General features: G+C 46.8%; 1 protein-coding gene across 2 annotated transcripts; it reads right to left on the bottom strand.

The window, feature by feature from the left end:
- Window positions 1-6,863: 6,863 nt before the first annotated feature.
- MAP1A (microtubule associated protein 1A) lies at window positions 6,864-55,968 on the bottom strand. Of its 2 annotated transcripts, XM_061446432.1 has the most exons (7): window positions 55,777-55,968; window positions 50,925-51,026; window positions 21,228-21,310; window positions 20,425-20,565; window positions 9,844-18,694; window positions 7,946-8,178; window positions 6,864-7,028 (listed from the first exon to the last, which is right to left on the bottom strand). In XM_061446432.1, exons 1-7 carry the CDS (start codon window positions 55,931-55,933, stop codon window positions 6,873-6,875), a joined length of 9,723 nt encoding a protein of 3,240 aa, XP_061302416.1. In that variant the 5' UTR covers window positions 55,934-55,968; the 3' UTR covers window positions 6,864-6,872. The 2 variants fall into 2 exon arrangements, with proteins under 2 accessions (XP_061302416.1, XP_061302417.1); XM_061446433.1 differs by lacking the exons at window positions 50,925-51,026; window positions 55,777-55,968 and adding an exon at window positions 36,248-36,369.
- Window positions 55,969-56,631: the final 663 nt, after the last annotated feature.

Below are 56,631 nucleotides of genomic sequence, written 5' to 3'. Positions count from 1 at the left end.
TCCAGAGGGTCCATAGCAGGAAGACTAGGAGAAGCAGAAAGCATTCTGAGCGTGGGAAGGAGAGTAGTGAGGGGATGAGGTGCAAAACTGCCACTTGCAAGGAAACATCTCTTTGGTGTAGACTTTGATGTTTTCCTGCTGGGCTGGGGCAGACAGGCGGGAGCCTGGGCATCCGGCCTGAGAGAGGTGGGCAGGGAGGACACACACGGGTTTTTTCTCGTCCCCAAGGGTCGGGCAGGGCACAGCTCTGAAGTCTTGGTGACAGAAATTTTAAAAAAAACTGCTATTTGAACAAATCAGGATTATTAGAAACCAAGAAGGAGATATCTCTGGTATATATGAGAAGTATTTAATACATATTTATGTAATTGACTTGTGAGCACAAGCCTGAAGGCAAGGTTGATACGGGTGTCCCTGCCGCCTCCTGCGTGCAGGCCAGGGCTGTGCCTCCTGCGCCTCCTGTACTTGTGGACAAGTCTGCGTTTGTCTGTAGCTAGGACCTGTGTTTCTGTGAAGCTGTGCCCAAAGATATCCACGCTGTATTGTGATGATGACGTGTGTTCACAGTAAATTGATGCTGTGGGTCCAACGTCTCTATCTCTGATGCGGACTTGGGCAGTGGTGCATGTGAAGGAGCACGCCCTGCTTGTTCTCTGTTGTCCCGGAGGAGGAGCTGTGGCTGAAGCCACCACTGAAGTGAGTGCATAGGCATGGGGCTGTGCTCAAGAAGGCCACACGCCCCTTTTCCTCCACGAAAGACCCGGTCATCCTGGGGGGAGCAGTACTGGCTCCCCAGGTCCCAGGGTGGTTGGTGGTGGAATGCGAACACCGGGGCAGCCTGCTCAGCTCCTTTCTCTCGGTCCACAGCTCGCTGCCATCAGCAAGCACATCCTGCAGCCAGTGTCCTCTTCCTCACACCTCATAACCCCTGCCTGCCAGGCCGGGCACTTCAGAAAGGTCGCGTTCACTGTCACTTGCAGTGCAGTAGCTGAACAGTGCCTGGATTCAGGACCGGCTGCCCTCTCCTGCGGGGCTATGGGAGAAGGGGACCTGCTGCAGGGAAGCCCCCAGGCTTTCATTGGCAACCCTGCCTTAAAGACCTGGAGGAACAGAGGCCTTGGGTGGTGCCACAGACCCCTGCCCGGGAGCTGGCAGCGGGAGCACGGGAGGCAGAGCAGCACCGGGTCCTGTACCCCCCAGGGTCAGTAATGGAGGGAATGACGAAGGGAAGCAGCTCACAGCCACAGCTCCTGTGTGGCTCTGCAGCTTGGTGAGGGACTGGGGTCAAGAGAGGGGCCAGAGGGGTTTTGTGATGAAAAATACAAACCTCCGTATCCCTAAATTTAAAGGATTTCTGTAAATTCTGCTTGGTGTCTAATTTCAGCTTCTAACTCTTATCTTTTGGTTGCTGGAGTCCTCTAGCCAGAAATTAGCTGCATTGGTACCTTGCACAGTGACAATACTGTGGTGTTTGTAGGATCAGAGGGTAACAGGGAGACAGGCTGGTGACTTGTGGCTGGTGGTGCTTGCGCTGTGGAAGCAGAAGTCCTGAACTCAAGGGCAGATACTGTCCTACAGGCAGCTGAGAAGAAAAAAGCTGGGCTGCCCACAGTGATGCAGGAGCAGGGCTCTGGGCTGTAGCTGCTCTCTTGCATAGAGAGGCCAAGAAGGGATGGTACCCTTTATTTTAAAAGGGCTGCTTATTGCCTGCCTGTGTCGAGAATTGTCTTTCACGATGCTCTAATGCTTCAAATGCACATCTGCAGTGTGTTGTGAAATCTGAGCACTGACCATCTTTTCTTAGCAGTGTCTTTACCATGTTTTCTTGGCTTAGGAGCAGGAGTGATTAATCCACAAAGCCCTTTCCAAACAGAAGGGTGGTGTAAGGAAGGGCTGTGACTCACGCGGGGCGGGGGGGAAGAAAAAGATGGTTGCAGTTTGTGAGCGCAGCAGCAGAAGCTGGTATTTTTGGCTTAATCTTGCCAAAGCTAGTTCCTGCTCCTCAAATCTATGCTAATGCAGCTTAAGGTGCACTTTCAAATGCCCTTGTGCTGCGTAAGTAGTGATGTGCACAAGTGACTGCTGCATGGTCCTGCGTCTCTTTGCCTGCAGTGGTTGGGGAAGTTCGGATCAGGCTTGTCAAACCCCTGGCAGATGTAATGAAGTAAAACTCTGAGTTGTTGACAGCAGGAAAACAGCGCAGAGACATGGCCCAGGCCGTGCGGCAGGACAGGCAGCAAGTAGCAACTGTCTGTACCAAGTAGCCAGAGCGCAGCGATGGCCTGTGCGCTGTGCAAAGTGGCAGGCTTTCTCTCAACCAGTCCTTAGAGCTGCAGGAAGGGTCGGGCTGTGCAGCGTGTGCAGGGTTTGGGCTTTGGCGGTTCAAGGTCCGGGCAGCCCTGCATGTTGAAAAAAGACCAAACTCAGTATTGCTGCTTTTGCCTCGGGCACTCCTCTGGCGCACCAGTTGGCAAATACCGAAGGAGCTGATTAAGGGAGGGCCGTGTCATTGTCTTACTGGGACCTGTCTTTTGATTATCTGTTCTGCTTTCTCAGAGCCATGCCCCTTACCCCACAAGTTACTAATCCTGGTCTCCCTCCCCAGGTCCTGCACAGCAAGCGACAGACACAGGTGACCAACAGAGGATACCGGTGTCTGCCCTTGGTGTGAGGGTCCTATGCGCCTGCTCCTCCTGTGGCCCAGGACTGTTGGGTCCGGTGCCGCTCAGTGGATGGCTGCTCTGTCACAGGCCACAGGGGGACAATAGGCCCAGGAGCTTGAAGGATTGCTGCTTGCCTCTTCAAGTTGCTCTGCAGGAGGATCCTTAGGCTCCCACCTCTGGAAAGGCATGTACAGTCACAGCCTCTCAGTGAGCAGGAGCATGGCCACGTCCATATGCTTGCTTAGCAGGGAAGCAGCTGTGGAAATAGTTCCTGGGTAAGGGTAATGGTTTGCGGTTCCTCCCCTGTCAGCAGCAGTTTGGCAGCTGCCCTGAGCTCTGTGTCACATGCTGCACAAGCTGTGCCGTGCTCCGTGGCCACAATGTCCTCTCTTCTGAAGGGCCGTGGCCCGGTACCTGCTTTCCTTTTCCCTTGCGTTCAGCTGTGCCATTGTGTCTCCCCCTGAGGACACCCCGGCAGGAGCAGAGCTGAGCGGGCAGCACCGCTGCAGCACCGGCAGAGCACAGGGCTGCTGCCCTGTTCAGTAGCTGAAGGGCTGCAGTCAAGTGCCTCCCTCTCCAGCGGTCACCCTGGAGTGCTGCAGAGGTACAGAGGCCGCTGATGCGATGGGCACTGGCAGCATGGGATGCCCCGCCAGCGCCCGCAGGCCCTGAGCCAAGTCCCTCCTGCTTTGCCCAGGACCAGAGATGTGTCCGGTCCAAGGAATGCCAGCAGTGCAGGGCCCGGCAGCGGCGCACCGTGGAGCGCGTGAGCAGGAGCTGCAGCGGCAGGACGGGTTGTGCCAGGCTCCGCACCGGAGCACTGGGGGCTGCGTCCCTGGTTGGGCCCTCGGCTGTGGTGCAGGGGGCAGGGAAGGAGGTGGGGGTCCCAGGTAGGCTCCATGCCCCTGTGTCGGTGCAGGGGGGGGGTGTTAGTGGCAAAGCCGGGGCTCTCAGCATCCCTGTGTCCATGCAGGGACTCACTCAAAGACCAACCTGAAACCGCTGGAAGTGTTCTTGTTCGCAGTTAATGTGGCTTTATTATGAACGTGTTGGGCTCCTCTCTCGACAGCAGTTAGTTACAGAGTGTTTCACATGAAAATGAGCAAAAGGACAGAACTTGAGGAACTAAATTCAAAAAGAAACGTGATGCTGAAGAAAAGAATCAGGGCTCTGTTCTTAAGACGTTTAGCATAGAAGAAGCTAGGAGCACAGGTTGCCATTTCAATACAGTTAAGACGTTCACTTCTTTAATTATAGGTTTAAAATAGTATTTTGTACCTATTACATACAGGAAGATTACGCGTTGTTGCCCACATGCAGAAACAAGCAAAAGCAGAGTTTAACTCTTTCTCTCTATAGTTTTGTATCACCTCTGGCTCTGGATGGGTTCTGCTGGCTCCCGCAGGCTCAGCAGGGGCAGAATCTTTACAAATTGGCATTTTTACAAGGTTTTTTTTTTTCCCCGTAGTCTTTTAAGATGGAGGGAGGGAGGGAGGGAGGGGAAGGAGAGATGTTGAAGGGAGAAGACGGACACAAAAGACTAAACTAAAAGTGTGGCGCCTCGAGGCAGAAGCAAACTGCCACAGGATAAAGGGGTCCGAGCAGCACGGCTGCAGCGAGCAGCAGCACCGAGCACATGGTTTTCGCTGGAGCATGTGCCAGTGACCACACTCCTGCCTGGAGGACGCAGGCACCTTGCAAAGCCTCACTACTACTGCTGCTTAGTCACAATTGCTTCAAGTTTGAAACTGAGAAACATTCATGTGTGGGTCTATCTAAAGTTAGTGCATTAGCTTTACACCTAGCCACGCTTTGGGATCCAGGGAGCCAGTCAAGGAGGGTCACATTCGTTCCTGCACTGCTGGCAGCAGCCCACTGCAGGTGAGCCAGGAGCTCCCCCCCCCACCCCAGCAGTGTCCAGGGGCAGCAGGAGCAGCTGTGGTACCACCTGCAGTCTCTTGCCATAACCAGCACTCACGGGCACTGACCCCATTGGGTTACAGAGAATGACATTTATTCTTCTGGCAGACACACTGTGATTCCATGGTTAGAATGAGTACAGCACAGGACAGAGATCTGCTGAGTCCCGAGTGAGCTGACATGCTCCTACCAAGGGCTTTGCTGAAGGGCTGGCTGTGGCCAGCCTCAGCCTTGTGCTGCAGCCGCTGCAGTTCAGACACGGCCGAGCCCTGCTGCTGCCAGCAGGTTCTCTGGGGCCTTTGTATGTTGCTGTTCAAATTGCAGCATCTAAGTATTTGCGCTGAGAAACCTCTGAACTAAGAGCACATGGTGTCATGTCAACATATATAAATTAAAATATTAAATTCACACAAAACTCAGCTTAACATCAAAAAATAAATATATAAATTAAATGCAAAATAAACAGTTTTCCTAGAAACTCCATTTGAATCCCAGGAGCAAGTTTCTAAGCAGCATTTTCTTTGTGTCAGCTGCCAGAAAAGAAGCACTGAGACTGATGTGTCCCAGGCAAGCACAACACAGGGTCCTGGATGCTTATTATGCAGTCAGACCTCGGCGCCGGGCCAAGCACCGTGGGTGACACAGCAGATGGAAATACCTTGGAGCTGTATGTCAAGCTTTGCAGTATTGCTTTCTAGCTCATCCCTCCTTCCCCAGAGCACACCCTACTGCCACTCTTTGTCATACAGAAAGATAATCTCCGTCTTTGTGCTAAGTGCCTCTTGCAAGGCTCTCAGATTCTAACATTCCTGCTGCTCTCCCTGCAGGAGCTCCACAGCTGGGATGGGTCTGGACACTAAGGAGGCTCTGGGTGACTGTTAGCAGCAATGATGCACTCGGGGCTACTCTCGTGCCAGGATGGCCAGCGAGCAGCACCCACAGGAGGTGTGCCAGCAGCGGGCTGCGCGGTGCGCACAGTGCTGCGACAGCACCTCCACTGTGCTGGCGACAGGACTCTTCTTGTCCCTGCCTCTGCTGTGGAGGGCCTGAGAGCAGCTACGCTTGCTAAACTACTCTCCCCAGGTGGTTTTGGAAGGGGTTCTCTTTCCTTACACCGCAGATTCTGTTCCCTGCATCCTGGACACCTGGGGGACAACACAAAGCTTGAACACAGCTAAGAGCTCGGGCCAGTGGCAAACAGGCAGCAAGGGACCTGCTGCTGCTGCAGAGCTGTCACATGCCAGCTACACCGGCCAGACAGGAGCCTCTATCAGGTGGGTTCCTCAGCTGCCTCACCACAATCCTCAAGAAAGCCTTTGGTTTACAAGGACAGGGAGGTTGCTCGTACATCTTAGGCAAACAGTGGCCGGGGTTGTTTCAGCCCTTCAACTTTAGAGGGGGCTGTAGTTGTGCGTTTGGATACTCTCCTTGTGTGACTCCTCAGGCAGCAGCCCCTCTGTGCCTCCTACTGCCACGCTGCTGATGTGCAGGAGTAAGTCGGCCACTCTGAGTGCAAAGCTCAAGTTAGCAGGTTAGGAATGTGCTCTTTATAGCAAAGAACAGGTAGAACCCTCCCCTCCCACCTACATCCCCAAAACTGTCCTTCATCCCAGTTCCTTGATCATAGCCAGCAGGTGAAGCAGGATGCTACAACCAAACACTTGGGACAGAAACCTGCAGAGAGAGCTGGCAAGCAGGGGTCCTGCCCAGCTGGAGTACAGGACCCTTGGTCAGAACACCATCTGTATGTTCAAGATGGGAGATGGAAGAATGACCTTCACTGTCACCTTACAGTTGGAGGGTTTTGCCTTCCCTCATTTCCTAGGTGCATTTTCTTTGCAGATTAGTTTTCTTCTCTGTCCCCCTACCCCCCATGCACTGTCTACATGCAGCAGCAGCACTTCAGCCCTCACCAGAAAGATGAGGTTTGTGGTGCTACAAGTTAAATGGCAAGGCAGCCAGGAAGAGAGTAGAACAAGCTCTCACAGCAGCAAGGCAGCCAAAATAGTCTACAGAAACGGTACAGGCAGCCGAATAAAGCAGGGAAAATGAAAGTGCCCCTGGCCTGCAACTGCTCTTGCACGAATTCTCAGCTCAGTCCAGAATATTAGAGCCCTACACTTCTTTCTCATGGCATCCAGTGCTGAGCTAGATGGATACCCGATTGCCTGACAAATGGGAACCATGTAGAGGACTAAACCAGAGAAGAACTGGACCGTGATTAGATGGTGTCTCTGATGTTGCATCGGTGATTGGAGAGTCAATGGATGAATGCAAAGCGTGGAAGATTTAGAATTCGATCTTACAGGCTGGAAAAGATTCATCCTGCATCACAACAGTGCTGCTGCTTGCCAGTACCATGATGTTTAGCTCCTGCTGTTTCTCATGGGTCTGCTGGTACCATTCTCGTGTGACTTCAGTATCATGTGTTGGGATCAATGTCACCTGGGAAAAGAAAGCAGCAGAAATGATTGTCTGAGAACACCTGCAGTGACAAACAATGCCCACAGGAGCTGAGGCTAAAATTTCCCGTTCATTTTGGAGCACTGTACCCTTGGTACTTCTTGTTCTATTTAATGTCTTTCAGAGGTCAGGCTCTCTAAGGCAGAGCTGGTGCTTTATTTTATGCACTACCAGCACAATGGCTGCAAAGTTGTAGGACTAAGATCTTAATGATGAAAACAGCTGCAGTGCAGGGGAAAGCATCACCCTGTGGAGCTCCTGAAACAGCCTTAGAAAGACCCATCAGTGTGAAAATGAACAATTCTGAAAGTGCCACTGTTAACGGCCTGACAGTAGGCTTTATGTGCCTACTGACCCAACGTACAGCTTTGGGACCTTGAAATCTGAGGCTGCTTGATCTGAAAGAACATACACACTTTCTTGTACCTGGCTTCAGAAGGAGTGCCTACCCAGAATATCCTGCAAACTGAACTGAGCAGGAACTATGGGTAAGAACACTCTGGTTTGAAAGCACTAATAAAAAAGTTGCTATCAGAAAGATCACCAGTGAGCAACAAATGCCATTGTGTGTGGGATGCTGTGATGAACATACAGACTTGTTGGTGCTTGTTCTGCCTTGAGGAAGACAAGGAGGAGTGTATGATCTCTAAATGCTTCCTCCCCTCAGAAGGAAAGGAGGACCTACCTGCTTCCACTCACACCACTTTGGGGCTGTCCTCATCATGGGTACAAACAGTTACTCTTCTAAGATTGCAGAGCAATACTTCCCCAATACAATTTGCTTCCTCTCAGTATGTCCTCATGTTCTCCCTCTAAGTATCTCTGTGACACACAACTCCTCCCCAGCACTTGTGACACAAGTAGCATCACACACACTCCTTGGCATTCCCGTGACCTACCTGCAGGTTCTCACCCCACTGAGACTTCCCCTCCAGGAGGGCATCCAACACTGCACGGCTCGGTTCTCCATTGGCTGCATCATTCCCACTCACAACATAATATGATGCTCGAACCCGCTTGAAGAACTCTGGATCTGTGTTCTTTCCACTGCAATGGTTGGGGATGTATGCCAAGTCCACATAGACAGGTGGACCCATGGGCACAGGCAAACTGCTCTTCGGACTATTGGAAGCTTTGGGAAAAAAAAAAAAAAAGAAAAAAAAGAAAAGAGAGGCTATCAAAACCCTTCTGGAAAGGAGAAGCTCTCAAATTAACACTGAAGGACTTGAATTCCAGAAAGCTGCATTTCACCAGCAGCTGCAGCAACAAAGGTAAGATTTATCCATTCATCTGCTGCTCGGAGGTGACCTGGATGTATTTCTGGACCACTGCTGTCACAGCTCCTGGAAGGGAAAGGGAGTTCTGCTGTTCTGTGGGGAGGGACTGGAAGTCTTTAGGCTCAGAAACTTTTCCTGAAGAAGGGAAACAAAAATCTCCATTATTAGCTTTTGCAGAGTTGTTGTTCCAATCAATATTTGGTACTGAATTTTGTTGGGTTTTTTTGCTAAAGAAATCCATTCTGATGGCCTTTATATGCTATCCTAAGGTATTACAGTAGCCTTCTGGACGCTCCACAACGGCTTTCTGCCATCCCTGTGAATTGCTGCCATTCCAAGGACTCTATTGCTCTTTCCTATCAACCTTTTGTACCTCTTTTCTTCATTTGCTGCTGCTTACATTTATGAGATGAGGGATGGTCAAACAAGAGCTGTTATACTCAGCAATATATGCGTATACATACACACACACAACCCATAGAAGGACTGTCCCTCCCCTCCCTCCTGCTCTCTGTGGAATCACAGAGGCCTCTGTCCTCTTTTTCCTTCCCTATACTATGATTTCTGGGTAGTCTCTTCTGTGAGCAAAAAGCCACTAACTGCTAGGATGGACACCTCATTGTGCTGCCTGGCTGCTACACAAAGAATCCCTTCCTTTCCCAGCCAGTCTTACGGTTGCTGACTCCTCACCCCAAGTTTGTTTTGGGCAACTCACAGCACTGCTCCATGCACAACCTCTACATCCTATAACTTTGTCTCAACCCTCCCTTCAGACTCACATATCCAGGCACCGCATCTTGCCAGTTCTGCGCAGCATCTCCAAGATATGACTGCTCTGCATAGGCGCTCTGTTAATACCCTGCTGCAGGCTCTCTCTTGACTGCACCCTATGTGCTTGTCAGTTGATCATGAGCATCACCCCTCTCAGCTGTCAGTTCAGTCCACATTCCTTTGCAGAGCCCTCCTGGGCCTAGCACTGTGACCACCCCACTGCTCTGGCCGCTACTTTCACTCCCCACTACAATGAGCAGCCCCTTCATCAACCATGTGGCTTGTCCACCGCCGCTGCTGCCAGTGACACCATCTGTCAGTGACACCAGTTTGCCCCTCCTGGGCTGTATTTGCAACACACACACACAAGGGCTCTCTTTGTGTCTTTCCCTTCAGCTGTTCTCATGCGAGAGGAGTTTCCTGTAGTGCCTCTGCAAACTTCCCCCACTTCTATTACACCCTCTCTTTGCTGCAGTGTCTACAATGGGCAGCTACTAAGACCACAGACATCAGCTGGTTTACAGTTTTCTCCATTCTTTAGGGTGCCCAGAGAAGCTGTGGCTGCCCCATCCCTGGCAGTGCTCAAGGCCAGGTTGGACACAGGGGCTTGGAGCAAGCTGCTCTAATGGAAGGTGTCCCTGCCCGTGGCAGGGGTTGGAGCTGGATGGGCTTTGAGGTCCCTTCACACCCAAACCAGGCTGGGATTCTCCGATTCTATGGACATGCATGCTTAAGGAAGAATTTCTTACCAGGGTTTGTTTTGATGCCATTAACAAGGCTCTTGCCGGGGTTGCTGTGGCTGCTCCGGGATAACTCATCCTCTGGCTGCACCATTCCACCGCGTGGTTTGGGCTTCTCTCCACCATCTCTTTCTTTCTTGGCAGTGACAGACTTTGGAGATTTGTCCGATGGCTGTTTCACAGGAGTGGGGGATCGTTTCCCTTTCACGTCTATTTTACGGGCAGGTGAGGAAGACTTGGGCTTGCTCAAAGGCTTCCTCACACCTTTGTTCTTCTCTTTCATGTCTTTCTTGGAGATTTTATCAGTTCTGCTCATGCTTTGCTCATTTACCAACATATCAGGGTCTACCATGCAGACGTCAGGGTGAGGAGGGTGGGGATGGGGATCTACCATTGGAAGGGGCTGAGGATCATGACTGGACCTAGAGCTGGTGTGATGAGCATTCCCAACAGCTTTGTCCACTGGGAGGAAATCGGCATCTTCGTCCGAGTCCATGTTGGCATCTGCTGTGATGGATGGACATTCTTCTGTCTCAGGTGGGACATCCGAGTCTGACTGAGAGGTTCCAGAATCACTCACTGATGTTGGAGGAGTTTCCTCCACTGTGGCACTTTGCATGGGGCTACTACCAGTGTGGGGTGGTCTTCCTTGCACTGAAGGATGACCATCCTCTTGTGAGAGGTCACTATCCTCAGAGAGCTCATGAGGGCTCGGGTTGATGAATGAGGGAGAGAGTTCTCCTTTCCTGTGCTTGTATTCACATGAGGAGAATTTCTGTCCACAACCTGAACTGCCTCTTAAACATGGCTCCATCTCATGGGAAGCATCTCCATGGTCCTCTGTTTTTCCACCCCTCTGTGCATCCGGGAAAAAGGGCTGGAAACTGTGTGCAGGGGACATCAGAGAGGAAGGACGGCTCTGCCTCTCTGTGTCCGCTTTGCCCGCACATGGAGAAAAACTGCTGTCAGAATCGGCACATGGCTTTTCATCTTTTGCTTGTGCTGCATGGTATGTACTTTGGAAAGCCTGCAGACTGGTGCTCACCTCTGTTGGACCATTGGCTGTGGTTTCATCTTTGGCTGTGGTTTCATCTTTGTGCTGATGATGAGGAAATGATGTCAGGACATCAGGGAGAGATGTCAGTGTCATCGAGTGTTCTGCAAATGGTGTCTTCTGCTCTGGGCTGCTTACACAGGGTTGCCGTTGTTTCTCTGCAGAGAATGGTGTGGGGTCTGAGCTCTGCCATTCCTTTCTGCTTGATGAAATGCTGTCACCCATGCCACTGGTGAATGGAGAACCATGTTCTTTAGCAAACACAAAGTCTTTGGTTTCAGCTGTGTGTGTTTTCACAGCACTATCTGGAATCTGTGGAGACACATCCCAACGACTCCTGGTACCTGGTTCCTCTCCTGCACCTGTGTATGTGGAAAGCATATGGGAGTAGAAGCTTTCTGCTTTAGTCGGTATCACAGGAGTGGTAGCTTCAGATGAAGGTTCCTCTGACAGGCTGGAAGATTCATCTTTCAGCTGATGCTGGGGCACAGCCTCCCTTTCCACAGCTTTGGAGAACAACTTATCTTCTTCATAGGGACTCAGTGGTGAGAATTTAGCAAAAGATGAGTCAAGGCTGCCGATTTTCTCAGGAACCTCCAAGTACTCATCTTTCTTCTCCTGGTCTGACAGCAAAGCACGAGCAGCCTTTAAAGGAAGAGAGATATCCCCAGAATGACTTGCCGAGGTTTGCTCATGTCTGAGCATACTGGATGTTTCCCTCTTTCCTAGCAGGGAGCATTGGAATCCCGACCGGCTGTGCATCACTGTGCCCTCTGCTGTTGGGCTCTTTCTGAATGCCTCCTCCTGTTTTCCAGAAGCACATTTCAAGTCTATGGCTTGGTCCTGGCTCTCTGAGGCTGCTGCTGCGCTTGGATAATCTGTTACACAGAAACGTGATTCTTCTGGGGAATGTTCGGCATCTTCTCCCTTTTGTGAAGAATCTTGTCTTAGCTGGCACACTTCTAAGGTCTGCTGATCTCTGCCCACGTCTGGCAGGTCCCTGTAACCAGCAATGCGTGTCCCCACAACAGTGGCTGATGCAGTTTTCCTACCTCCATATTCCTCTTTCCACGCTGGATCAGAGGGTGACGAGGCAGTAGAACTGGGTGAAATGGACTCCTGACGCGTGCTTTGCAGAAGGGGTTCTGGTACATGAAACTTGTCCATGGCTGAGATGTGTGCATAGACTGTGCCTGTACCTTCAGCAGGGCTGTGCAGTTTAGACTCCTTCTCAGATTTTTCCTTAGCACCTTTTTCTAACTCTGAGTCACTCGTGCTTTCTTCCCCTCGACCTGCTTTCTCACAGTACGTGCCTTTGGGGTTTGAGCTTTCAGATTTCAGGAACAGAGATACCTGCTCCTGGCTGGACAAAAGGATGTTCTCATCCGGAGAGGCAGCGTCAATGTAAGCAACTGATTTCTGTTGATAAAATGTATCAGTCATGTCTGTGAGAGAGGCAAATGCTGTGCTTGCAGATGATGGGTGCAGTTCAGAGTCCAATTCTTCTGGAGAAGCAGAAGACACCTTCAATTTTTCCTGTCCTGCAGGTATCCTAGGCTTATCTCTTTCAGACAAGGGCAAGTATCTTTCATGCATGTCTGCATAGTCAAAGGCTGACTCTGCTTTATCTTTAGGGGATGCTGGAGATGACAACTCCTTCTCAGCAGAGGTATAAAGGCAGGACTCTTCTTCCTTTGCAGAGACATAAAAGCTTTGACCTTTTTGAGAAACCAGTGCTGTTGCTGGCATCTTGTCAGCATGAGCTGGGCTGTCTGCACCCTTGGGTCTGAAGGGAGAGGATCCAACTCCAGACACAATCATCTTCTCATAGATGTCAGCATACTTGAAACTTCTTTCATCAGGGTAGGGAGTTGGTTCTCTTTCTTCTTGCTCTTGTCCTGTAAAACTGTCATCACCTCTGGGTCTGCAGACCCCTTCCTCATAGGAATAAGGCTCAGGAGAGCTCATGGAAAGGGTCTCTGGAGGATATGCCACTCTGCTGGCAGAACCTGCAGCCTCAGCATGGCCCATGGCAGCACTGCTTTTCTGACAAGGGCCTTGCCCTAAGGGGGAGTGTGCAAGCTGCCCTGAACCTGAAGCACTTCCTTCTGGGGATGCTGCTGTATGTTCATATTCTGCTGGTCTTGTAGATTGCAGCAGAGTAGATGCTGCCGCCATCTGCTCTTTTCTTCCTGTAGAGTCATAGAGACCTTTAGTGGATTTACAGTCATCCTCTTGCTTTCTATCTGACTTGTATTTACTGTCTATTTCCTGATACAAACCACTGATGTCTGATTTCATTGATTTCTTCTTCAGTGGCACTTCCTCCTGTAGAAGTGGCTTGTACTGATCTAACTGGTAAGGCCTCTCTGTTTCTGGTGGTGTGTCAATCTCCTTTTCCTGAGCGGTAGCTATTGCAGACAGAGGAGATGCTGTCAGTGCTTGGTCTAGTGACTTTGCGTAGATATCTAGGGCAGCTTTCTCATCATCATCTAAGTAGGAGTAATCTTGTTTAGATGTCAAGAACAATTCTTGTCTTTGTTTGCTTCCAGCTAATGCTTTGGCCTGATTTTCCTCACCAAAGACGTATCGAGAAGACAGAGGAGAGCTTTCCATTTGTGTTCTTTCTGGGAGTGTGATGTCAGGAGGAACTGTTTCCTCTTTCTTTGTCTCTGATGCAGGTTTGGCACTCTTCTGTGTGTCTTCTTTGTAATCACATGATTCTACCTTTAAACATGCTGTTTCTGCTTGCTGTAGCACAGGTTTGTCTTCAGCATGGCAGAGATTCTCATCCTCTTCCTTGGGTAACTGCCCTCCTCCTCCAGCATCTCTTCCTTCCTGAAGATACCCATATGCAGAGTCCCATATTTCCCTTTCTGCTCCCCCCCAGGTGTGACTGGCAGGCACTTTGGGAGACAGGATCTCCTCCTCTCGCATTTTAGGAGACGATTTTGCTTCATATGCTGGTACCTCGTCCAAAAATGTGCTCTCTCTCTCTTTATCGTATCTCTGCCTCCTTCCCTGAACCGGTTTCTCCTTTACCTCTTCTGGGAACCACACTTTCTTCTCACAGCTTAAATCTTTCATGTAAAAGTCTTCCATTTCCAGAGATCTTTCTTCTTGAGCTTCGTTGAACCTGCAAGGTTTTACACCTTCAGCAGAAATGTGTGAAGATGTTTTATCCTCAGTTGGGCTACATTCTGTGAAGTGTAAGCCCTTTTCATCTGGAGATACTTCCTGAGAGTCCAAGCCGGCAGTTCTTCCCCTAAATGGACCCTTTTCTGATGCAGAAAATAAACTGCTGTCATCTGGAGACATATCTTCAGTTGAACTATCTCTGAGGGATGTGCCTTTAACTGAGCTACTTTCTGGACAAGGAGAAGATTTTGACACTTCTTCTGTGAGTTCTTTGGCAAAAATTTTCATCGATTTTTCATACGTAGCTGGGCTCTGCTCTGTGAAATCCAGGGATTTCATAGCTTCTGAATGCAATTTAGCAGTAAAGTCAGACATGGCTTTTTCTTCTGTGAAACGGAGAGATTTGAGGTCTTCTGAAGAAATTCCTTGAACAAAAATGTCTGAAGAGATTTCCTTGCTGGGGCTCTCAGTGAGAGAAACAGATTTAGTCTCTTCTGGAGAAATGTCTTTAATGGAAACATGAGAAGATTTGTCTTCTGAGGTGTCTCCTGTGGAATACAGCACTTTTCCTTCTGCACTCACTCCCTTAACAGAAATATCTGAGGACTTTTCTTTACCAATACTTTCTTCTGCAAAAGAAAGTGATCTGGTGTCATCTGGTGAAACCTGTGAAGATTTGTCACTCTCAGATTTGCTTTGGCTTGTGAACTGTGGAGGATCCACACCTCCTGGAGATGCTTCTGTGGTAGAGAATGGCTCAAAGGACAAGGGCTTTGAAAATCCCATTAAACTTTCTGTCATGGATTTAGTTCCTTGCTCTTTTTCTGGCTCCAGAAATGTATCTGTGCTGGGGTGGAGCCACACGGGACGCTCCTCCTTCTCCCCTATCACCACTGTGTCCTGCTTATGGTAGGAGAGCCAGGGCAGTTCTTCCTTCCCCAGGGGGTCTTCCTGCACCTCCTCTCCAGGAGACACTGGAACGTCACTGCCCAGGTCCAGCTTGTGCTGTACAGGTCCAGGCACTTCTTTTTCATGCCTGTATTTTGCTGCAGATACCTCGTCTTCTCTGAGAGTTTCACCCTTGGTTCCCTTCACCACAACAGAAGTTTGACCTTCCAATTTCTTGGCAGCGGCATCATCTCTTTGTTTTTCAAATAGATCTGAATCTACTGTTTCTAGTTTTTCCTCCACTGGTGACTGGTAGAAAGGTGTGTGTCCTGCACTGGTGGGGCCAGAAGTGGTGGGAGAGGCCATTTTGACTGTACTGTCATCAGGACTCATGCATCGCTCTTCAGCCTCTGCAGCATCAACCTGGGAAAATGGTGTTTCTTCAGAGGATAGTGGCAGACCAGAAGTCTGCATCACTTGCATGGGAGCATCGATTAACACATTATCAGGACATCCTTGGTGAGCAAACATGGGGGCACTGTAATGCCCCCTGAGTTTCTCAGGCATTTCAATATTTGGGGTCCCATCTTCTTCTTCCTCTTCATCTTCTGCCTCTTCGTGAAGATCCTTTTTTTGAGCTTCCAGTTTTCTCTCTCCTTCTGCTAATGCTTGGAAATCTTCCGGGGGTGGAGATTTAAAATATTTGTCTTCCTCCAAGGATGATGTAGGAGAGATTGTGCCAGCAGAGGGAACATAGTCGAGACCTTGGGTTGCTTCAGTCCGAGAGGAGGGCATGCTGTTTACCGTGTCTAAAAGTAAGGAGCTTTTCCCAGTCTCTTCTGTCTGTGGTGCTGTTATAGATGCAACAGATTGGTCTTCTGCTACTGAGGTTGCAAAAGATGAAAGCTTATCACATTCTGTAATGGAGGTAGCAGAGGATATATGTTCCTCCTCAGCTAGAGGTGCTGCCACAATGTTTGTAGGATATGCCAGGATTTCAGACTCCTGGCCAACATAGCCCTTGGCTGGAAGGTCAGCAGTAGGCATGGCCTGTATTCCATGTATTACTTCAAAAGAGCCTGGGTGGTCAGGAACAGAAATGTCATAGGCATTGACATCATACTTCAAGTGTGGGATCCTCTCTTCCTGTTCATCGTGTATTTCTTCATCAGAAATGGTCTGCTCTGTTTCTGAGTATCCTGGGATTGTTTCATCTTGGATATATGACACATGTTCTGCTGTTGCCCCTGGTGTGACTGGCAGACTGCTCAGATATGACTCTTCCTTTCTTATGTCCTTTCCAAGTAACTTGGTTTTCTCACCCATGTCACTAAACTCTTTTTCCTTTTCTGTAGTGGTAAATATTTTATCCTCCCTCTCATCCTGATTCAGCTCATAGAAGTTTCTGTTCTTTTCCTTCTCCTCTACCTTCACAGGGTGTTCTTCCTTTTCTTCCAGTTCTGCCTTTTCTATCACATCTTCTCTCTTTTCCTTCTCACCTTCTTCCCGTGCCTCTGTCCCCTCACAAGTCTTTGTTTCTGTTTCCCTCTGTTTTCTGTCCAAAGGGATTTTCTCCTCTTCCTCCATTTCTTCCTCTCTGAGCACCGATGATCGAACACCCTTTGCTAAGAGGTCTACCTGTGATGGTACCTGTTCTTTGTCTGTCAACAGCTGAACTTCCTTGTCCTGCTCAGCCTGCGTCTCGTGGTGTTTCACGTCACGATTTTCATCTATTGTTCTTCTTTCATCCTCTATTTTTTCGGCAAGTCCTGCTCTCGGTTCTAGCTGAGGGACTGTCTTTTCCTCTGCTGGCGATGCTTTTTCCATATCAGCAGTAGTCATTACCCGATCAGAAATGTTTGTTTTCAAAAGCAGATCCACTTCAAGGCAGCTCTGAGCAATCACGTCAGCAGAGTCTTTCATCTCAGTTTCAGGTATTCTCATGATCTGATCACTAACCTCAATATCAGACACTTCTTGTGTCACCTGCAAGGCCTCTTTCTCCTCATGCTTCATTTCCTCAAAGTCCTTTGTAAGATCTTCTGGTGAAGATAGGACTAACCTCTGTTCAGCTATGGAAGCCTCTTCTGGCTCCACCTGCACGGGTGCCTTCTCCATTGGTGACATCTTCAGGTCAGCAGGTATTTCCTTTTCAGGTTTGACCTTGATCTTCTCAGTTTTGAGTCTGCCTGGAACTTTTGCCTTGTATAATGTTTTTCTCACTTCTGGGGTAAATGGTTTTAAGTCTGGTTTAGAATTTTTTTTGGGCTCTGGTTTTGTTTCTTTCTTTTTATCCTCTTTCTTGGACTCTTTTTTTTCCTCTTTCTTTCCATCATCTTTTTTTAAGTCCTTTTTCTCTTTCTTAATCTCCTTCTTTTCTTTGTCTTTCTTCTCCTCCAGTTTGGATACTTTCTCCTTGAGATGCTTTTTTCCAACCTTGTCTTTTGCCAGTTTTCTTTTCTCAGCCTTCAGAGCATCACTTGTCTCTGTCTTTATCTTTTCATGTTTAACAGGTTTCTCCAGAATTTTCTCTGAGTGTTCTTTAACCTTTTTCTCAATTTTAGCATCCTTTATGACTTCCGGTTTTACCTCCTTAATCCCCTCCTCCACTGCCTCTTCTTTCTTAGCTTGCTTTGTCACAGATGGCTTGGGGGAAGACTTAAGACTCTCTTTACTGTCAGTTCTTTGTTTAATTTTGGACTGCTTCAGCACAGGTGGAGGTATTCCAGAAGTGATATCCTTCTGAGTAGCCACTGGGTACCTCAGAAAATCCAGGTGCTTGAGTTTCTCAAGACCTTCCAGTATCTTATTTTGAGGAGCATTTCCAGGAAACAAAACCCTTACAATTTTCTCTGTTGGGCTGGCTGGAAGCCACACTACCAGGGCTGTGATGGATGTGAGATAGGGAACAGAAATTTCACCTTCTTTCCCACTTGCTAGAATTACGCCAGTCTTTGCTTTACTATTACCAGCCCATTTCTGCATTAGAAACTGCATTTCTTTACTGTCCTTGACAGGATTCAGTATATACATGTCCAGCTTACCCACTCCCATTTTATGGAAAAGTGTGATAGGTTCAATGGTACTGCTCACCACCCTGTACAGAGGCTCTGCTTTAATGCCTAGTCTGCTGAGATACTGCAGTGTCAGACAAGCTTCTTCGATGCTCCTCTTTACTTTCATGGATGATTCAGGCATCTTCAGTTTTTCAGGAACGTTAAAAAAAACCACCCCTAGCTCAGGAGAAATGAGGTTCTTCATCCAGTCACTGTAATTGGTAGAGCCCTGGGATTGCTCCTCCTCTTGCTCAGCAACTTTCCTCTGCAGCAGCCCATTGATGCCAGGTAGGTTGTCAGCACCGATGTGGGTGAGCAGGATAGAGTCGATCCTATCCAGGTGCCTTACCAGCTTCCAGAAGCAGGATTTTCTGTCAGAGCCACCATCCACAAGGATGTTAAACCCATTGACAGCAAAGAGAGCAGAATCACCTCTTCCCCCAGGGAAGATGTAGCAGCAGGGTTTAGAAAGCTTCAGAAAGCCCCCTGAGGTGGGTGGCTCCAGGAGATCAAACGGAGACGGCACGTCAACTGTCTCAGAGACATATTCTGCAAACTCAGACACCCCATCCATTTCTGGCAGAACTGGATCAGGATTCAGTTTCAGATTAATGATTTCCTGAAATCGAGGATGTCCAAGGTTGCTCCAGTCTCCTTCTCCCAAGCACGACACAGTAAGGGAGGCCTTGATACCTGAATCAGTGTCACTGAGAATCTGGGTGACCTAATGAGACAAACACAAGCAATCAAAGGTCAAACACAGCTCTGAGACCAATTCGGCACTTCATAAAAAAAACCCTGGCAGTATTTCTGCCAGTTAATGCTGAAATAGTGAAACACCACAAGCCCTTTGCTGACAGGAAACACTGGGGATAGATTAAACAGTCCAAAAGCAAAAGCCCTTTGCAAATCATTGCATGGGACCATGTTCTGCCATCCTTTGAAATTCTTAATGTTCACAGGCTGCTTCGCTTCCTGACTGTTGGGAGGGCACAGTGACAAGACCTCAGGAAAGAAAAGGAAAGCAGGAACCAACTTGTCCACTTTCCTTACTTCTTCCTATGTAACCTGGGATATCAGTCCCTGGCTTGGGCTCAAAAGTAGAAGTTTCTGTTTGATTTGTGAATTCAAACCCTGAGATACCCTTTTCAGTCCTTGTATGAACTTACCCTTGGTCATTGGCTAGTGAATGATCATACAGCACTTGGTGCAGTTTCAGTGCCATAGGACTTCCTTTTTTATTCAGACTCATTTTCTTCCCTGGGACCTATTTTGAAAGTTGTGATTCCGTCTCCAGTAAGACACAGGGCTGGGGACATGCTACATGATCAGTGAGTAGAACTAAGGTCAATAAAATTTCCAAGGCTCCTTAGAGCTATGCTGAACATATCCCCACCAAAGCAGCATTAAACTTCAGACTTCCTAAGTATCTGCAATGAGATTACTACATTGTGTTCTCCTTCTTAGACTGCCCTTAATTAACTAGTTAGCATCCAAATAGGTACCAGAAATGAGAACAATCAGCCTAAAATAAATGAAGTTGGGCAGATTTTCTGATTTTATTACAGCAACAGTGATTACCACTTGCCAAAATGTCACCCAGCCATTCCTGCAGCAACTGTACATTCAATCAGAGGCATTCTAAACATCTGGCACACAGTGAACAGTGAAGTCAGGCTTATCAAAAACTGAAGCAGCATACCTGTATTGGCAGCGAGTGCCAACAAAAAGAGAGTTTAAAGTCTCTGAGGAAACCTATAGCACACCTAGCTAAGGTCATCAGCATCAGAGCAGAGGTTCAGAAATGTCTTTTAAGGTTTTCAAGACCCCACTGACAAAGCCCTGAGCAATCTTGTCTAAATTCAGTGCTGACCCTGCTCTATGCAGGAGGCTGGGCTACAGGCTTCCAACCTGAATGATTCTGCAATTCTGTGATTAAATAACAGCATTTGCAGTCATCTAATCATCATGTAGTTACTTAATCAGCATTTAGTAATCCCCTCATCATCTTCAGACACCCGTAATGAACACTCTGGACTTTGTGAACAGCTTATGCTTGCTGAACTGACTGTGAAATGAAGAGAAATAGCCACATTTACTAGGGCAGTGATGGCCTCTGATTAATGTTTTTTGGAAGCTTCCCACAGATATTTTAAGACCTGCTGTAAGAAATGTTGAGTGTCTGCCCTTTGCAGAGGCACTCTGGAAGGTTATCTCAAACTAGGCACTTAAAGGTGGAACCACCCATGCTGCCACCTTAGCAAACTTAAGCCAGGGAGTTCAAGCAAGATGCCCAAAGCCACAGCATCAATCATTTATGGAGGGCAAATTTTCACTGGGTTTCAAGTCCATTCCTCAGCAGATCTGCCACCAGAAGGAGCAGCGCAGGCTGCATTGCTCTGTCCTGCGCTCTGTGAACAGGAGGGGGTGTGCTGGCTTACTGCTGACACTCACCTCTGGGTCTGACAGTATCTCAGCAAACTTCTGGTAAGTGAAGGTCCCCGTCTGCAGGATCAAGTCTCCTTCCTGATCTGAGCTCTGACCACAGAAGATCAGTAGTTTGTGGGCTGATGAATCACACACCAATGAGCGGACCTGTTACCATGAGACAAAGTGTTGCAGCCAAAAAGTTATCTGTATTCCTCATCAGCACCCAGAAACCCAATCACATGGACAAACAATACTTACATGTGATTCACAAATAGCCAAAAAATAAGTTTTCCACATACAAGAGAGCAGGTTTTTGAAGAGGGAAGACACTGCTACTGTCTGCCCAGCACAGCTCCGCATCATATGTCACACCACAATTCACGCTGAGAAAGCAGGACAACGCGAGAAGATGTTTGGTGTTACACTGCCATGCAAAAGGGCATCACATTTAGACTCTCATCAAACTAAAATGCTCAAGGCTCAGAAGCCACTCCACCTTGTTTGCTTGGAAACTCTACAAGCTCCAAGAAATCCTTAAAATAGGGAACGCTAAAGCACTAACTCTTCCAGGAAGCAGCTCATTCTTAAACGACTGCCATGTAAGAAACCGTGCGCTCTCATGTCTGTCTGTAAATTCTGCCACAGGATTCATTACTGCATGTACCTCATTAACGAGACCAGAACACCTCTCTGCTTCTGCACACCTTGCAGCAGGCTAGCAGCATGTTCAAATGCTCCAGAAGGTGCAAAGTGATGATTGTGACCTCTGTGTCTAGCAAGCATGAGAGAGCTAACATGGAGAAAACCCACTGGCATCTGGTCCTTACCTCAGACACAATGCTGTCCACATTGGGATTTACCAGGATCACTGTCTCCAGGGTATCACTCCGGTGATGGAGGGTTCTTTGGCCTGGGGAGAGGCAAAGGATTAAACAGGATGGACGAAGCTGATGAGACAGTATCTGCATGGGTTTGATTGCAAGGCTTCAGCTTGCATTCTAGACCCAATACCCGGGTCTCGTGGAACAAAGCAAACTCTTTTCAGTAGGAGAACAAAAATAATCCTAGTTCTGGATCAGCAGAATTGGCAACTCAGCTCCAATGCGTTCTGAATGCACAGCACCAGGCGGGCCAAGCCGTGCGCCTGTGCCAGCAGCCCTGCCATAGCTGTGTCGTAAATGCCGGCAGAGTGCAGTTACCTCCTCCAGCCAGGAGCATCTCTCCTCGCTGCAGCTACCATGGAGAGGTACCTCTGGGGGCTGGCCAAGCCTTAGTCACCACAGGGCTCTGTGAGCCAGCTGGTGCTTGCCAGCTCACATTCAGCGAGCGGTGCAGCACCAAGGACCGCTCTCTCATCACTCTCAATAATTATTTTTTCTCCTCTGATGCATTTTTCTTTAATCCAGACGCGCACTCCGAGAGCTGAACTGCTGCTCCGGGAGCCCCTGCTTGGTAAGAATGCTGATTCTCCCGTCTCCCCCTGAGAAAGCCACAAACAGCACCCAGACAGGACTCTGCCCTCGATATATTTAAGCAAAAAAGAAAGCCAAAGAAGAGCAAGCAAGGTCCTGGCAGTGCAAAAAAGCAGTTTGTGTGCTCACCTTGGCATAGGCATTGCATGGATATTTGGCAAAATAGTGACGTAATGCCCGGGCCTTATCATTTAGTCAGGAAGAAGAGTGGCCATGCCTGCTGCCCTGAAGGGCAGCACTACAGCCACCCTTGCGTACCCACAGCAAACAGCGCTGTGAAGCTGGATGTAGTACAGGACCTTCCTGCAGCTTTTCCCTTCACACTGCAAGCAGCACATGATTTTTTGCATTCTGGTCTTTGCAAATCCCTGTCTCTGGGCATTATATCCACTCTAAAGCCAGACACTTAGAACTTAACTGTTGGAATGTATAATTTGTAGGGTTTAAATCTTTCATTGGCTTTAAGCCCTGGACTGGAGGGCCACAGATCATTGCTGAAAATGGACATCTATTTCTAGCTTTCATCTTCAAGACAATTGCTGCTCTCTATAAATGTTGTTGTTTCCACCCAACCTCCCATCTGCTCTCTTCTTAGGCAGATCTCAATCCTTCTACCAGCTCGATCAAACTGATATTTCAAAGAAACCCAAGAGAAGGACACAAAAAGAAAGAAGATGGAGAAAGGCCAATACTCAAAAGGCACAACTTAAGGCACATGTGATTTCATAAACAATGAACTGAGTTAAATCAAACTCAGTTTACTGGGATGTTTTACCCTGGCTGCCAGCAATAAAGTATAAACTAGGTAGATATGCCCAGAAGGCAACTTTCAACCCAAAATGAGAGTGGCTCTATGCTCACAGCTGAACTATTTATAGTCTGCATCTCTAGCTGCTTTCTGAACTTGTGTTCCTCCAGTTTGTCTAAAAACAGCTCCTCCAGACTAAAGCAAAGCCATCACTCTGCAAAGGAAATGCCTGCATGGATGTCAGTGGCACTTCTGCCACCTGATGTGGGATGTGGTGTGTGGATGGGAAAGGCTGGGAACCAGGCTCCTGCCCAAAGAAGTAATGCTGAAAGCCCACAGGGAGCAGTGTGAGGGGGCCCAGGAAGTGCTCTGGAGCACTGCAGCCAAAAGCAACACAACCCACTCATTCTCGAGGTAACGGTAATTGTAAAGGCATTGCTCAGATCCCAGCAGCAAACACAAGGAGTACCTCACTTGCTTACTGATGCATCATGCAGTTTTCACACAGCTCACCCCACACCAAACACCTCCACTCACACACAGCTCAGAGCATTGCCAACAGAAGTGATCTGTTCCCTTCTTTCAACAGCAGGTTTGGCACAAGGTGAAATCCGTGCCATTGCTCAGGCTTCAACTTCTGCCCCCTTGCTGCCCATACACCCCAGACAAGACTTTTTTGGCAGTCGATACCCACATCCCTTGGAGATCACAGCTTGGTGTGCACAGCCAGCACCAGCAGGCTCTTCCTTGTGCCACGGGAAAGGAGGGCTCCGGGCACGGTGCAGTCACTGGTGCCCAGACGGGGGCATCCTTCCCAGCAGCAAGGCGCTGCAGAGGCAGGACCGGCAGGGCAGCGCTCGGAGGACCGTGTCAGCTGTACAGAGCACGGGATCTGTCACTGAGCGAATGCGCATGGAAACACTGCTGCTCTTTGCCATTGCAGAGGCTCAGACCTCAGAAACAGTAGAGCTGCCGCGGCCGAGAGCAGTGAACAAAGCGTGGCTGGTTCGCATTCTGCCCAGTCCTTGTGCCCCCGCAGGGCCTCCCCTCCTTCACACTGGAAAGAAAGAGAAGGGTCTAAGCTGGGGGGCCAGAAGCTACCGGCAGATGGGAGGTAGGAATGGTGAAGTACTGGGTCTGGTGAAGGTGATTAAGGGATAGAAGCATTTTCACATGAGCTGAGGCTGAGCACATCAAGACTGTTTAGGCTGGGAAAGAGACGGCTTGGGGAGGGATCTATCAGTATGTGTGAACACTTGATGGGAGGCAAGGAAGAAGAGGAAGTCAGACTGTCTTCTTGGCAGTGCCCAGTGAGAGGCCAAGAGGCAAAAGACACAACTTAAGACACATGCAATTCCATCTGAATGCAAAAAAAAAACATTTTTAGAGTTTTTTTCTACTGTGAGGGTGGTCAAACACTGGAGTAGGTTGTACAGAGAGGCTGAGGGAGTACCCATCCTGGGGTACACTCAAAACCCAACTGGACTGACCTGGGAAACCTGCTCTAGCTGTCCCTGCTTGAGCAGGTGGGAATGGACGATCTCAAGAGGTCCCTTCCAACCTATGATTCAGTGACTCTGAAGTAATGCAGCCCTCCTGAGCTTTGCTCCAGATCTGCTGCTGGGCAGGTTCCCCTTCTTCAGTTGCAGCTGCTGGTTCTCAGGATACAGGAGCACAGCCATACAGACAGCCCATTTCCAGAAACACTGAATCACTTCACACGTGCTGAAACCCAAAACTGTTCTTCAACTTAATTCCAAGATGAAGCAGAACACCACACAAACTCCAGGCTGTAATGCAAACTGAGTGAGGGGCAGGTGCTCCAGTCCCTGCTCATGGTCAGCACCTGCTACGCCAGCTCAGTGACAGCAGCAGCCTTGCAAGTGACAGCAACACCGGGCTGTGCCCAGTTCAGGAATACCCATCATCCCTAAGTCTCTTTGAATCCAAGTGCTCACCAGCCTAAGGAGCCCTTTGCTGGCTGCTTCCTCTACATAGGCCTGCAGAAGCGGCTGCGCAGACTGGGACATCCTTCTTCTTACTGAATAAAACCTACGTGCAACAGAAACAAGTAGCTGTGTGACTGACACTGCACAGGGACTGCAAGCACACTGCTCAGGTCATTGCCAGGTATTTGCCCTTACTAGAACCCTATCTCAGCAAAGTGCATGCATGGAAATACCACTCCAAATGGCAAAATTCCTTCATTACGTTCACCCATACAAGGAATATCCTTCTCAGCCCTCCAAAAAATTCTGTCTTCAACATGCCTGGAACAAATACCTGAACATATCTCCCTGACCACAGATTTCTAAGTGCATTCTGAACACAAACCCTTGGTCCTGCTCAGCCTTCTTAAACCATGCTCACAAGCTGCTTCATGGAATGAAATCTCTCCCCCAATAACTGTGCAAGCAGAGTTCATTAGCACTGATTTTTTTGTTTCATACAAGCCTTCACTTTGTGCCTGAACGCACATTCTGGTTACCACAGTCATCACAACGCCTTTGTGCTTCTAGCGAACGTTTCTATCCATCATCTCACCACCAAGGCAGAAAAAACCTCTGGTCTTTGCCATCAGCTCCTTAAGAGGAAAGTTCCTCTGGTCTGTCATATACAGTCACCTATCCCTGAAACTCTTCTAGTTCTGCTATGACCATTAGGATGAGTAAGTGATGAGCAAAGCATGATATTATGAACATGTCTTCAGAGTGGCACTTGCAAAGAGACTCTTCCTACAAGAAGATCCCAGACATCGCTAGGGTTTGGTACTTTTGCTACACTTCATTGAAGAGCTGAGCATTGTATAACATGGTCTTTCTGACTATTGAGAAAAGGCCACCTCTAAAGACAGTCAAACCATGCATGTGGGTTCTCAGAGCATATAATTTTGCATAACTAACGTGAATTAGTGCAAGCTGAAAGCCTGCCATTTCCTTCATTTTGAAATGCCATCACAACGCCAAGACAGTGACTGACTTTCATTCTGGGGCTGTAAAGAGTCCAACTGCAGCTTCTTCTGGGCCAATGGGAGAAAAAGGATCCAGCCCCAGATGGTGTCCATTCAGAGAAAATGAAACAATGCATTATTGCACAAACACTGCAGGACTATACCGAGTACAGCAAGCTACAGCTCCTTGGGACAGAGATTACAAGGGCCAGATGAAAGGCCCTGCACAGAATCCTGAGCAGGGTCTTGCCTCTTATCCCACCTGTGCAAATACACCTTCCGATCTCCTGCCCAGTACGGACCCAGCCCTCCACAAGACCAGGGAAACCGTGTGCTGTTAGCGAGAGGGGTGGATGCACTCGTTGGAAGCAGTGTCCTGCACTGGCACCTGAGGGCCACCCGAGGGGCACCCAGCTCACTGAGCACCCTGACAGGGCACAGCTGGCGGGACCAGCCCTCACATGGGCTCAGGCATTAAAGAAGTTAACACAAAGGTTGCTTTGGGAGCCAGCACACAGCCAGCACCTGCAGTTCACCACCCAGCTCCTCCTCATCCACACCTTTGTGCCTCTCAGAATCTGCTCTTAGCTCCTCTGCACCTGGACATCCTTGCATTACTGTGGAGTAACAGCCCTGACCTGCTGCAACAGGTCAGAGGGACACATCAACCCTCGAGACATACTTATGTGATTTCATAGCTGTGGGCAGGAGTGGGGGCAACCTGTGGACAAGCACAGCACCAGCAGCATAGACTGGAATGTGCTACAGTGCGCGACTGCATTTGCGGTGGGTTCTAGAAAGGAAAGACTCTGGCCAAGCTCAGTTCTAAAGCAAACTGTCATTTCCTTCCCTTGGCAGAGGGCTGAGCACCCGAGCAGGGTCTGACCCTGTGCAAGTAGCAGCAGCAACCACTGCCACAAACAGCACAAAGCAAGCGGCCATGTCTCACTCTGGCTTGACCTTTAGGGGATCCATGAGGTCTAGAACACGCCAGCAGCAGTCTCTGCCCTGGCCAAGGGCAGCAGCCTATCGCCATACCTGGGAGCTCCTCCACAAGGAGACAGTCACCATCACACATGAAGTTACAGCCCACGTCCAAACCAGGTCACCCAGACACATGGGAGGCAGCTTGGCCAGTTCCTCTGGCTCCAGAGAGAGGATAACCCATAGTCCCAACTAGTTTCCACAGGCTGTAAATTAGATTCCAAGGCTGATGTAGTGCTTATCTTAGCTACAACAGTATTTGGGTTTACTAATGAACTGTCCTTGAAAAACAGTTTTGATTTCAAAGCAAATTATTAAGGTTTTTACATTGCAACAGAACATCTTTGTCAGAGTGAAATAACGGCTGAAGTTATTGATAGAAACAATTCAAGGCTTTTTTCTTCTTTACTGTTTCTTTCCCCTCTGAGAAAATCCTTTTTAGGACACTCAATGTACATACACAGAATTCCAGGCTCCCAGGTTGTTTTATTTTTTTCTTCCAGACAACAATGGCTGCATTGGGTTCAGTACATGTTTTGATGAGAAGATAAAAGGTCACTGCACTTGCTCAGTTTAAATCTCTTTGTTCTTTCTTGCCATGACCACTTTGCTCTCTGAGCTTTCGGGATTATACTTTTGACTCATCTTGACTGTTCCAAACACCAGTTCATTATTGGTCATGCCTACGATCAACATGCTGTTTACATCCCAACCCTGGTCTGCTTGAAGGAGCATTAAAGAAACTGGCAGAGCTCATGTGAGAGCTGCTCCGTGGGACACTCGGCACCAGAGTGACCAGGAGCAGTAGGACAAAACCAACTGCCAAGAAGCAAAACCTGGGTCCCAAATTCGGCAGCACCACTTCTGCACTCCAAAACCAAGAGACTGCGTCCTGCAGCCCCTCGCTTGCAGTCCATGTGTAAAGCTAGCAGCCTATATCCAGTCACAGCCTTCTCAGAGAACCCAAAAGAAGATGGCATAGTGGCCCGGTCATTGTCACAGTCTCTTGAGAGATGGGTAACTGCTGACTCCCTTCCTGCCAGAGACAGGGCAGGCTTGCTCTCAACCCCTCCAGCAGAAGCTTGTCTCTTTTGTGTACAGCTGAAACACCCACTAGCACAGAGATGAGAATGGGATCTTCACACATCTGTGTCCCAAACACCAGGCTCTACAGTGAGTGTCTTTGCTCCCTCTCCCAACAACTCTAAGGAATAACCAGTTCTTTATGCAAGGCACAGCTCTCCCAGGAGGAGACACATGGATTGGCAGCACCCTGTGGTTAGGGAGGCATCGTTGCTTTGGCACAGTCCTAAATCTGCATGTTGCTCCCAGCTCAGCAATTCGGACATGATCTCCACTAGCCCAGTGGACACGCCTGGATGTTCTTACTAGAACAACAGGACATTTCCCACTCCATTGCTGTCTACCTGCTAATGGTAGTGTTGTGCCAGATGAGATGCAAGATGAGTGGAGCCTTGCCAGGTGAGGGCGATGCTGGAGCTTGATGTAAACTGCCCAGGAAAGACAGAGTTATTTTGAGTGCTGGGTGGGAGGCTGCAGTGCAAGCTGGTGCCTGGACTCAGGTGCCCGAAGTGATGCAGCAACCCCAGAAATTCTGAGCATACCCAGCTCTTTTCCCGAGATGAGCAAAGGGCACAGCACAGCCAGCTCAAGGGGTGATTACAGCCTAAAGCACTGTCCCCCAGCCTCGTCCCCCAACTTGTATTCACAACACGCAACAGCTAGAGCAACTACTTGTAATTAAAATGTTGTTAGGAAAGTGCTATTGTTATAGCTTTCTAGTGTGATTCAACAGCTGAGAATGATAAGGAATTGGCTTCAGGAAGTGCTTTGTGGTCCACCAGCAAGTGTTCTGCCTCTCATGGTCTGAAAAGACTACAGTAAAGATTTGTTTCATGTACTTCATATTTTTAGGTCTTCAAACACTGCAGAAATAAATAAGTGTATTTACTAATTACTAAATCTAAAGATCTATCTCCTTAGTGATTTTCTCTTAGCTAAAGAAAGATAAAATCACTGTATACCAGCAAATGGCACAGCACCCATGAAATAAAGTCCTGTGAACATGCAATAGGAGACACATGTTATCTGAAGGAACTGAACAGTTACAAAGGATACAAAACCATTAAGCAGTGTGCAGAGTGAGTGAAAGTAATGAAATCATCTCTACAAAGCAAAGCATCCCCTAGGGCCTGCAGGCCTGAAAACATACCCACATTGACTTCAGCCTGTTAACAAGGCCCAATCTCCAGGTGCTGATTTTAGCTTTAGATAACATGCCAAACACAGACTGGTGGGAACTCTGGGTACACATGGTATACTTACCACTATTAACTATATCTCAGTTAGACTGAAACTGAGTAGAGAAGTAGAAGAGCACCCTCTTGGGAATATACCACCACACGCACTAAACTCCTTAGAATTCAAGGGTTTTCCTGATGTGTGGCTCTGCACAGGGAGAAAAGGGTGACAGGCATTGCCTCAAACCTGACTTGGCAATGCAGCACACAGAGGAGCAAGTGGAAGAGGACAGAGCATGTGGAAAGCATTAGGTGAGCCAGAGCACAGCCAGTGATGTTCTGTACTCCTCCAAAGGCTCCAGCTGGAGAGTTTTCCAACCAGTGCATCTACTCAGTTCTCTTCAGGAGGACAAACAGGACAACTGGTCACAGATGTGCTTTCAGGAAACACTGGCATAACCCAGCTCTCTCAGTGTAAAAGGAACTGTGAAGTGCTAAGATCAGGAAAGTAGGGAGTAGATGATCTGGGACAAAATAGGCATGAATTTTGGAATAGCTCAGAGGGAAAGAAAAAAGCCTTAAAAGCTGCAGAACTCTGAAAGTGGACAACATGGTGTAAAAGGTACAGGAAGAAGACAGTATCAGCAGGACAACTCCAAGGAAAGAAGTTTCTCAACAGAAGCAGAATCAAAGTGAAATTGAGAACACTACTAGGCAGCTCAGAGAGAGGAAAAACACAGCAGTAACCACTCACTATGGTCAAAGACTCTCTCTAGGAGGACCAGACAGCAGTAGTTTTTAAAGATCATGGGAAAGCACAACAGATTATTTACAGTCAAAACCAACAGCATGTGGTGTGGAGAGCTGCTGCAGGAAGCAGGAAGGGCACAGAATGATTCTGGTTTCCAGAATCACTGCTGGGTCTGTCAGGCAGAGGGTTGAGGAGTCTGACAGCAAGTTCAGGATTCCTTTTGTGGCTCTAGCTGGAGATATTTCATACCTTACTATACTGTCACTGCATGTCAGGAGAACCAATAATGCTTCAGCATAAGAACAGGCTCTGCAAAATGACAGACCACCTCCTGGACATGTACTACAAAGGTGAACCCACAGCAGGGCAAGAGAAGGAGGTGAAACATTCTTTAAGATACGGGAGCTTGTGGGCCCTTGCCACATCCCATGAGATACTCCTCCTAACCATTTGTCTGGGTCTTCCTATCTTCCCTCCTCCCTGTTATATTTTCATGCCACCTACAGCTCCTCTCCCACGCAACTTCTCTTTCTATACTGTGCCAACCATAGCAACCATCTCATTGTTTTCTAACTGCACACACTGTCTCACTTTTATGCTAAAGAGCAATTTGATAGCTCAGCCATTTTAGAACCACTAATTGAAGACACAGATACTCACTCTGGAAACAGCTGTATCTATTTCCAGAAATTTCTGTTCCTGATTGTTCATTAAATGCCCCTCAACTGGAAGTCACACCACCACTGAGCTACATCGACTGGCAAGATGAGCACTTCTATCCAGTTTGGCAAGTGCAGAACCAGTCACGAAAGATTCTGTTCCCTTCAGTAGTTTTGTTGACTCAAGCTGGCTTTGTACCCTTTTGCTGTGAAACAGCACATGGCACTCCCATGGACCAAGAACACAGCTCCACGTAGAGGTGCTATCTCCAGCTGAGAAGATCTGGAGCTGTAACTTCTTAAACATCTCCACTAAACCCACAAAAGCAAACTTGAACACACCCTAAGATACCCTCTTATCTGGTGCCCTCATTCCAGCAGCCCCTGGCAGACTTGTAGATGGCCCCTTTGGAAACCAAATTAATGTTTCGCGTTTCCCTTGTCAGTGGGACTTCAGCTGTGATTTGCTGCCCATTCCTGAACAGAGGCTCCCACAAAACTGGTTCTGTTGGCATTGAGGCAGATGCCCTGTTCCAGAGCTGGACAGCTTCCAATTTCTCAATTTTAATAAGAATATGCATCACAGGGTACATGTTCTTACAACCAGGACATAGCACAGAGTCAAGAAGACTGTGCATTCCTCCTAGTTCTGAATCTCTGGGTAATGCTGACTGACTTGGAGGTACTGCTCATCATTTGCCCTAGTTCCAATGGGGTTTTAATTCTGGGGGGCTGTTTTGGACAACTGATCAATAGGAAATGTGTAATGAGGCTGCCTGAGGCAGACAGAACTCAGCTGTGTCAAGGGAGGGATGTCTGCCACAAATAAGGAAATGATTATGCATTTTCCTCATGTTCACCTATTGAGATGCCAAATTTCTGGCAAGAAGCTCCTGCTTCTGATTTTCATCATCTATTTAGACTCCTCAAACCTCCTTCCCATTCCATACTGATAGCAATCGCATTCTAAGTAGCTTTTCTTCCCTCTCACCTGCTTGTTTTGAAGATGATGTGCTGAATGTCATCTCCATTTAAGATACAGATATTAACCAGCTATGGACTCGCTGTGCCTGGGAGTAGTAAAGCACAGGACAACTCTTCTGCCAGCCCTTAAGAAAAAGCAGCTGACCTCTGCCAACATCTCCCTTTGCTGTGTTTTGACTTTATACTCCTGGATCTAGTTGCCACTCGATAGATTCTCTGCATTGTCTGGATTCCTGGGATTTGATTTACAGCATGGGGCACAGTGATACAGAAAAGTATTTTTAAGTTCTTCAAGGCCTCCGGTGTCTTCTGCTAGCGAATGCAGGCCCTGTCTGGTTCAGCACTGAAGAGAGGCATTTGGGAGAAGCCAAGGAGGTTTCTAGCAGAGGAGAGAAATCACCTCCTCTCAGTACAGGTGATAAGTCAACTCAGCCACTGCCTCCCACCAGCCTGCCTTGCAGTGAAGTCTCACTTCGTAACGGAAGCCCCTGCTTCTTAACGCTACCCAGTCCAGCCAGGTCTATTGCAGCTTGCGGGCTGCACAGTGGAATCAGGAGCTGAACTTACTGACTTGGGAAAACAAAAAGGATGAGAAGAGGCCTCCACCACCACTAATGCTTTTGTCTCAGGGCCTCTCACTTGTTCAGCTGCCTCACAGCCATGCAGGCACAGCACTCTTCCATGCTCCCATGCCCCCTTCTCCCCTGACAATTGCCTTTGCCTTCAAATATGGATCACCAGCAAGAACAAGCCCCACAGCCATTCAAACTCTCATGCAATTCTAGCAACCAGGAAGTGGACAAAACACATTGTGCTCTCACCTCGCAGCCTGCAAGCTGGCTTTCCAAAGAGATGCCACCCAGATCAAAGCCAGAGAACCACCCTCTCCAGTGCTTTCCTTCGTGGCAAGGAGTCATATTTATTTGAAGCCACTTACATCTTACATGGCCTGGGCAGTGTTCACATTTCTGTCCAAGTACTGCAACTTACCCCTCTCAAACCATTTTAGGAAGCTTTTTGCAACATAAGTCCAGTCACTCGGCAGGTAACTCAATGGCTTCTTGCCTACTTGTCCAAGACACCTATCAGCAGCTTCAGTGCCTGTTGACTGATATTCCTCAGGCAACATTCAGAAAAGAGATACTAATGGCATTTTCCTTCCAATTTTCTCCTTAGCTGTTTAAGAATTTGGCACTGGAGCTTAACAGAGTGGCACAGGTGAGATGCTTGGATCCCAGTGAAATAAAGGTTAGCTACAGCAAGTGCAAAAGTAATTAACTGAGTCTCTTATCTTGAAAATCAATAGGGGAAACAAATGACACAGACTTGCCAGTTTTGCTGCCATGTGTTTTAGCACAATATATTTGTAGCTATAGAACGCTGTGAAAAACAGTGCTGAGCTTTTAAAGCCTTTATCTTCTCACTAAAAAACACCAAAAGGACCTTTCTCAAGGCTACCAAAACACATGCAAGCAAAGCAGAACTAGCAAATGCCAGCCCACCCATGCAGTGGTACTGTGCAGCTTCTGGACTCACCTCCACGTGAGAGCTAAGACTGCAGCTTGTACGGCTCATGTCCTGCCAGCTGGTATTTTTATTCTCTTACCATGGCCAGTACCCCAGAGGCAGGAATGGACCCTCCTTTCCAATCTTAAAACTACAAGAGTTTCAGGTCAGGTATTTTATGCACATTTTCAGTAACAACTGTTTATTAAGCCACTGCTGCCTGAGGTGTCTTGCTGGCAACGAGGAGAGTCAGAAGAGGCTCAGCCTTTCCCACAGGGGGGGTCTGAAACCGTCTTGCTGTGCCTAAGCTCCGATCTGTTCTCACCTTTGCTTCGCACTAAAGACAAGGAGATAAGATTTCCACGCGCCTGACTGGCGACTGTAGAGGAGCTCTCCCCATGGCGCCTTCTCCTCCAGGTTCCCAGAAGTTAGTACAAACTTACAAAAGATTTCTTGCTTTGCAGAACGCCACACACAGGAACCGACACACCTGCATGAACCGGGAAAGGCAGGACCCTGAGGCAGGTTCTAGTAAATTGCCAGAGACTTCGGTGCTTCACAAGAAGGCTCACGAAAGACAGTAATATGTGCAAAAAGACACACAAGTTACGCTGTAGGAAACACTGATGATAGATGTGCATATTAAATCCTACCCCCTCTGTGATTTACATGCCTCCTTTCATGCGAGATCCTCAACCTTTGTTATCTTAGAGGAAATATCCAAGCCTTTACTTCCAAAACCAAAGAAAGGGCTCACTCATTTTCTTCCAGACACCCCAGAAATTGGGATGCTGCTTTTCAGAAAGACAGAAATGAACTGAAATGGCATTCACCATTAAAAAATAAAATAAAAAGCCAACCCAGTGCTATTCCATACAGTTAAGGGATCAGTTCAGCAAGACTTAAAGGCCTGTCTCAGGGGAACCAAGAACCTGCTGGCCCAGGACACCAATGCTCAGGTTCATCTCTGAATAAAACCTCAGACAAAACTTCCTGAACACCCGGATACACAGCTTGCTGTTCCATTAGTACAGGGAACACAGGACCATGCCACATAGAAGCTCATGCTGAGGAACTCCTCTTCCACCCTTTCTCTAGTGTCTGGGCATGCTCCTTTGAATGAAACACACTGCACCTCCCATTCATGTACACATGGCTTCCTTGCTTTCACGGAAGAGAGCTTCTCCTGGCTATTGCTCGTCATACTCCCAAGCTCAAGTCCATCATCCATCTATCACCGTATCTGCCGAGGATGTGACTCAGGTATGCCAGCAACACAGACATGAGGAAGAGTGGCAAAAAGACATGACAGCATGTGGATTGTTTTGTCATGAAAGAAACTACTGCAAAGCTACACTTCTCTGTCTGCAGAATGTGAGCAGGGTGGAGGTTGTGACAGCCTGGCCTTGTCAGATAGCAGGAAAGGAGAGGAAGGAGAGTTAAAAAAGGGTTCCTGTCCTATATAGGACAGCTACTTGCTGGAGAAAGTGTCAGGACAGACATGCAGTCTGGATGCAGCCAACCAGTATGGAGCCACCAAGGAGATAGGGAGGGTACTGAACCTATACAGCAAAAAGCCCCCTACCCCATCAGCAGAAAGAGGAATGCCCATCATGCTGGAATAGGGCCCAGCCTGCAGGGCTTTTCACAGTGGAACCAGGGCTACTTGGAATAGAAACAGCCTTGTCTGAGATCAGTTTGAAGCAGAGCTTGTTTCCTCTGCAGTCATAAGCCAGCAGGCACCAGCTGCAGAATTTGCCGCAGTGTGTGTGTGCGCACAGCCACGCTCCTCCCCTCCAGCTCCCTCCTCCTCCCCTCCCCACATCACTTACAGCCCCAGTCTGACCACTCTCAGCCCCCTCTTCCCCCTATTAAGAGAGGGTTTGTTGGCATCACTACTGACTTCTTTTCATTGCTCCCTCCATGGGCAATGAGGTTTGCCTCTCCTCCTTCTCCCTCTTACCCAAACCAGCAGATATTCATGGTCAGATACCCTGGTCTGTGCAATGTGCCAAGCCCTGCTCCAGCTCCTCTAGCTCTGGACCCTGGAGGTAGAAGGCCCTATTTTGAAAAATTTCAATACACTTTATTATTCGTGTACAGACGATTTCACACTCTCAACAACATGCTCGGTGGTGGCAACACTAAAGAAAGCCAAAGACACCCTATGAAAATAGAGCCCCGTGTGTCTGTGGACTGCAAAGGTGTCATCGCCACACTTTACCACTGTGATGCAGGAGGGCTAATCATCAAGGGAAAAGCTAGCCCCTCATACCTCTGTGCTGCATGAGAAACATAGCAGGGACAAAGGACCACTTCTAGGAAAAACAAAGCACTTTGCTATTCTCATTTCTAAAGCACAAAATCCCTCCCTAAAGCCTACTAGGATGAAAATCAGCTCCAAGCCTGGCCACATCTTCTCTGCTCTGTTTCTCTAGTAAGGCTACATCACTCACACTTTACAAGAACCTTCTCTTTTTCCTCCCCATTAACTGGACACATTTGGATGCTCTCTGTCTTCTTGTAACAGAAGAATGTAGTGTTGAGCAGCTCAAAGCCAGACTTCAGCTGGTTCAAGACTAATCAAGTGTAGGTGTGCAGCACCAAAGGAAAAAGGAATTGGAAAGGGGCTCTCTCCCATCTAATCAGCAGAATAGCAGTCATCCTTAACAACCCTCCCCCCTCCTGCCTGGCATTAGCCTCATTCCAGCATCAGTGCAGAGCTGAGCATTATGCTGCTTTCACCAAGCCTTGCCCAAAGGGAGCATCCATGAGATGCCTTATGCCACCGCCTCCCTTCTCCAGGAGCACACCACCTTCAGGAAAGGCCATACTGGGATAAGTCATAATGCTGCAGGACTCTGTAAGTCCCTGGCAGGCGGAGTATCATCTCCAGATTCTTTTCTAGACCCATCTTAATACACCCTTCCCCTGTCTGAGCTAACACCGCAAGTGCAGTAAACAGCTGAGCAGCCAGGGAATTCGGACTCTGTTCCTATACTTGGGCCACAAGCAGCTGAGAAGAGGCGAGGTCCTCAGATCATAAAGGAAAGAAGGAAAAAAAACCCAGCAACAACAACAAAAAACCAAAAAAAAAAAAAAAACAACAAACCAACCCAAACACTCCATCTGCAGTCACCTTTCCCTCTTGCCACTGGCCCTCTCCCCTTAACCACCAATGACAACCCCCCACCACCCCAGGATCAAATTCCAAGGGCAGAAAACCGCATCCGTCACAGAATGCTCCGCACGGATTTCTTCACCTGCTCCCCCCAAGGGCAGAGCAGCCCCAGCCCCTGAGACAAGGCGGAGGAGAGCCCGAGCAGGGCTGCGCCCGCTCTCCGGGTACCGGAGCTCGCAGTCACTCCAGCACAAAAGGGAGCAGCCTTCTCCAAAGCCAAGAGCATCCCGGCAAAGACAAAGCCAGCGCTAAAGGCTCAGTCCCGCACCCGCCCCGCGCCGACCCAGCGGCTCGGCCCCTCTGTCCGCTACCGGCACCCGCGGAGCGCCCATCCCCACCGCGCGCACGTACCATCGCGGCTGGCGGCGGCCCGCGCAGCAGCAGCCGTCGGAGGGCGCCGGGAGCGCCGCGGAGGCACCGGCACAGCCCGAGCTGCGGCGAGAGCGGCGACGGCGGGGGAGGAGCCGGCGCTCCGCACCCCGCCCGTCGGGGGCCCGAGGCAGAGTTAACCCCCCTCGCTCCGCGGGCACCGGCAGCGCCGGAAGGTTGCGGCTGAAGCCTGGCGCATCCACGGCCCCTGTTTTAGCTCTCGCTTTCTGCCCTCGCAAACATGTCCAGGCCCCAGCTGCCGGGAACGTGGCTCTTGGTGCTTTGTAAATGGCAGGGTGGTTTCACAAAGCACAGCTCTTTGGCAGACAAGTACTGCTTAACCAGCAAGACTCAGAGCTCCTTAAAACAGCTATTGCCTTTGCCATGCGCCAGTTAAATAACTGGCCTAAAAAGCCTCCTGCAGAGCAGCTCTCCTGCCTTTGTGTCATCAGCTGCAGGTAACTTTTTAGCTTTTTAAGAAAAAAAAAAAAATCGCAGAAAGCCTAAAAAACAACTGTCAAAAGCAGAAGAAAAGGGGCACTGAAGAGGGAAGCGCTTACTGAGCTTCAGGTCTCTCACAGTTCCTAAAGGGAGGGCACTGAGCTTCTAGTTCCCAAGTGCTACTTTCTAAAGCCAGGAAGACCTACAGAGGTATGATCAAAAACATTTCCATTTCTCCAGTTATTCAAGAAATCAGGTGATTCACCTGACAGTTACAGACCAGGCACCAGGATCGTGGAACAGGAGATACAGAGGTTTAGAATTTAAGAGGGGAAAAAAAATAAACCAAACCAAACAACAAACCAAACCCAATGTCAGTCATGCTCTGCCCTCCAGAAACCAACAACCCCCCACCACAAAAACCAGAAAACCCACACCCCAGAGAAAACGTACCCTTCCTAGTATTGAGGTTAAGGCTCGTTAATGTTCAATTCCAAGAACCACTCAAACATTGACATGTAAATACACTATTATCCTCTGATGCAAGGAAAGATTTATTTCCACTACTGACTTAAAGAAGAGAGGTGGAGTTTTTCCCCACTTGTGCTAACAGGATAAACGTCTCCAATTAGTCAGAGACAACAGTCACTGGATCAGTATGGTTTGAAACAAAGATCCTGCCTTTTGGCTGAGGAATTCTGTTCCTTGGGTACAGGGTATGGAATTACACTATTAACAGTGTGAACACTTCATCGCTGCACACCTGAGTCAGCATCACACTGACTGGGATGTTCTGGACCATAAACATTAAGAAGCCACAGACTGGCTATTCCCCCAGGCCTGCAGAAATAACACAGAAAACATTTTAAGAAGTCACTTGCTATTTTCAAACTTGAGGGTGCAGCCAGGATCACATCTCCATGCTTTTCTCTACCATGACACTTAAACCATTTTCATGTAAATGAAACCTGTGGGCCTTCAAGAACTACAGCTAAAGCAGAATACTGAATAGGACTTGCAATACATCTGGAGTCTAGAGAGGTTGTGCTTCTCTGAACAATAGCTCTGAGTTGCCCACTGTCTTCCACCAAATACACTACATTTTCTTCACAATTACCGACCAAAGGCTTTAACAAGAACATTCTCATGGACAGTATACTAGCTTCTGAAAAGTGGTAAGACAGAGCAACCATGGCCTGACCCAGCTACAGTCCTGATAGTGTTATAGGAGAAAGGACAGATATTTCTCCAAACTTCTACATGAAAAGCACAGTTTTCAACACACAGAACTCTAACCTCTGCAGGCAGCACCCCAGGCTTGTGAGAGCTTATCACATAAAACCCTCACAGTAACTACAAGAGAAGAGGTAGCAGGCTGTCACCACGGCACGCTGTGCAGAGAAGACTGCGGAGAAGTGCAGGGATTTCTTTGCATCCATCATCTTGGATGGATTTCTTTTCTTTGACTATCTAGTTACTGACTTGCACAGGTTATCTGCTTTCAGTAAATCAAAAGAACTGATTACTCTTTCAAGTCTTTGGCAAATCACTTATAAAATCCTCTTGGCTATCCTCACTTCTACCTAGATACAGCAGTTTTTACTCTTTTCTACAGCTTTACTAGGAGGTTTTTTAAGGATACCCGTTTTTGCTGAATACTTGTGCATCTTTCTGTTCAACTATTTAATAAGGCTTCCCTACTTCCTAGCGCCTTTATTATTTGCAGATATTTCACCTTTTTATTCTCTATGGTTGCTTAAATTCTGACTAAATGTTTGTTTTGCACTTTTCCCAAGTTTCCTTATTTTTTTAAACAGCCATTTCTGAAGTGAAGCAACACCTTGCTAGTTGTATGTATATTTCTATTTCAAGAAACCTTTGATGCCTTAAGTATTTGATTCGTCCAGCTGCTTTGCAGGTCCAACACAACCACATATTTAGGCTTCTCCTCCTTAAATTGAGAATAATATTTTCATCTTTCTCATACTGCAAGGCCAAAGGAGTGATTATCTGAGCTAATAGGAATTAGCTTCTCAACTTGCTGTGATATTCGACAGGTTTATAAGGTAGATAGCCCAAGTCATCCATTCCCTTTAGCTCTATCACCTTCAAGTAAGGTTTTATTTTTGTGTTAATGCAGGAGCAGGGAAGCCATCAGCACCTCTTACCAGCCTCTTTTCCAATTCCTACTCTAAGCAAATTCATGAACTGTGCAAGTTTTCTGTGGCAACACTGGTCTCTTGTCCCAGAAAATAAGGCTTTAAAAACGGTGATCCTAATTTAACTCAGCAACTCAAAAGCTTTAGGGAAAATGACAGAAGATGACCTGTCTAGAACTCTCGGTGGAAAGGACAAAGAGGTTTATAAATCAAGGCTGCAAAACTGGAGCAAACATGAGCAGTACTAAAAGACCAAAAGGAACATGACAAGAGGGATTGAGGCAAATATTGGAGCACAGCAAGAACTGCCACATGTCCCCTGCATGGATGCAGCATGACTCCTTAGCATCCAAAGGGGTGGCTTAATGGAGCAGAGAGGAAGGAGGGCCTAGGATCTGATGCTAGTGATTTCTTACTGACACTGGAATCAAATCCTCATGTTTTCCTAACACAACTAACACAGTTCAAGGAAAGACTTCTCCAAAAGTGTTTCAAATAAGCAGCATGCATCTCCCTGAAGAAAAACCTGTGCCTTCTACAGTATTCACTTGGCTTCACTGCTCGGATGCCTTTGCCAGCATTAGTTCCCAATCAGCACCCTCAGGACTGCTCCAGCCAGAGGCACAGGAAAGCTTTCCACATGTCCCAACAGACACACAGAATGAAGAAGGTACAAACCAGATCTAGCACTGAAAGCAAGAAAGAAGTGCAACCAAGGCAATGTGAGTGAAGCTCCAAGGGCCAAAATATGGTACAACATTCCTCTTCTTGCAAAGGGTATATTTTAGTGCCAGACATGTTAAGCTGCCTCGGGTCACATTCTCTCTGAACCAGCCAAGAATCTCTATTAAAAGGCAACAGCTGCCCCAGGAAGGGTCTGATGCCTGGAACTTGCTGATTTAACTCTGTTTCCAGCACCTGAACAGAGGCAAAAAGGCTGTTAACATCCTTCTGAAGAATGTGTCAGTCCAGAGGCACAGATTCACCAGATGCCCTGTTATCCAGGTTACAGATGTCATGCTACTCTACGGAGCGGACGTTTCTGACAAAAAATCATAGCAGGATCCTACAGACAGCTAAGAAGCATCAGTGGCAACTGTGAAAATGATGCAAATGGAAGGCTGGGAGCTAAGCCTGCCAGACAAACCAAAAGGAAGGCTGAGGAGAGGGTAGAGGAAGATTTAGAATTGGCTTTGGCACAGGTAAAATTTCTAAGACAAGCTGCATTGACAATACTCTGACTACAGTGCCATGTGTCTGTGACTCGGTCCAATCTTGCTTCATTTTTCTCCTCAGTTTGATATTCAGAATTGGAAATAAAGACATAGAACTGCAGGAATTTTTCTGTAAGCAATGCAGAACAGTTCTGCCACATTTCTTGAAGCTGCAGAACCCATAACCTGTCAGGTTCATGTGGATTTAACTGGCATTGTATGGAGGCTTCTCTCACAATGAATCGAAGTTTGTAGACAAGCAAAAAAAAACCCAAAACCTAAGAGAAACTAACAGCCACAGGAGCTGGTTGCTGTTACATGCAAAGATATCACAATGAATAACCGAATGCTGTGATTACAGAAGAGGAACTGTTCTTCCAGGCATATTTTAAATTTAAAGAGAAAATGTTAGTCCCTGCAAACTAGTGCTAGTAAATTGTTTGTATGTTTTGAATGCTACAGTTACCAGCCATTTCCTGCTTACAAGACCAACTAGTCAAGAAACAGAAAAGATGGAAAATAGTTGAATGTTCTTTAGACATTGATAAAATAGGACATCATTCTAGGCACTATTCTCTCCTGGGTTTATGCCCTCTTGTAGGATATCAGCACTGCAGCACATGCTTTCTTGGAAGGAAGTAGCTGGGATGCAACCAGAGAGGAAAAACAAATGGAGGAGAGGAGAAGGAAAAAAAAAAAAAAAAAGAAGAAGAAAATCAATAACCACTTTCAATTATTCATCTCCATGGAACAGGAATAAAAATGCACACAAATGCCATATTTGGAACAGTGATTCCAGGAGAACTTTCTTTATAGGAGTCAAACTGTCTACCGCAGGTTTTCCTGCAGAATCATAAGTACTCAATAAAGTTTCAGAGGCAAAGAGGAAGGGTTAGGTCAAACTCAGACAATTCACCTACCCTAAGGCAAAGTAAGATTGTGAATAGCCATAACCACTTCCACACTAGCTACTGTCAAAAGCAAAGGCAGACAAAACCCCAAACTGAGTAAAACTACTGAGAATGGGTCATCTGAAACAAAAACATGGCCTTGTCCTGTTGGGGACAGTCCCTTTAGGGACTGTGCCCTGCCCCCCCCCATCTCTTCCTCTTTATCCATGAGAAATTTGAGTCTCATCCATCTTGCCTGTTCTGGAAGGTTCTACAGATAAAGACCAATCTCACTGGGGAAAAACCCTACCAGTCTAATGAATTCAAAACTCATTCCACCAAATCCATACAACAAAGGACTGGAAATCATTGAATTATTCACGTTTACCACACAAAGTACTAAAGAAAACAAAACAAAATAAACTTTTACTGTATCCTGAAAAAAGGGCCAGCCATTCCCCAATCATTGTTTTCCTTTTCCACATAATTCAAGGGTTAATCTACTCTCAAGGCCCATTCAAACAGATCCTGACGCCTCAAACCTTTATGTATGAAAGACAGTACAGCAGAACAGGCTCAGTACAATACACTACCTGCACTTTCCTTGAAGTGTCCAAAAAACTGTTCCAGGACAAACCCACTTGCTCTTTACTCTTTGGCTCCATATACACTTCAAGAATTTTAATTCCATGAACTGCCCACAACATTTAACTACAATGCCTTATTTTAGAAGCAAGAGTTAATTATTCAGTAGGGCAAGTTCTAACTTCAGAAAAGCTACCAGTGAGTTCATGACTGGGGCCATCTCAGTGCTAGGAGCTTTGATTTAAGGAACTCACAAAATTGAAAGGTTAGTTATCTGTGGAGATAAATGCAGAAAACAAAGGAAAAACCTCATCAAGCATTAGTTTGTCTGTGTTTTGTGTAAAGACTAATTTTGAGTTGAAGATAATTATAGCAGTTTATTTCTAATTAAATAATTACATCAACAGTCTGGCTTGTGAAGCTTTATTCTAAATTATATCTGTATCAGGAGTTCTCCCACAAGCACTGCACTGACAGCTTTGCTAGCAGCTTCCCATACACACCCAGTCCTAAGTGATGACTAAAGAAAGGAGAGGTGTACCTGGATTGGCTAGGTTTCCCATTGCAGTAGTGTCTTACAGTCTCTCTACAGCAAACGAGGCCCTCCCCGCAGCAGATAGCTCATTCTCTACTATTTCCCCCAAGACAGCAGGAATCTTTGGTTGCAATGAACATTTTTCTTTAACGAACATGCATGCATATAGTACCCCATTTAGAGACAGGAGGTCAAAGAATAACACTTCCATACAAAACAAGAAACGAGCTTGTGGTGACCACTGGACCACATAGGAACTTAGCCTCCAAGAAATCACATCTATGTGTGCTGACTGTGTGCATGCAGCATAGCACTGCTACACAGAGTTGTTTATTATAAGCTATACCCTGCAGTTTTAGGAGGCATCCTATCCCTGAACTCAAGTCGTAAAAGTCTGACAGCTGGTGAAACAATATTTGTTCAAGATATCTTTAGGAGAATCTCATGTAACTGTTATCAAGGAACAGATTACCTGAAAGAAAATACAGTACTTGTTAACTGAAACTCCTGATTAGTATCAAAGCATTGATCTAGCTACTGGACTAAACAAACAAGAGCAGGAAATTTACACCGTGCTTGTGTATGACGGTTACATTCTAGCGGTCAACTGTGAAGCAGTAACTTCAGAGCAGAGCATGGCACCATGGGCTCAGCTGTGTCCAGAGCTAGCTGTGGGTGTACTGCGGGCGATAGAGTAACTCCGTGGTCAGTAACGTGGCCCTTACAAAGACCACCCCATTTTGCTGATGGGTTGGTTGGTTGTTTTATTTTGATCTTCACTAGGGTTTTAAATTTTGAAAGGCGGATTCCAAGATTCTAAAACTGAAAAGATCCCAACACAGCTACAAGCATTGCTTGAGGTCAAACCACCCCAAATTAGCCTGCTTATGCAACAGAATGCTTTATGAGGTGAGAAGACAACTGCAGGTAATAAGATTTCTTCCAGAAGAGAACTCAGGCCTAGTAGGTCCAGGCAGAATGCAATATGGTAGCTGGAAAGCACAATAAACAAATTGAAGCTCGAAGTGAGGCATGACTTTAACCCTTGGTAACTAGCCACTGCACAATGACCTGCGGGTTGTGGCAGACTGCTGCAACCTGATACAAAGGAAAAACATCTCACCTTAAAATGTCCATATAACACAAAAAAATACCCCTCCCCCCCAAAAAATAAAATTCAATCCCCACAAATGATAGTTAAAACATTAATTTGGTTTAAAATAAAAATAGGAAACTGTCTTCAGGTAGCTAATTTATTTTCTTTGTAGTGCTCCTAGTTTTCCAAAGCTCCCATTCAGGAATTGACTCATTTGTTCCATTACTGCTTCATATAGGCCAGTAGCATAAAGCACAAAGTAAAAAAACTACAGGTGGGACAGGGCTCTGGTGTGGATCCTCTGCAGCAGCACATTCGCCCCAGCCAGAAATCAGAAAAGCCGATTGCTTCTGCACACTATACCCTGAAGTTTCCAAATCAAGTAAGGCATCCCATTACACAGAACAGAGTGAAAGCACGTTGGTATTTCAAAGGAAGATGCATCTAGACACAAGCCCTTATGATCCTTGTTGACTCCACTTCAGAATTCTTGGCTTTCTAGCACGAAGACTGTTTCAACTTCTCAGTGTCAAACAGAAAGCATGGCATCTCAGTTCTCACAGAAAGCAGCAACACCAGATCAGGAAAGGAAAACAGCGCCTCCCTTCTGCACTTTTAAGTTCTTACAAAGAAAGAGGCATATGTTCTAGCAATGCCGTGGTTAGTAGAGCAAGGCAAACCAGACAGAATCCTGGAACAGAGCCAGTCAGACTGAGGGACATCTGTGTTCTAAGGAGGTAGGAATTATGGCATTAAAATTACAATAGCACATGACAACCATTAATCTCATGGCAAAATCGGATTAACAGACTCCTTCCACAGTTTTCCCCTCTTCTGAATCTGCAGCAGAAGCAGTCTTACCTTCCTCAGCCTGAGGGCCTGCCGCATTTAAGGGGTGCACATGCCCCTTGCGCACCAGCACGGGCAGCTGAGGACACAACAGCCCATTTCACTTCAGTGCCATCAGGTGCTCTGCTCTACACCACCGCAGTGAGATAGCACAGCTTCGCTCACATTTGCTGGCTGTGAGTGAAGATGTTTCACACTTGAGGAACCCACTGTGAGCAGCTGTGGCCAAGCCTTCCTACGTGTTCCCATGAGCTCATATACGGGGATGGCTCAGCCCAGGGTTCTCAGGCCCAGAAAGCGGCCAGCACTGGATCACCCAAAGCCCCCTACCTCCAACAGTTTACATGCAGCAGTCAGGTAAACAGAAATTGAGAGCAGCTGCTCAAGAGACTCCTTCAAGCCCACGCCAACACAGGGATTCTTTAAAACGAAGGAAGAGAGCTGGGAAACTGCCTTCATACACAGTAGAGGGAAACAGACCAATAAATCAGTCAGAAAATTATATACAGCTATTGAAACTGTCACATGTTAAAGATTCTTTTCCTACTTAATCCTTTTTCCCCCTTTACTTATCTTGTTTGTCTTAGCAAGGACTAGTTACCAAAGAAGGGTCAGTATACTGGTTTTAAATGCATAAAATGCAGCCCAATATTATCAAAGAGAACTCTGAAGATGTGCAGTTTCCAGGAGCTGTCTTTGCATTAAAAACATCTGTTAAAGATGGTAAAACCAGCATTTTGAATTAAAATTTTATATATGATCTTATAAGGTTTTGCTTTTGTCCTATCTCTTGTTTTAATGCTTAGCGCTGCAGGTCAAATAGAGAGAGAAATATTCTGTAATTATTTCTGTTCTGTATTTGGAAGAAATTAAGAATATATTTTAGAGACAATGAAATTCCTTCTATTTTAACGCTAATGGTGGTAGGAGATTGCAGCAATCAGGCTAAGTCTGTACAAACAGACAATTTCTGTACAAGATCTAAGAGACTGACTAAGAAGCTCTCAGCCTGCAATTTGAGCTCCAGTGCTCAGGCATTTAAGTCTGAGAAGACTGGAAAACCCATCAGCAGTAAAGATTCAAATAGAATACAAAATGAATGCCAATGAACATGGCATTACACAAAATGACCTTACTTCTTAATAAAAACCAAATAAGCTTGTCAAAATATCAAAGGCTGTATTGATTTAGTGCAATTACTGTTTCACAAGGCATGTCATATAAGCCTACACCAGGGCTTGTGCTGTTCACCATATTCATAAACAACCTGAAAAGGAAGAAAGCAGACTGTTGGCACAGCTTACGGGTAATACCAAGTTATTAGCATGGCTGAGGATGAACTACTGAGGGAGACTTCCACACGCCAAGTTTCATTTGGCGTTTTATTTATCTCAGTATAAATCACACATGAGTGCTAACTAAAGTTATTACCACTGGGGAGAGATCTTGAGATTATGATAGTCTCAGCTCACTGACCAGGAGCAGTACAAAAGTGAATAGATGTGGTAGAAATCAGGAAAAGCAGTAACAAGCTTGTGACACTGTGTCAATACATAGCTGTTCTCCACTTTGAACACTACACACTTCTGACAACAGCATCTCAAAGAGGTAGACTTGTAAAACATTAATAAAACAAGAAAGATGGAAGGTATGAAAGAGCTTCCCTATAAGGAACCATTGGGTAAGCCTGGCCTTTTCAATCTGAAGAAAAAAAAAAGTAAATATGCCAAACCTATATCACAACTAGATTGGACAGGAATTGTGTAATGTAGAAAGGTACATCGGAATGAGACCAGACAGGAATCAGAATCCAGTGAAATAAAAGAGGTTGCAGGTTTTTTCCTATAACATGCCACTGAACTATTTCAGTTCTTGCCAGATTTCTTTTTACTTCTAGCAGGGAAAGACTGAATAACTGCGGATGTTGAAGAGCGCTGAACGTTACTAAACATGCAGAAAACATCTCTTCAGGACCTGGAAAGGGATACGAGCTAGAATGGTACAAGGAGGAATTATTTCATGCACTCATCTAACATTCTTGTCCACCCATCCACTTTTTGTCCCTGGGCTGGGTTTACCTTTTGCTTGAACCAGTACAACTACCTACCCTAGCATATAGCATTATTACAGAATGCACAAGTACCTGGTTAATGTATGTCTAACTCGTAAATCCTGGTGGTGCTTGCAAGTCCCATGGGGATATTCTTCACCAGTATCTGGGGGAAAAATCCCAAGCTGTTTGGAACAAAAGTCATCTGAAAAGAGCAATGCTTGGGATTGCTGCAGACACATGTAGCAACAAGAAACATGGGCTGCACTTGCAGCATGGGAAACTATTTTGGGAGGCTGCAGTTCAAATGATCTTTGAGGTCATGCTCAATGTGGTTACTATGAAAGCAGATATGGCCCTCAAGCACATACGAAAGCAGCACAGAAGATGACAAATGTCTGCTTTTACATTTCTCTGGTCAGAAGTATGTTGGCAGACAAACAATGCAGGAAAGTTAATTGCTCAAGTCCTGGAAATCATATATGAAAGCCCAAAGAATCATTGCATCGGGGAAAGGGGGGGCAGTGAGTTAACCACTGACATTTTTTATGACTTAAACATGCAAAATTAAGACATAGAAGTCCTTTTACTAATAGCCAAGAGCTGAACAAAACCCCCCATTGGATGATGTAGGTTATAGAAATCTCTAGCAAGAAGCCACAGCTGTGGGTAACACTTACTGTAATATAATTTTCACACACAATTGGTCTTTTGCCTCATCTAGAACAGCTTTTGTTCGAATACACAAACTATCTGGGATCTGCAATTTGAATAAACAAGGCAGTTTTATTTACTGTTACGCACTTGAGATCGATCACTGAAAACTAACTAAGCAGTGTAGTGGAAAAAAGTATATGGCACAAACTGTCACTCATAGCCATTCAAGTTAGATGAAGATGATGAGCCACTTGTACAAGTAAAAACATTAACCTATGAGTTGTTACTTTAAAAGGAGGATTGAATGCAGGTTTGAGACGAAGATGTGCATAGTGGACTTGTGCATTTGCTTTTGCTTATCAGGTTTGTCAACTTATCACAACCTGATTTGTGTCACTAGTAAATATCCTTATTCTTTAACAAGACTTTTGCAAAGTCAAATTCATTGAAGCACAGAACAGCCCAGGTTGGAAGGGACCTCAAAAGATTATCTAGTCCAACTTTTATAGTAAAAGGAACATAGATGGTATTTATCTAGCACCCTGTTCAATCACATCTTGAAAACCTCCAGTGATGGGGACTCTACAACATCCCTGGGGTGGTTGTTCCTGTGACTCATTGTTCTCACAGTAAAAAAAGTTTCTCTTACCTTGAGTTGGAAGCTTTCCTGATTCAACTTGCGCTCATTTCCCTTGTAAAGAGAAAACCTCCATCCTCTTTGTAGCTGCCCATAAGTTCTAGAGGCAGGAAGAAGATTCCTCTCCTAGTTTCAGTTAATTGCATCCTAGGAGTACTCATCCAAAAAGACAGCTGCCTTCAGGAATTATAATGCAACTTTGCTACATCCTCAGTGGGCTGTGGCAGATGTATCTGCACCCTCAACTGGCATTAAATGTAAACCAAAGACATCAGTATGTGGTAAGGATGTGTATTATTACGCTTGTGAGGTGGGCTGATGCCAACCTCATGAAGTTTAACCATGCCAAGTGCAAGGTCCTACACCCGGCTTGGAGCAATCCCAGGCACAGCTACAGGTTGGGCAGAGAAGAGATTCAGAGCAGCCCTGCGGAGAAGGACTTGGGGGTGTTGGTCGATGAGAAAATGAACATGAGCAGGCAGTGTGCGCTTGCAGCCCAGAAAGCAACCGTATCCTGGGCTGCATCAAAAGGAGTGTGACCAGCAGGTCGAAGGAGGTGATCCTGCCCCTCTGCTCTGCTCTCCTGACACCTCACTTGCAGTATTGTGTGCAGTTCTGATGTCCTCAACATAAAAAGGACATGGAACTGTTGGAACAAGTCTAGAGGAGGCCATGAGGATGATCAGGGACTGGAGCAGCTCCCGTATGAAGACAGGCTGAGGAAGTTTGGGCTGCTCAGCCTGGAGAAGAGAAGGCTGCGTGGAGACCTCAGAGCAGCCTTCGAGTATCTGAAGGGGGCCTACAAGGGTGCTGGTGAGGGACTCTTCATTAGGGACTGTAGTGACAGGACAAGGGGTAATGGGTTAAAACTTAAACAGGAGAAGTTTAGATTGAATATAAAGAAGAAATTCTTTCCTGTTAGGGTGGTGAGGCACTGGAATGGGTTGCCCAGGGAAGCTGTGAATGCTCCATCCCTGGCTGTGTTCAAGGCCAGACTGGACAGAGCCTTGGGTGGCATGGTTTAGTGTGAGGTGTCCTGCCCGTGGCAGGGGGTCTGGAATTAGATGATCTTAAGGTCCTTTCCAATGCTAACCTGTGATTCTATTAGGTCAAATATGAAAGGCTTCAAGAGCCTAAAGGTCATCTGTCTGCAAGGCAGCTTGTTATTAGACTGTTACACAAACCCTGTTGGCTTTCAGCATAAAAAATTAAGTTGGCAAAGGAATATGCAAGGTAATACTTGAAAGTATTTTAATATTTCTGATAATCCTTCTACAGAGGCAAGAAAAGTGTCTCATCAGTGTTTCATTTTTTCAAGCATTTGTTCCATCAAATTCAACCTCAACATTGTTCTTCATTGCTTGATTTTCAATTATGTCACTAGTTATTTATAACAGGTTATCTGAAGACTAACACAAAGTATGATTTGAGAGAAAAGATCACTGGGATGGCTGTTGGGCTGTTTAAAATGCCCTAGTCAGACTGAAAGTAGCTGCTAATATTTGAGTAAAGTTTTCAGAAAGAGAAGCTGTTTTCTCTGAACACCAAAACCAGGTGTCAGAAGGCAAACTGCCCTTGCACTGAGAAGCAATTATTGTACTTCACCTAGCACCACATCAATTTGTATTGGAGAGACAGTCCCTCTTGGCTGTAAGGAACAATTAACATCCAACACAAAGAGGCACTGTACATAGTCTTAAACTATTATGGCAGCCAGTGGCAACTGATAACTGTGCAAAAGTGCACATGGGGCTACCCTCACCATTTAAGAGAACACAAGCCTTCGGTATTTCACCTTGACTTGGTTGGATACTGCTGTTCATCTTTCTCATCACATCAACCTCTCCCTCTTTCAGACCATTTGCTAGCTTCCAGATTCTCCATAACACAAAGAGTTTGTTGTTGTTCAAGGTATTCCATAATTGTTCCTGACTTTCTCTGTTCTGCTGCTGCCATCCAGGACTACTCCTCCTCCCTTTGGGCAGGGAGCATTACTGAGTCCTGAGTAACTTTGGATTATCAAAACTTGCCTCACTGATCACCCTTTAACTTGCTACGTTAAGCAGCATGTACCTTGTTGAACTCAACTGGCAATCCACCTCCACTGACAGAGCTGGCTATTTACATCAGAACTTTTGTCTACCCATCCTTCTCTCAGTAACTTTGGCATACCAAAGCCTGGCTCCTAGTTCTGTGTCCAATAAGCTTCCTTAAACAGACTTCATGGATTTACATTCCCTAAACATTTTTGGCTGGTACACTAAAATCACTCATTTGTGTGTTTGCTGATCACTTCAAAGAGCTTAAAGACATTTGAAAAACAGGACTTACCTTTGCAGAACCAATGGTGACTCTTCCCAGGTAGACACGTGCCTTACTACTGATTTGCTCAGTAGACCTGACAGCTTGTTAAACACCTGCAATTCCCCATATCCCTCATGGAAGCTTCTTTATAGACTAGCATCTTATTTATCACCCCTTGCTGCTCAGGAACGAGGCAAGAGAAACAAGAGGGATTCACACTGCTGTTGTTTACCCAGATGTTTCAACCCCGAGTTATAACAACTCTCGGGCTAATGTTATATTCACAGTCACTTGTTAGTGCTTAGTCTATTTGTATCATAGACAGAGGTGTTTCAAATTTAGATAGATCTTCTGTTGAGTGTTTCAACTGATACATTTCACACAGTATTTTAATCCCCTAAGTGTGTGTATACAAACATGCACTGCTTTGCAGGGAGGGAGACTTTCTATCCCTGCATTAAAGTCACAGGGAAGTTGAGGCCTCTAAGACAGTGGCATATTTGGTAAGAGTCCAGGTACCTTCTTTCAAAGCTATCCATTAGGAGAACAGCTTTTCCAACTGGAGAATACATTCAGACACTTTGACAAGAGTGCAAGATGTACAGTGGATTGTAAGACAGCCTCATACAAAAAAAGATTTTGCAACAGTGTCCTCTGTGCTTATTATAGTAGCTTTAACATACATTGAAGTATTATAGCTTGAACTATCCAGAGTTCAAGCTTTTCACAAGCTAAGCAAGCACACTTTCTAACTGTTAACACCATTTTTGTAAGACCTTATTCATTGCTCTTAACAGGAAAGGGAGATAGGCCTTCAAAAGAGGGATTCAGAAAGTCATTTTACTAGTCTTACACACTACTTGCAACACATTTTGTGCCTACAAAACTACATATTAAAACCCAAAAGGAAGAGATAGATAACAAATAGCTTGCAAAGTAAAACTATACTGTGTCACCTGAATAAGATAAAGAAGACTGACAAATTCGTACTAGCCTAACAGGTTTTTAAACAGCACATTTCTATTTATTCACAGTAGTAAGATACATAAGCTTAAGTTAAATTCCTTGCATCCAGCAAATCCTTAAGTTTTTCTTCTTTAGTATTCATGTCTGCAGAATCCTGGGCAAAAAAAAAAATGACTAATTGAATTTGACATTCTAAATCACACTCAACTTTATTCTGCATTTGTTCAAATCAGAAATAAAAATCAGAAGTTAACGGTGATGAACCAAAAAGTTTACCTTTGACTTCTGAAGAAAACTGAGCCAGGTGTCTGGTTACAAAGAGTCGCAGTTGCTGATTCAGGTCACAGGTCAGAATGTTAATGTTCCAGGAACGAATTCCTACCATAGAGAGAGAGAAAAAAAGAAAGAAAAGGAATAGTGAGCTGTTACAACATTTGCTCTAGAAACAGAAGTGGAGATAAAGTTAACAGGACACACAAGGACCAGTGATGGTCTTCTGAAAGAGCATACTTAGGACAGAGGAAGTCTTCAGAAGCAGAGGGCCACAAGATGCTTACCTTCCATAGAATGTTTATCCTTGAAGTACACACAGTGAGCAAGTCTTCATTCAACCTGGGCTTCATGCAAGTGAAGCTAACAAGCTACAAGAGATTGAGACTAACTAAATTACACTCCTGCCTAACTAGGCAAATACATTGTTAGGTTATATTTTCTGCATTATCCACTAGTAGAGATGGTCAAACTACTAAATAGCTCAGAGACACCAGCTTCTCTGCTTTTATAGCCTATACATCCTCCAAGTCAGACATTCCCCCCCCCCCCCCCCCCCAATTGCTCTGCTTAATCACTCCTTCAAAGCCCCTGATCCCACTGAGACCCCTTGAGTTTGCTCTTTAATCTATATAATCTTTGTAAGCTAATCACCTTCATATCACAGCAGGAAGCAGCATCTGCTCCCAGAGCAAGTGGCACCATGCCACGCTGGGGAAGTCACCTTCAGACCTCAGTGTGAGCAGTTGTACATTCTGGATGACACCAAACATTATAGATCTCACATCCCAGTGAGGAGCAGGCTTTCCCAGATGGTGTGATACTACTCTTTGGCACTGTGAACAAAACCAGGGTATCAGCATAAACCACTAGTCCAGCCTCTTGTGCTGCTGCCTGCTTAAGAACAGATGAAGGCCAAGGCCACAGACTTCTAAAAGTTAACAGAAACCAGAATCTCAGCTCCAGTGTTTATTGGAGTCCTCAACTGAGAGTCCTTCCACCATCTTCTGGAAGACATATCCTTTCTTGTATAAAATATATAGTTCTATTGCATCTGATATCTGTCATCAAGTGAAGCATGTTGATTTTTGAGAGATACCGTTCCCAGTTACTACAGTTCTAGTTCTCCAGCACAGTAACTCCATGTTTTGGAACAGCTTCTGTTAGCTACCGGTGGGAAACAAGATCTTGTAGGATACAAGCTCCAGCTTTCTACACATAACTAAGATGGAGTTAGTACCCCTTGCACCACACAGTTCAATAGTCTAAAGGCTTTGTAGAACCTACAGCAGCTCAAGCAAACTTTGTTCTTGGTCTCCTTTTCTAGTGACAGTTCACATAGGCTGTATTCCTGGACTATTACTTGACAGTCTGTGCTGCAGAGTGCACAACAAAACCCTCAGTAAGCCCTCTCAACATCAGGGAAAAAAAAAAAGAAACAAAAAAAGAAGAAAAATCAAACAAGCAAAACACACTTAACACCACCTTCAGTGTTATAGAACATTTACTGGTTTCAGTTTGGGCACAGGATAGGAACAAATGAAACCTATAAAAGACAGAGCGAGAAGGTGAGCAAAATCTTTTCCTATGCTATACTCCTGGAAAGCATGATTGTTTAAGCAAATGTCCAATATAAGTGCATCTTAATGCAGTATTGATGAGCATTCTAACCTGGACAGGAACAAGATGGCACTCTGCAGGGCCAATCCTGCTGACTAGCTGCTGTGTCATTGTCATGGTGTCCTACTGCAGCAATAAATGCTGTTTGAGGTACTGCTACATCCTCTAGGATGCAGAAAGAATAGATCCTCTTTCAGAGCAAGGAACGGGAACAGTGAAATTATGATCCCACTCATACTACATGCAACAATTTATTCAACACTTTTCCCCCCTCCAAATAGTCTGAAGTTACTCCTTATCTCTCCCCATTTGCCACAACTCCAGTTTGTTATTCCACAGCACAGGAGCCATAACATTGTCCTCGCTGATTAGGATCCTCTACCTCTTGATACAAGAGTACAGACTATACCATAACAATTCTAAATATCTATGCTCTTTGCATATGCAAGGCTTGGGTAAGGTACCGTGTCACTCATCACTTTTCCATCTCTTTCCTTATGACCTTGTGAACCTCTCATTTCCTGCTGAGGTAATTGGCTTACAAGATTTGGCATTTCCCCCTAATACCAGCCCTAGCTGTCCAGATATTGTTTCTAAACTGGACAAAAGTCACTCAGGAACAGAAAACTAAAACCAATATTTATTAAACAGCACTTTAGAACAAGCATTGTCCAAGCAGCCCACAGATACACAATGCCACTGTCTATGATGCACTACACATTGAGACCAGCAGGCTCCCATGATGCCTGATACTCACTATTCTGTTCTCCTGACCCAAGGTGTGGAAAGAAATCTGGGGAGGCACTTTCTGGATCAGCCAGAGAAAGAGATTTATTCAATAATAATAGTAATAAACCTTTGTGGTGTACTGTTGGTTTGGGAGGAGGGTTTGTTTGATTTTTTGTTTTGTTTGCTTGGGGTTTTTTGCACAGGCAGGGTGCCACAGCAACAGAAAAGAGACAAGACGAGCCCTAGCTCTCCATCCTTTAGAAAACCCCAGCTAGATATATAGTATGGAATACTCAGGATCAACTTTGCTTGACAACTTGATTTGCCAGTTTTGTTAATCTGACTGTTGTCAGGGCTACAAGCTCCTTGCCATACTTACCAAGCTGCAGAAATACGCTCTTCTGAAGGGCAGAAGCATTTTGTTACTTACACAGCTTTCCTTCCTGGTTAAGTAAAATCTTCTGCTCAGCAGCCTGTTCTACCCTCACAAAAACCTCACATGAAGCCTCTCCATCAAGCTAAAGAAATATGAATAATCATGTGTGCACCATTTCCACATTTCTTGAACTCCCTGAATCAAAAGTATAGCTGTCTATAGTATTATAATATGCTGTCCGGATATCAAGACCCTGCAGTCATTTTAACTATTCTTACTTTCTATATCCATCTTACCATTTGCAGATCTTGGTCTATTTCACAAAAGTCATTCTCCCAAGTCACAGTGGGGAAAAGCCCCATATGACTTGCTGGAGGTCCTACTCCAAGTCAATGACAGAGGAAAGTCCAAAACTCAGGTTCCTTATCCCTTCAGCAGTTCACTTCTAATAACTTACCAGTACTGTTTAAATGGCTCTTAGCAGAATTTCAGTAGGTTTCAGGTCAGACAAAACTAACTGTAGAACTTAGTTCTGCTGTGGCAATTACAGGTCACATTGCAAAACTGGCATTTTTTTTTTTTTCCTCTCTAACAGGCATTGCCAGGTTATTGGCATATTGTGGTTATTGACTGCAAGATCAATGAGCGAAATCCATTAGCTTAGTCTGACCTATCACTATTCAGAGAATGAATAAGGATGCAGGCTGGCACACCAGTCAAGTGCCAAGCAAAGACTGTCATCCTGTTGTGTAGGAAGCAGGAGCAGCCCCTTCAAAGAGGGACTGTCAGAAGCCAAATGGCCAGTCTGACCTAACACTACTGAAGAAAACCATCCTTGGAAAACAGAAAAAAATGCTGCTCTCAAAGTAGCTGGTCTGCCAGCACAGATTCATGGAAAAGATGCTGAAGTTGAGAAATATGACAAGACTTGACATTTTTACACCCACCTCCTCTGTTCCTCAGTTCTGTTGATGCTTGAAAGGAAAAAAGACACAGAAGTACCTCCAAGAACAGTTTGGCTGATAGTTACAACTGTTATCACTGGCCTCTTTTACACAAATGTGTCTTGGAAATGGGGAGAAGGGGTGCATGCAAAGTCAAAGGGCTTTTACGTTATTTCTCAAGAGGCATACTAAATTGTTCATTAGAACACGATCTTGTTCAGGTCCTGATGTAGCCAACTACCTCTCCTTTCTGCCACAGAGCAAGAACTACCAACTCACCACCTTCTTCCCCCTTGCTTTTAAACAACACTGCATCGAACACACAAAGACTAATTGCCAGTGCCTCCGGGCACTAGCACAACATGGATAACACAGCAGCACTATGTCGTGGCAGTCTTGCTCTCTGCCATTCCTGAAGCAGTTCACTGCAGTGGCTTATCCTTCCTCAGCCTCTGGGGTCCACATAGCTGCTCCTTAAACAGGGAGAGGCCGTAGCACAACAAGGCCCTGTTTTGCAGCTGTCCCCTCGCATTGCAGTAAGACAGGTAAGACAAATCACTCAACTAATAAGATAAATGTTTGGGGTAAGATGGAAGTAAGGTGTAACCCACTGACCCACTAATAAAATAGAAACTTGGAGAACTCAGAACAATAAAAAGTCTTCAAGCTTTAAGACATCCAAAGCCACAAGTGCATTTCACTAATGCAAACAGGCGGTGCTCTGAGGACTACAAAGGACACAACAATGTATTGCCTGAGCACCTGCAGGAACGGCGCAAGACCGCCCCGTTATTGACGCCATCTGCCACCGGGCCCGTCCCCGTTGGAGCTGCGGCTCCGGTCACCTCAGAGACCGGCCGTACCAACCCTGCGGCTGCGACACCGCTGCGCGAGCCACGCCAGGGGCCGGCGAGCGCGCCCGAGCCCAGCATGGCTCCCCGCGACCAACCCCGGCCCTGCGGCCCCAGGACATACCCACAACCGGCCTCCACCTCCCCCAGCCTCCGACACAGAGCTCCGGGCTCTCCCTCAGCCGCCGCCCGCGGGCCCTCTCCGCTGTCTCTCCGGGAGGAGGACGAAGCTGCTCGGCGGGGCTGCGGTGCCGCAGGGCTGGTTTAGGCACCAGCAGCTCCGGCTCGGGCCGGGCGGCGGCGCAGCCGGGCTTGTACCCCTCTGCGGCGGTGCTCACCGCGCTCCAGGGCGCCGCGCAGCGCGCCCCTCTCCGGCTCCGTCCCGATCTCCCCGATCACGACCAGCAGCGCGTGCCTCCGCGGCTCCCGGCGCCGCCCGCCCGGCGACCAAGGCGCTGCCGTCTCCATGGCGACCGGCCGGGCCACAGTCTCCATGACAACCCCGGCGGCCGCTGCTGCAGCGCACCGTGACTGGCGCGCGCCTCTTAAAGAGCCCTGAGCCCCTCCCCGATTGGCCGAGCTAGCCACGTGGTCCTGCGCTACTGCGGAGGAGAGGGGGGCGTGGTCGTGGGGTTCCGCCTTCTCCACCGCTCCCGCTCGCCGCGCCCATGTCCGCGGGCTCCGCCTCGGCCTCGGCCTCTGAGGCGGCGCCACCGGGCCCCGGCTCCGAGCGGCTCCGGCCCCAGCGGGGGCTGCCCGCAGGCGCGGGGCAGCGGCTCCCGGTGAGCTCTGGGGCGGTCGGCTGTGTCTGTGAAGAACCGCGCTGCTGCCGAGCCGGGCCCGCCACCTTTGACGGAGCAGTTCAGGGGGGGTTGCGAGTGTGAGAGTGGCTGAACGCAGCACGCCACGGAGCGTTCCAACGCGTGCAAAGCCGTGCAACGCGCAGCAAAATCCCGGATGCCCAGGCATCCGTCAGCGTTTGCATCCCTTCTTCCTCCTCCATCACCTGATAGCAAGCAGAAAAGACAGATCTTCTCCTCTTCCTGGTGGTTCTTCCCACTCTATTAGAGACAAGTGTAATTGTCTTCGACCATAAGGATTACGGAAACATAAGAGAAAATTCTCTGAACTTTGCTAGTCACCAGCATGAAACTTGTGAGCTGTCAGCTGCTGTGATAGACAGTTGTGTGGAC

Source organism: Pezoporus flaviventris, unplaced genomic scaffold (genome assembly GCF_033815535.1).
Source record: "Pezoporus flaviventris isolate CSIRO_AGI_PZ_B2104156 unplaced genomic scaffold, CSIRO_AGI_Pfla_v1 ptg000006l, whole genome shotgun sequence".
Taxonomy (NCBI): Eukaryota; Metazoa; Chordata; class Aves; order Psittaciformes; family Psittacidae; genus Pezoporus; species Pezoporus flaviventris.
The sequence above is the reverse complement of the archived record's forward strand: the minus strand, read 5'-3'. Positions and strand labels throughout refer to the sequence as shown.

What these genes read in the sequence shown, in the direction of transcription:
- MAP1A (XM_061446432.1), bottom strand. Translation starts at nt 55,933, where the DNA reads ATGGAGACTGTGGCCCGGCCGGTCGCCATGGAGACGGCAGCGCCTTGG. An exon ending in GTTTTCTTCAGAAGTCAAAG is followed by an intron (nt 21,311 to 50,924) that starts GTAAACTTTTTG and finishes GCCTCTCCCCAG; the next exon opens with GCCAAAGAACCCTCCATCAC. An exon ending in AGTGGGGTGAGAACCTGCAG is followed by an intron (nt 7,029 to 7,945) that starts GTAGGTCACGGG and finishes TTCTTTTCCCAG; the next exon opens with GTGACATTGATCCCAACACA.